Here is a 70,143-nt window from a genome sequence, read left to right on the forward strand (position 1 = left end):
AGCAGGTGTAAGTAAACAAGGAATGCCATAAGAAAGCATTGTATAACTATTTTATGCCATACCATTTAAAACACCAACCCTTTTTATCGTTAAGAATTCGAAATTAAAAAAACTCTGCAAAAGGCTATATGAAGCTTACATGAATTTCTTACACTATAGCATGTAATGTTTTTTTTAATTTATTTAATCACGTTGAATAAATGCATCAAAATATTCGATGATTTTCAAAAATGACTTAAACCTTTAGATATATGACTAATAAGAAAAGCTTTAAGAAATAAAATAAACAATGAATTCAAAGAAAATTCAAAGGACATTAATTTTTACCTTCTGATCTTCGCTTATTTGTCGACCAGGCTCTTCTTTCACAGCCCCTGACATCGTGGAAAAAAATAAACTTACCTACTCCGCCGTTACATGTTAAAAATATTCTATAAAGTGGTATAAATAAGAGAAAAAACAAGACACATTCAACAAAGAACTTCTTCCTCTGAAAATCAAAATGGCGTCCAACGCTAACAACACGTGTTGGGAATAGCATGGCATTGTGGGTAATCTAGAACACAGGAATCCCATTTCCTTAAACCTATTTAGGAGTATCCATTTGAACGAATCTAACCTAAATTGGGAATTAGGATTTTACCCTAATTTAGGAGTACCCCTTAACCTAATGTAGGAATATCTCTTAACCTGAACTAGGAGTATCCCTTACCTGAACTAGGAGTATCGCTTAACCTAAATTATATTATTATGGCCTAAATCATTATCCCCGAACTGAGAAGTGAATCCCTTATTTGAACAAGAAGTAATAGTTACCTCAACTAAAAGTATCCGTTACCTAAACTAAAGAATCCCTTAACGTGAATTAAGAGTGTTTCTTGTGAATGAATGCGGTGTTTTGAGGAAAAGACTACATATCGGGCGTAGAGTGCATTTCACGGCCCCCTCACAGTCCAATTTACATACATTTACTGTATTTCATGCGTATGCCTCTCCGCCCGCGATGTAGTTTTCATCCGTATCCTAAATGTTCCACCATGAAAAACTACTTTTAAAGTCACTTTTTTAATTTCCAAAACTCAAAGCATATAAAAAGATGATAAAGGAACATTCTGTGTGACTGTGAAAGATTCAAAGGTACAGACTAATCCATTCTGGGATCTGTACGATACGACAAGCTGAAAATTATTTTTCTGAGCGCGACTTTTCAGAGCGGATAGAAACTAAATGCGCACTAGACTAGGTACAGATTTGCCATGCCGTGATCGATGTTAAAGGTGTATGGAAAATATTCTGGTGTAATGTGGACCGTGAGATTCGACGATAACGCCGCAAAGAAAGAGAAGTAACAAAATATAGCATTCATAATATATATTGAAACCGTGCTAGAAATAGGCCTGACAATTTAGTTTATCGATACCCTGCGGATCAAAGTCAGAGCTCGGCTAAAATGATTTTATCCCATTGGGCTGGTTTTGCGGGGGAAGAAAACAAAGACAAAATGATTCAGATATATCCCTAAACTAGGAGTATCCCTTAACCTGATTCAAGAGTATCCCTTAACTTGATTTAAGAGAATCCCTTAACCTGATTCAAGAGTAGGTCCCTTACCTCAACTTGGAGAATACCTTATACCTGAGATAGGAGTATCCCTTAATAAGCTGATTTAGGAGTATCCCTTGCTTAAAGTAGGAGAATAACTTACCTGAACTAGGAGTATCACTTATCTAAACTCAGTACGAGTATCCCTTTGCTTACCTTAAAGTACGAGTTTACCTAAGTTTTGGACAAAACTGATCTCTTACCTATACTATTTGGGTATTTCTTAACCCGATTATATATATGGAATATTTCTTGTTTGAAATAAGTGTTTCCATTAAGCTGAATCTAGTCGGAAACCCTTACCTAAATTAGCAGTATCCTTTAACGTGAATTAAGAGTGTTTCTTGTGAATAAATGCTGTATTTTGAGGAAAAGACTACATATCGGGCGTAGAGTGCATTTCAAGGCCCCCCACGGCCCAATTTACATACATTTACTGTATTTTACAAGTATCACTCTCCGCCCGGGATGTAGTCCTCATCCGTATCCTAAGTGTTCCACCATGAAAAACTACTTTTAAAGTCACTTTTTTTAATTTCCAAAACTCAAAGCACATAAAAAGATAATAAAGGAACATTCTGCGTGACTGTGAAAGATTCAAAGGTACAGACTAATCCATTCCTGGACTCACATTCTATCCGATACGACGAGCTGAAAATTATTTTTCTGCGCGGCACTTATCAGAGCGGATAGAAGCTAAGTGCACACAGATTTGGTAGGTACAGATTTGCCGTGCCGTGATCGATGTTAAACGTGGTTGGATCATATCCTAGTGTAATGGGACCGTAAGATTCGAAGATAGCGCCTCAAAGAAAGAGAAGTAACAAAGTATTACAATTATTCATACCATATATATGAAACCGTTGTTCGGATGGGCCTTGGGATTTTATTGATACTTTGCAAACTCAGAGGACGGCTAAAACAGAGATCGCATTAGACCGGCTTTAGCATGTTGGGTCTGGTTTCGCGCAGTTTCGAAGCCCGGACAATTTGATTGAATAAAATCGGCTCTATTGACGCTCGATGCTCATGCTAGGAGTCGATCAACACATAGCGGAACGCTACACATGCCAATCTCGATTCGCGAATGAAAATAAAATGCATCTTAAATTAGTGGTTGGCGGAAGTTGGTCCGGTACATAACCGCTTAATTTCTTATCTATATACTCAGATATACTATATGAAGCACTGGATTGCCTAATGTGCTGGTATGCTGGAGCTTATTTGACACCTAATCTTTGTTATGTAATGCTGTTTGGGAGGAGGGAGTACTTTGGCACATTTTAGGTGTATTTTTCTTCTGCACATCAAATTTTTTCAAAAGTGTACCCCTTTTAAATGGGTGTTTTTTAATGTACTGTAACACTTCTTTACGATTGGGCTGCCACAGGCAACCCAGTAATGTATGGCTATGTATGACTATGTATGGCTATGTATGGCTATGTATGACCATGTATGGCTATGTACGGCTATTTATGCCTATGTATGCCTATATATGCCTATACAATGCCAAGTATGCCAATGAAAAAGTGAAAATGTGTAGAAAACACAGGAAGCCCAAAGACGTTTCCCATAAGCCTCTTCCAGAGTTGGACCAACGAGCGGCGCCTGGCACAATCTGTCATTTCCTCCATTTTCATCGTCAATTTGTATTTTTCGACAAAATATTTCACGCCATGGATGACAGCGAAGGCTTTCGAATCGTTCCTAATGTCGACTACACAAAAGTAATATTCATATTTTGCTCGCTGTGTATGAAATTAACTCGTTTATTTATTGTTTTCTATGTTTATTTTGGTATTTTTAGGTCGGTCCTCTCAACCACAAGAGAACTCTGGCCTTTCTCAATCACTTTATTACACATACTGTACGCTTTCTGAATAGATTTTCCTGTGTCTGCGAAGAGGTTAGTGCCCAAAATATATAATAAATAAAACAAGATATCATTATCTAAACAGCCTATCGATTTTGCTCAAGTTTTACCATATAATTTTAAAACAATTTGAATTTTGTCTTTAGAAATTGTCTGTTTTATCAGGAAGAATTCAAAGAATAGAAATTATGATGAATATTTTAGAAGCGAAGGTATGAGAATCATTCTGTTCAAAACTGTAGAAATAGAAAATTAATTTTCTTCGAATTTCTTCCGAGAAATATAAGTTTGACAAATCGAAACTCTAAATCTTTAAAAACCTCATTCCTACAGTATGATACAGCATAATCATAGTACTTATAAACACATACACAAAACCAAACAGGGTATGGTTTTCAGTGATTCTACTCTGGAACAGGGTATATAAAATCACTCTCGCTCTGGAACAGGGTATATGAAATCACGCTCTCTCCTCTCTGGAACAGGGTATCTATTTTCGCAATACCGGAATAGGGTATGGCTTTCAGCAATCTTGCTCTGGAATAGGGTATGAATTTCAGCGATTTCACTCTGGAACAGGGTCAGGGTTCAGAGGGCTCAGCGGCACATCCCTACCCTAAATGTTCAAGAGTCCCTCCCCCTCCCCCCAGGTTAGTGCATATCATAAAAAGGTGTTTTTTCTGCTTGTAGTTGTCATCTATTCCTGGCCTTGAAGATGTACAAGCTCCTGCAGCCGCATCACAGCCAGCTTCACAACCGGTAGCTGCTGCTCCTAGTACGCCTGCTTCTGCTGCTGCTGCTGCTGCTCCTGCCACAGAGGTAGATGAATGATAAATGAGCAGATAATAAACTCATTTCTCATCTCTGGGGTCTCGGGTTTGACTCCAAAACTAATATAAATATAAATTGATAAATTTAATATATTTTAATTAATTAGTTTTTTAATTCAGAGTGGACCACCTGCCCCTCCACCAGAACCTGAGCCAGGTAAGATTGATAAGGAAATATATAAAACTTCCCAGAAAATATCCATACCCCACCATGAAGGGAATTTTTAAAAGGACCCCCCTATACCCAGGAACTTCCAATTTTCTTCCATACAAACTCTATAATTTTGTTCTTTCTCCAACCCCCCTCCCCTCCAGATTTTCCAATTTCCTCAGTGGGTGGGGGTATGGATGTGTTTTGGAACTACATAACAGAAAATTATGTTTTTTGGATACTTTTATATCAAAGAAATAGAAAGCATGCCGAGTCCAGTTATAAAGCATATGGGGCTTGGCAAAACATGAGTGCTTCTCAACACTCCTTGATTGTTCTGCCAAAGCCGGTTAGAAGTGCACAGTTAGAACTTCATGCAGGACAGCAAGAATTGTTTTCTCTTTTATATAAAAAAAATATTTAGAACAGCCATTATCTTGGATAAAAATAACAAATAGCTAGAAAGTGTGCAGAAGCATTGTGTGCTATTGCAAAGCACCCAACCCCATCCCAATAAAAAAAGGTATGATTATTTCTTATATAATTTCTCTTTTCTTGTCTCTAGAACCAGAGGCACCAAGTAAGTAATCTAAATGAATGTTTTTAATAGATTTATGAATATATTAAATACAGTATGTTTTTCTTTTTTCTTTGCTTCCTTCCTTCCTTCCTTCCTTCCTTCCTTCTTTCCTTCCTATATAATCTGAAGTAGCTGGCTGTGATTTGATACCAGGAACTGACATGGTATTTTATAGAAATTTATAGAAACAGCAGCTAGGCAGTTAACTTCAGAGCAAAGGCCAGAGCTCTAGCAGCTTACCGGCTTATTCTGAAAGCCTCCTTCCTTCCTTTTTCCATCCATTCTTCTATTTCCCATTATATCATTCATCCATTCTTCCATCCCTGCTTTACCATTGTTTATTCCATCCTTTTTTGTTCTTGCTCTCCATGTTGTCTTTCATATTTTCCCTTATTCTTCCTTTCACTATGTTGTTTCCTTTCATCTTCTCTGTTAATTTTCCATTTCTTTCTCTCAGCAATGACAGTCTCCAAGGATCCCAGATATGCCAAATACTTCCAAATGGTGAAAGTGGTAAGATTTTTTTGATATTGTAGACCAAAACAAACTGTTTTAACTTTCTATATATTTGCTGTATATATATTTTTCTTATTAATATTTTATCATGGTTACTCGTACTTTTTTTGTAGGGTGTTCCTGCTGGTGCATTAAGATCCAAGATGGCAGCAGAAGGACTGGATCCTGACTTGTTGGAGTAAGTTTTCCTTTTCTTTTGAAGAAATAGAAAATGTGCGCACGTGCTGTGTGCAGTTATAAAGCACGCAGGGGTTGGCAGGGCTGGCCGCCATTTTGGATTATCGCTGGAGGCGATTATCATGTGATAGTGTGAGTTTCTCGACCAATCAGTGCGCAAGATTTTCAATAATCACTTGCGTATTCTTACTAACACTTATTATTTCTATTTATTACTATTATTAGAAATCCAGATGCACCTGTCCCTGGTGGAGGGCCACCACCCGCCAACAACGACGACTCAGATGATGAAATGTCATCAGCATCATCCTTCAGTGATGACGATTAAATGAATCATTTATAAATATCAATACTTTCATTAATTATCATTGAATTGATTACCCATCAAAATTGTATTATTACAGTAATATGTTTATTAATTGCACCCTTTATTAATCAGACGCCCTTCATTAAACAGACAGGCAGTTGGGCTCCAAAATTTTGCTTCCCATATTTACTGTAAAACAAATCCTTTGATAAGTAAACACTAGTCCTGTAGGTGTCTGTGTAATACAGAGTGTACTGTAGAATACTGTGAAACAAATCCTTCGATAAATGAACACTAGTCCTGTAGGTGTCTGTGTAATACAGAGCGTACTGTAGAATACTGTTAAACAAATCCTTTGATAAGTGAACACTAGTCCTGTAGGTGTCTGCATAATACAGAGTGTAGAATACTATAAAACAAATCCTTTGATAAGTGAACACTAGTCCTGTAGGTGTCTGCGTAATACAGAGCGTAGGATACTGTAGAACAAATCTTTATTCAGTGAACATCCTTTTTTAAGCAGACACCAAGCAAGGTCCTAAAGGTATCTGCTTAATAGAGGTGCCACTGTATTTATGGTAAAACGAACCTTTATTCAGTAAACACCCTTTATTAATCTGGCACAAGACAAGGACGTTAAGGTGTCCACTTAATAGAGATTTTTTAACTGATAAGAGTTGTCATAAGACTTTAACATTTTAACATTAGCAACATTTAGGTACAACTCAGTTATCCAGGGTTCATTTTTGAATTTATTATTATTAATTATTGATTATCTTTAGGGTTCATTTTTGAATTAATTATGTTAATTTTGATAACTTTGGTTGAAGTTTCTTTTTGGTATGGAAACAGCTAATTATTTGCAAAAAAAATTCTAGGTTCAATTTTTTTGTACCACTTGAAAAATCACAACCATGAGCTGCAAAGAGCAGCAATATATTTCTCACACACAAAGGGTTCATAATTTTATGAAATTTAGTAATATAGAAATTAATTGGTCTCAGTAAAAATTGAAAAATAAAATTTGTAAATAATATTGCAATTTAATAAACAAATAAAGAAAAGAGTCATTTCAGCCCAACCCATCTCGTTGCTCCGGCCAAGCCATATCATTGCTCAGGTGAATCAAATCCTTTGTTCCGGCCAACCCATCCCGTTGCTCAGGTGAATCCATTCCGTCCATCTCATTTCCATGCAAAATATTTTTAATTATGCCAATAATGCATTCAAAATGTTACGAATAACGATTTAATATAAATGCAAAATGATCTTCAAATAATGATCGATGAGTTCAAAGAATCACTTGAAAAAAACTCTTTCCTAAATGGCTTTTAAACAAATCGTTAAGCGAAGTTGCTCAAACTCAACCTCTTTTATCGCTATTATCACAAGACTGACATCAATCTTCCTTTAATTATAACCTATTTTTGCCTTAGAGGTACACAAGTCCTGTCCAGTTGGGCGTGGCAACTAATGAATTTTATCCCTAAGAGGTACCAATTATCTATGATCTATAACTGTGACAGAAGTCAGATAATGAACCGAAAATAAATATCCTGAAGTACAACTGCCATTCTGACTGTCATCATATAATCTCAGGTATCTTATTGCCTCAAAAATGCCGTAAGAGTTACTGTTTTACTCTCTGGTGGTCCTTTTAGATTTTTGACACCCTAAGAGGTACCAAATTGCAGATCTGAAACCCTAAGAGGTACGACGAGCCGATCCCTGCACTTTTCCAATCCGGAGTTCCCCTCGGGGGCATCCCCCGTAATCTCTCTCTCTCTTTAATTTTCTTTTTCTGCTAGCGCTCATTTCAACACAATATCTAGGTTTTACATCCAGTTTCCACCGATATGGTTTATTTTGCAGCGCTATCCAAGCATAACATTAGCACACGACATTCCATCTTCACCATCGGAAGAAGTCAGCGATAGTTTTTCTCTCTCTTTTTCGTCTCATTTTTGTTTTGACGGAAAATAAATAAGGGACTCGACTGTCGTCAAAGCTATCAAAATAAAATATGATCTTCAACTTAAAGAATTTCTAAATGACTTACAATTAAGTTGAAGGACAACGCTTGTGTCGCTAAGAAGTTTTAATATTATATATGTTTTATGTTGCAATATCAATAACAAAAAAAACTGTTATTTTAACTCTAGTCTCTAGCTGTAAGATAGAATAATAATCATGATAGTTTGAGGCCATTCTATTAGTAGCAAGTACGTCAGAAAGAGCAAAACTGTGTTGAATATTCTTTGTAAACTGAATATATTTAATAATATTTGTCAGGTTTTTAAAACTGAACTCATAAAGTGCGGTCCATTTTAACACGACATGAGACTGAATTTCATTCTGGCTTGGTGCTTTTCTTGATTTAAGATTTAGGTATAAAATTACTTTCTAGTCGTGCACCTACAAACTTGTGTTGCAAAACTAGAGTTACGACCGAGTTTTGAAAATAGTAGCGGTAAATATTCCGTACGCTACACAATTTTTCAGCAAAAAGTTTCAACATGCAATTAAGGAGGGCTTTTTATCAAGGTAGTTTTGATTAAAAACAAAGCTGTGGCAAGCCAAACAAGACAAAAGTGTACTGAGTTTCAAGTTAATGAAAAATAGAAATCGCCACACGAGATAGGAATTAATCCGTCCGAAGGCTCAAAAACATTTAAATCGATATTCCCGACTGCTAATTGATATTGTTTTTTTTTTGTTTTATTTTCAACCAGTTATTTTTCATTCTCGCACGGTGTATTTTTTTCATTTTCCTATGTTGTTTTTATTTCACTCTCGTGTAGTTTTTCTCGTACAGTCTATGAGGTCTTTCCGGGGATTTTTCATTGTCATACAACGATTTCTCTTCCTTTATAGTTATTCAATATGCTGTCGCATAGTAATTCCTTTTCTCATGTGGCGCTTTCTATTCACTTTTCATGTGGTAACTTGAAACTTCGTCCTAAACATGCAACAAATCAAGCCAAGTATATTCCCCAGTATTCAGATTTCAGGTCTCCCAATAATGATTAAATATTTATAGCTTACTTGACATACGTCATATACTTTTATTGAAAAGTATTTATTTCATAAAGAGTTGCTTTATTTGTTAATCGCAAACCCTGCAGAGAAATCCTTAAGTCACGAATACGAATCAAGAATACACAGTTAAGTTGACTGAGTTTATACTTCCTCTGAAGTACTATCCTCTCGAGTTGAATTTGGTCGTATTTTATTTCGATAGAACTAGTTCACTAATGGAAAACTTTACGAGTTCAAGTGTTAAAGAAGACAAGAAAGATGAAATAGTCTGTTATGGAGTGGCTTGGTCGAAAGGTGAAAGTTTGAATATAAAAGAAAGACTTGAAGGTAAAAAGTTTCAAAACACGGATCAAGAAGACAAGTTGGGAAGTACTTCCCTTCCAAAGATAAGTTCATTTGACGCTAAGGAATTGAAAATAGAGATAGTTTCAAATTCACAAAGCATGGCTACCGAAAAAGACGAATTTGAATCAAAAAGATCGCCAGGAAAACTTCGACCAATTATAAAAGAAGTCGAAAGATTGGAGATGCTGAAAGAAGCACTTGAAGACAAGGTTCAAGAACTAAAAGAAAAACTTGCTGAAGGTAGACACGCCAAGAAGAAAAGGGAGTCTTACTCAATGCAGATTAAAAACACGGAAAAGAAGATTGAAATGTTAGGAAAAAGAATTGCATACGAAAAGGAAACTTCAAGCCTCCCGTTAAACCGTTGGAAGAGCGTGAAAACACTCACTAAGGCTTCAAAAAGTTTATATATGAATTGCATGGGAAGTGAAGAAGTACTAGCACGAAAAATGAGAGCCAAAATGGTTTTGAGAGAAGGGAAAGAAGTCGAAGATTTAAGTCAAAAAACTTTGGAGAAGAAGGAAAAGATTTCAAATAAATGGGAAAGCCGCTGGAAGGAGCTCGTACTCGAGCAAGAATCAGATGAAGAAATGGAGATCTCTGGATTTGTTTTTAAAAAGCCTAAGCGAACAACTGGTTTTTACCCGCCAATTCCAGACCCAATGGCGAAAAAAAGGCCGAAAGATTTAATGCGAATGAAAGAGTCTGGCGACTATAAAAACAGTTCTGGGAGAATACGACTCGTGCCAAACAGAAAACGAGTGTTGATGAAGCGAGCCAAGATGTATGAAAAACAGCTCGAGTTCGCGAAAAAATATGACCTCGAGACAGAGGATATTATTGCTAATCTAAATAGTCATAAGCAAGAACTTTCTGATGGGGAACTAGCTCCATCTGTTACCAAGCAACAGTTGCATCTTATTGGAGCTTTATCTGAGGATCACGTATCTCCATGACAACGGGGTACTACCACGATATCAAGAACTTCTCGAAGTCAGAGCCGTAACTAGGGGGGAGCACAGGGTGCACGTGTACCCCCCCCCCCCCCCCCATAAAAGCTTAAGGTCCGCACATCCATCTCCTTTTTTTCTTTTGGTTCTGCTTTCTTTTGGTTACCTTTTTTTGGTTCTGCTTTCTTAAAAGAAACGATCAATGGTCCGATTTTATTCGATGTGCACCCTCCCCGTAAAAGTTCTGGTTACGGCCCTGGAAGTATAACCATCCTGCTAACAGGATTGTGTATCTCAATGACACCTTTTTTCGTTGTTTTTCTGTTGTTGTTTTTTTATTTCGTAAGAAAATAATGAATTACGATGGGTATAAATAATCGATTTGAATTTGAATTTGAATTAAGGAAAAAGCGCTAAATTAATAGATGTATAAGTAAACTCAGTTTCAACTTAACGAAAAACTATTACTTTTCTGCATGAATCCTAACACCAGTTTTTAATGCACGCGGTTGACGTCATAACATCGTCAAGTTGACGTCAAAACCGATGATAGAAAAATTCTCCAAAATATCATTTTTAAATAGTCGATTTTTAGCTCTATCTCTAGGATTAAAGAAAGAATTTGTCAAATTGCTGTAAAAAAAAGTTTGTAATCAAACGTGGCGTGACCGTGACGGGGCTGTGTCCTAGCAACCTAATTGCATGATCCTCTAATGTCACACACGTGTCATGACGCTATGGATCACAATACAATAATCGATTTTAAGGTTGTTTTAGTAGTCAAAAGTGAAGTGGTGTGTGTGGGTGTGGTGGTGATGGGGGGGGGGGGGGGTATGGGGCAGCATCGTATCACCTAGGTAACATGTCTTCCATATCAGCAACTGTATACGCCACCACGGCCCATAATGCAGCACACAAGTCCAGCTCATCTGCATTCAGCACCGTCATAGTATCACCGTCAGTGTGATGAAAGTAGAAGTATTTATCATTCTGGTTAGACAGACTCCCGCCGGGAACGCCATTTTTCACCCAATTAGTTATGTCTCCGCCTACATTCGTAGGGTTCAACATCGAGGCATTAATCGGCTTGAGAAGCTTCAACACTTCTTTCATCACTTCGACTGCATCAGCAGATCCATTAAAGTCTAATCCCAGTGGCTTGAATGTCCCGATATCGGACTCCATTACGAGATCAAAATTACTGATATTGACCTTGTGGACATTGTAATATTGTAAACCCCCAAAATACCCCTCTTCTTCTCCGGTCCACATCACCATACGAAGGGTGCGCTTGGGACGGAGTTTTAGTTGGCGGATGACGGACAGAGCTTGCCACGAGATGAATGCCCCACCGCCGTCATCCATTGCACCTTGACCAACATCCCAGCTATCGAGGTGACCGCTGACCAATACAACCTAGATATATAAACTAGTTTAGTCTTAGATTTTTATCAATGGCCGCCATGTTGTTTACATGACAAAAGAAAACAAGAGCGAAACTCTTTCAAGTCGACCAACATGGCGGCTACGACGTCACATGCACAAGGACAAAAGACATGGCCGACGATTGTCGCTATGTAAACAAAACGAAAAAAACGAAATCTCATTTCTTCGAGTCAACCAACATGGCGGTCATGTCATCACATGCACAAGGACAAATAGACATGGCCGCAATCAAGATCAAATCATTCGTTCAAGTCAACCAACATGGCGGCCATAACGTCACATAAACCTCTGTTCAGTATTCTTCATTAGTTTTACCTGATCAGGATATTTGCTACCAACAATCTCAGCCACAGTATTTCTGGATGTAACAGGCGGGAGGGTCTTTGCTTCCATTTTCAGGTTGATTGTAATCTTGGTTCCTCTGGCCGCCATCCTTCCCAACATCTCAGCATCTTCTATTGTAATGCAAGCTGTTGGGATTTTCTTTACACCTAAAAGTAATCAGTAATGACAAACGTGAGGTCAATGTGATAATGATGGGAATCAAGGTTGGTGTCAGTAGCGGTAGTTCACTCGCCCCTCGCCTCCAGGTTCCTATACTCGGTATCATATGTCAGCAGAGTTCGTTAGGTCGCTGCCTTGACTCATCCGTCTTTTTCCTCGTTATGCGGTCTTCCTTCTTCCTTACGAGCCTCCTTTCAATTCGATCTGCGAATTGGCTTTGCCCCGACTATGATCAGATCTGAGGTTGTTTCAGGGTTCTATCTGTGAGTTAGCCATGCCCCTGACTTTGATCAGCCCAGAGGTTGTTTCAGGGTTCAATCTGTGAGTTAGCCGTGCCCTGACTTGAACCAGCCCAAAGATTTTTTCAGTTTATGGATAAAATTTAAAGGATTTCTGCTATCTTCTGATTTCCTAGTTTTCACTCAACATCGTTATTTTGATTTATATATGAAACGCACCTTTACTATAGTCCTGCCATCCTGTGTGTGGGCTGTTGATTGAAAATGGAGCCACGGACCTTATGAGAGAGGCCACGCCACCAACCTCTGCAGTGCGAACAGCGGAAAAATCTCGATAGGAAACAGTTTCTCCATATGATACGAACTCTTCATTAAAGACAACTATCTTTCCTTCGGCCTAAAAATAACACAAAAAAAGCTAAAAACTTTGAAAATATAATGAAAATATTCTATCTGAGGGAATGGTGCTTCGTCATATATATTCTAAATACCTGTAAGATCTTAAAGCTAAATAAAGTTTAAAAAAGCGTGTGAACTTGGGGATTACGAAAATGTTTTTCAAAATCTTCAAACTTCAACGTCAAAATCTTTACGCAAATGTACCAGCATCGCACCAACACGTTTCCATTCAAAATGATCATTTAAAGTGCTACTTCGACGAAAATCGCTTAAACTTGGATTCAGCTGAAACTTCCTAAAAATACTCTTTAAAGGTTCAATAATCACTGTATGAAGTGTTTTCTCGATATTCAGGACGAAAGTATGATATTTTTACGATTATTTTTTGGAGTCTGTGACGTCATACACTCAACATCGAGCATCGCTACATATTTCTTTGTATATAAATCCTTAATTTATTTTATTCCTATGAAGCCCAAAGGGTGGCTAATGTGCTTATTTCACATTACTTGTGACTATAATTTATATTTTGGGGTGTTTGGGTATTTCTTTCTCCCTTTACTACTGATATTTTGATCATAAACTACGAAGAAATGTATGGAAAGATGTTCGATGTTGAGTGTATGACGTCACAGACTCCAAAAAATAATCGTAAAAATATCATACTTTCGTCCTGAATATCGAGAAAACACTTCATACAGTGATTATTGGACCTTTAAAGAGTATTCTTAGGAAGTTTCAGCTGAATCCAAGTTTGAGCGATTTTCGTCGTAGTAGCACTTTAAGGGCAAAACAATTCTTCAAAATGTTCAAAATTTCAACGTCAAAATTCTACGCAAATGCACCAAAGCGTTTCCATTCAAAATGATCATTGAGGGTGAAAAAAGGGAATCTGTATTCTGTTCCTCAAAACCTCTTTCTTGCCACGTTTGCTTCGTTCTTTTAAGCTCCAAAAATGCTTAGGGTCGGTCATTTTGTCCTATCATGCTTTGCGCGCCGGTTCACCGCTTAGCTGGTTTGCTCTACCCGTTTTTTTCTTCCCTAACAAGTAAGATATTCTTTATTTCGCCGGTTTTGGCTACCAACAATGGGTTTATTGCAGGTTATTTGCATATGATTAAATCATCTCTTGGGGGATGTTGTGGTCACTTTGAAAAACAAAAAACAACTGATGGGTTGCAAGCATTCCGAAGAGAGTTTTAAAAAGACAGAAAACATGGCGGCCATTGTGTTAACAATGGATGCTAATGAGAAATCTTTTGTTAAATGGCAGTACGGACAGGCCGCGATGACGTAACGTGCAAACGAAGAATACCCTTACCTGCTGTTAAAAATTGATGTCTTCAGGTCACGTTCTTCAACTACTTATTTATTCTTTAAACTTTTTTATTTACCATCTTTCAAAAACGAAGGGTTATTTATTTATTCTCTTGAGCAAAAAAGTTTTATCTTTAATAATTTTTAAATACCTCTTTCGCTCTAGTTTTTAGCTCGTCAAATGATTTCACGACCAAGACATCGGCAGTAATCCCTTCTGGCGGGGTTCCAACGCTCGATCCAAGTCCTAAGATATTCATGGAATATCTTCTCGGGCTAAGCATCGTGGCTGATTCACTTCCTCTAACCCAGTGCGGCACTTTCACATTCTCGCCATGGACATTTTCCAAACCATCTTTCTTTAATTCTTCTAGCATATAATCAATAGCATTCTCTAGGTTTTGTGAGCCCGCTATTCTATTGCCAAAAGTATCAGTAAAAGTAGCCAGCCTGTCGTATACTTGGTGCTTTGCTGGTCCCGAAGTGATGAATTTGATGATCCTCTCCGCGATGTCGCCGTGGTTTTGTGCATCGGTTTTCATCTTTTCAACCAAACGTGCTCGTGAACTCTTGCCATTGTTAATGGTACTAGCTCTTGCGAAAACCAAAATGGCAATACTGCTGACAATGACCACATAGTTCAGAATATTTAGAGATAGCATTTTGTTTTACTTCTCTCTACAAATTGACTGGTAGACCGTCCTGTCAACCGGAAGTCAGGGCCTAAAATAACTCCACAGGTATCCCAAACCTAGCTTTCGAAATAAAACCGCAGGGATCCCAATACTGTAGTTACATATCACAGGCAGCCCAATCTCTTGTTTTGAGTGTTAACAGTAATATTTTGTAGCGTGGAAAATTAGTACTTCTAAGAATAAAAACGACTTTCCTGGATAGCTTGTTGTATCTTTTGATGTTTTGCTGATTTTGAAGCCAGTTTGGTGCGTTTTTACGGAGTTTTTTTCGTTACTAACGAAAATGGTTTTGAAATTTTTCTGAAATGTTGCAAGGTGCTATACAAGAGCAGTATATATATTTTGTATTCAAAAAGAAAGCATCTCTGTTTCTTGAGTTCTACCCTCAGGGCTGACTCCAAGGAGAGAGATGATCTGTAAAAAAATAGTATAACAATATGTTAAAGGACCTCAAGTTTGTCGGTTATAGAGGCTAGAGGCTTTGCACCATTGTGTGATAGTAGCCATGACAGGAGGCAGAAACAATTGAATTTTTCCTTGTCTCATTACATAAGAAAGAATTCGCTTTCCCTGGGAACAAAGGCCCTGTTAACATTGTGCCTCCTGTCACGGCTGCCATCACGTGATGGTGTAAGGCCTCTATCCTAAGATAACGTTTAGTATTTACCCTTATTTTATAGATAAAGTCTTTTGTATATATCTATTGACTGACCTTCTTAAACTTGGCTCTCACTTTCTCAATATTAGCAAAGAGATTTTCATCAGTGGGATCTGTGATTGACAGCTGGTCGATTAAGGAGTTCAGGTTTTGAAGCTGAGTATTAACCCTACGAAGTGAAAAATAATATAACCAATATATATAAGCTTACTGCTATTTTTATAAAACATGTGAACTCTTTAGTTTCGATTTTTCCATTGGAATTTGGTTTTAGTACTGCCACCAATCATAAATAAGAGGTACCCACTGATTAGATTTGATTCATGGCAATGAAAAACCAAACTTCAGCATGAAGCTTGCAGCTACAAAGTTTTCGTGTTTATGGAAATAGCAATGACTTAGGAAATGACCATCAAAGTCTGACTTGTTGGACCCTGGTTGTTTCTCTAATATAACTCTTTGTGCACTGGCAGTATATTAGAAAGTTGACAGGTTGACGAGTCAGCATCAAAGTATTTATTCATGATTTGGTACATTCAAACATTGAGTATTTTTGAAACAGCGCTAACCTTGCACCCTTCTTGTCAGACTTGTCTATGAGAAGAAGCCAAGTTGAAACGAATCCAGAATAATAACCAATCTAGTTAAATTGGAAACAAACAGAATTCAGTGCAACTACTATAACCAGGGCCATGCACTTATACGTTGTTTAGGTGGCCCCGATTACAGTAGTGACACTGTAATAAACTTTAACTTTTATCAGTATACTCTGTAACAACCTCTGGGCTGATTAAAGTCAGGGCATGGCTAACTCACAGATCGAACCCTGAAACAACCTCTGTGCTGATCTAAGTCAGGGCATGGCTAACTCACAGATCAAACCCTGAAACAATCTCTGGCCTTATCATTGTCAGGGCATGGCTAACTCACAGATCAAACCTTGAAACAACTTCAGGGATGATCCAAGTCACAGCATGGCTAACTCAAAGATTGAACCTTGAAACAACCTCTGGGCTTATCAATGTCAGGGCATGGCTAACTCACAGATCAATTAATACCCTGAATAGAGGTTTCAGGAGGGGGGAGGGGGATGAGGGTCGGCATAAAGACTTGGGAGTAGTCACTACCTCCAATCAAAATAACCTTGAAAGTTTAATAGTGGCAGAAAGCTTAATAGTTTTACAAAGTCATGATAACTTTGTACAACCGTAGCAGGATTTCTATACAACTTTTCATAATGTCACATTTTTAGGATACATTTTTTGATTCCTAAGCTTACCTCAGAGCCAATTTCTTTGCCTTTATCAATACCAAGACCTCGTCCAACTGAAAGACCTTTCCCTTGACCTACGATCCATCCTTCATTATAGCCATCTTTATGGCAGCTACGGATGAGAAAATAGAGAAAATATTACTTCTAAGCTCTCTTTCTCTCTTTCCATTTGAAGAATTCTCAATAATTGTTTAAATTTTCGCCTTCAATATAGAACATATTTTTATATCAGTTATTTTAAAACGATTTCATTTTATTTAAAAAGATTTTCGTCTTACTTTTCCTCTAAAAATAAAAGAGATTCAAATGGATCTTCTGCGTCCGCCATCTTGAAATTACCCATAATGCTCATCGCGTAGGGACGGAGGAGACTGGGACCAATATAAAACGGTCCCAATGATCTTCAACCAAAATATGGTACCCCCCATTTCGCACGGCCTAAAACCAATAGCATAACTCAGAAAAGTCAGACTTTTAAAACATGAGCAATACTAACTTTTGTGTATAATGTTTTTTGTCTACAATGTGCGAATTAGGCCACCCAAGCATTTTGATTGCGAGAACTGTTAAAACGTTTGTTGAGCAATTAGCACGCTGAGCAATTAAAGTTTCGTGTAACTTTTTATTTTTTACCTGTTGGGTCGGTGCTAATACGTAACAGCTGCTTAGTATACGAAAACAAAAAGTAAGAATTTCTCATTGCGGGTTCAACTGTAATAACAGCTATTGTGTAGAACGGCAAACATGTTAACATGAAAAGTTTTTAAATTTCACACAGTTCTGTCGAGAAAATACAACTTGGAACCAGCGCGCAAGACACATTATTTAGAGTAAAACTAGTGATGCTAACAAACGTATGGTCCTAGTTTCATCATTATATATTAGAATTATAACTTAAAATAAAATTGTTTTTTGTCGGCAAAGGGAAGAAAACTGACCGATGAACCAGAAAAACCCTCGAATCAACTGTGAAAAATCCTACCTCCTCGGTCAACGTACCATGGACTTTAATCTTAATTTTTTTTCTCACATATAATCAGGCGAGCCACCCATCGATAACAGACGGCGCATTCAGTTTTTTTATTGACACCAGAATTGATTTATTGCCTATATTTCATGACAAATTTTCTATCTCGTTTGTTACTAAAACAACGAGTTTCATAGCCGTTGTGTTGAGTGTTGCTCAGTGCATAGGCCGTTAGTATAATGATCTATTAAATTTACTATCACTTGATTAAAAAAACCCACGTAGACTGAGAAATATTGACGACTGAAGACTCTAATTGATCACGTTCAATATTATTGCCAACTGAAGTTAACTCTTGGTATTACTATTTTTTTTCCTCCTTGCTTTTGAGAGTTTTACGACAATATTATTCTGGATTTCCAGTTAATTCAGTAATCGCACGATGAACAACTTAACTGGCTACCAAATGGTCAGACCTGAACATATACGGGTGACATCTGCATGAAGCAGGGGCGGAATCCAGAGGGGAAGTCCCCGCGGTGCACCGTATACGGGCATGCCGCCGTTTTTTGGTACATTTTAATATATTTATGTTTTCTGTTTCTCTAAACTTTAGTCCGACTCAAGATACAACAACAACAAATAAATTTTAGTGTGCTTTATATTTTCAGGATTCAGTGCCAGCGTGCCAGTCTTTCTATCCAAAATTGAAATTTATAAAGTTATAAAGTGAAATGAAATAAAAATTGTGCAACTAATCCAGTGTACTCTCTTATGATCATTTCCCAGCCGGCGGCAGACCTGCCTTGGCACTGACCATTACGTAAGCACTGGCAACTTCTTCTGCTTCTTGGCAAACTCCTGAACATTCAACTTATCTTCGTATATCGCTCTGTTATAAGACTGCTTTGTCTTGACTGGTTTATGCCTCTTGTGTTTGTAAGGGGGGATTATGTTCGTGTAGGAATAACTATAGGACCTCGATATCATATGCTGGTGTATGGTGTTTCTGAGCTCTCTTGTGAAGTCGTACTTTCGTGCAAGTTTGTCAGCTTTGGCCTCCTTCTCTTCCAAAGTACTTAACTCCGTTTCGCAAGAAAGCGAGGACCCAATACGATAAAGTTCAAGTTCTGGACTACTTGTGGATGTGTCTGAAGCTGTATGCACTTTATCTTTAGTCTCTCTTTCTTTTTCCCTTTTGGAATTATTTGAAAGTTTTACCCATGTTTCCATCTCTTCATTCTCTGGTGGAATGATCTCGTACGCGTTGCTATGGCAACTGCTGGTACTTGGCGCTGATAAAGAGGGCATGCTTTTTTCACGATATATTTCATGACGAAGCTGCTCTTCGTCTAATTTCAAATAATCCAATTTTGAAGTCAAGTCGATTAAACGACCATGCTGTTTGCCTGCTTTGATAGTTGTTGTCTTAATTTTCGTTTTAAAACTCTTTTGAATTTTTCCTCGACGGAGCTTTTCTTTTGTTGAAATTTTGTTCTCTAACTGTTTCACTTTGGAGTGAATTTCGCTAGTAGATCTTGCAAGTCGTTGCCTGTTTTCAAACGCTCTGTACTCGGCATTCCGTTTTCTCTCACTATCTTCTTTAATACTTGTTTCCGTTTTCTTCAACTCTTTCATCAATTTACTTTTTTCTGCTTTTAACTTTTGAAACTCTGACTTCCTCTTCTTCTTCTTTCTTTTTTCAGTTGCTGGTTGTCGCTCTGTGGAATTTTCAGTTTTCGGTTCTCTAAGAAGAGATGATAGATCCACTGTTTTTCTTTTAGGATTTACAGCCGGTGAAGTGTCTTCATGATTTTGTGTAGTTTCGCCATTAACGCCAGTAAATCTCACTTGTTTAACACTAGACATATCCGTTCTGTATATTGTTTAAAAGCAGCTCAATAAACAAACAAAATTGACTGTAAAAATCAGACATAAAGCTGGTTCAAACGACGAGAATTCTAAAACTGTAGTTACAACTAGCTATGCTCGTTTGGACTCGACTCAGCAGAGCGGGAGCTCGCAAATGTCGTAACAGTGGAAGAGTTGCTATAGTAATAAATTCATAAATTTATAACGAAGTTTCTAAGTTCTTCTTTAGCTTATGCTCTTTAATTAACGAGGAGCCAAATAGTTCAAACCAATTTTGCCAAATTGAGCAGGAATTATAATCTTCAAGCTCGACTACCTCATTGAATAATATGCTTTTATTTCGATTCATGGCAAAAAAAGAAAAAAAAAATTGATCAAAATTATAATTAAAATTCAAAAGAACTTTAAGGGATCAATTTTTCATGCAAGTCATTTTTACATAGGGAAGCTATTTAGTTTTCCATGTTCAAGCAGGTGTTAGCTCTATTATCATATTCATTCAACACTACGTACACGCGTACGTCAGTAAACAGTACTATAAGTGTCCTATTATACAGTCCAGTAAGTATTACACCTGTTATACCTACCCCTCCACTGCTAAAAACTCTTCATGTTAAATCAATGAATCCCAAGCAGAAGTACAGTGATTGGTGTGTTTGTCAAATTTAAAATATCAAGTTCAAGTTTATTTTATTACACGTAAATGCAATGGTCACAGATAAGAAATAAATAATATCAAATAGAGATGATATAGAGGATATTACATGGGCGCGCGGAGATACGAATTTTATCTTCGAGTGTTCAATTGATATAGTCTCACGAGTGAGCGCAGCGAACGAGTGAGATATCTAAATTGAACACGAGAAGATAAAATTCTTATCTCCAAGCAGCCACGTAATGTTCTGTTTATTATAGATATATCGATGAAACTTAAATAAAACAAAAGCTCAAAAATTCTTTATTAAAATATGTTACTATGTCAACAGCGATATCTTCACGTGCGAAAGATATAGTATCTTCCACTGGTGAAAGATATCAAGTTTTCGACACTAGAGAAAACCTGGTATTTCATCGATATCTATATAATAATTATAAATAATTCCTTTTATTCATTGAAGCCCCTTAGATTGATGAGCATAGCTGTTTCAGTATATACCAAGAAGATAATACCAAACATTTAAGACTATACCTTAAAGAAACAGTGGATTAATTACACCTGTTTTGCTTGAAATCATAACGGATTCCTAGTTGTTATTTGTTTTTTTTTCTTTTTTTCTTTTTTTTTTGTGAAAACCTTTGTACAACTCTTATCACCAGCTAGTGTATATATCACTTTTAATGGCGAACGAAATATCCCGCGCGAGATAAAACGTTAAAGCGCTAAGACTTCCACTTCTAGCATTAGGAATAAGCAGTTTGGGCACAGGATATAGAAAAAAAACGTACATAAAACCTTTTTTAAATGCCAAAAAAAAAAAAAAAAAAAAAGGAAAAAAAAAGCTAGTTTAAAATTATTATCGTAGTAGCGCTTCAATATTGAATACGTTTTTCGTTTTTCAATTTTAGAAATTTGTAGAAAACAAATTGGTCAATATATATGATTGCCTGATATTTTCTAGAAATATGTTAGTGCAAGCTTAGAGATGAAATCCCCCCTAGGGCTGCAACGGGTTGTGTTTTCAGCACCTTTGCCGGTATTCCTCAAAAGTGCACTTAAACCTGGCTAAATCTGTCCACTGCCTTAGGGCAAGGATACACCATCAATATGGTAATAGTGAAAGCCCTGGCTTTAATATTGACTTAATTAATGCCGTGGAAAAAAACTGTTTTGTCTGGAAAAGTGAAATTATAGTGCTTTTAGTCATCAAAACTTTTATGGCAAATTCGATTTTTCCTCTTATTTTCTTTGTTTATTTTTTCTTTCTCTTTCTGTTTTGTTTCCTCTTTTCCTTTTATTCTTCCTTCCTTCCTTCCTTCCTTCCTTCCTTCCTTCCTTCCTTCCTTCTTCCTTCTTCCTTACTTCCTCCTCCTTCTTAGTTCTTCTTCCTTCTTCCTTCTCCTTCCTTCTTCCTTCTTTCTTTCTTAGTTCCTTCCTTCCTTCCTTCCTTCCTTCCTTCCTTCCTTCCTTTCTTTCTTTCTTTCATTCATTCATTCATTCATTCTTTCTTTCTTTCTTTCTTTCTTCCTTTCTTTCTTTCTTTCTTTCTTTCTCTTTCTTCTTTCTTTCTTTCTTTCTTTCTTTCTTTTCGCATTTCTCATCAGTAAGCCTGGATACTAACATGACGTAATACTGTCACTCAGTCACCCGCTGGTCATTTCATAGCCCGCGTTACATCAAGAAGTAAAATCGAAAAATCGTTCCAAAAAAATCTTATTTAAAAAAATGGCTTCAGGCGGAGATAATTCGGACGATGTTAGCCCGGCTGATATCCCAGAAGAGCAAGAACGAGAGGTAGTTCGAGACACTGAAGGGGTTTTTCGTACATTTGTCTATCGTCGTTTTCAAGAAGAAACTGAACGAGGAGACGACGAAGTACAGTTTGATTCTGCTCGTTCAGATGCGTTAGAAGAACTAAGATCCTTCAACGATGTTCAACGACACGACATCAACAGAATCGGACAACGTCTAGGAGAAGTTGGAGACGAAATAGATGCTAAATATAGAGACCAGTTTCACGACATGATCGATTCGTTATCACTAACGTCAGACACTGCGTATGAAACATTTGCCGGGGTCGCTCGAAGGTTGTTTCGTTCTGGCATAAATTGGGGTCGTATCATTGCCTTATTATGTTTTGGCTATGAAATAGCAATAACTGTTATCCGTAGAGGCTTCAGTGGTAGCTTTTTAAGGAGAGTAATCCGGTTTATAGTTGATTTTATCTTCCGCGAGAGGATCGCTCGCTGGATTGCAGAACATGGTGGCTGGGTAAGTCCACAAGAAGAAACATTCTTCATCCTTGCTATAACTAATGCTTTTATGAATGGTTTTATTATCACTCAGTGATAATCTTCCTCGACGCGTTTAGACTTATTGTTGTTCTCTTCTCAATTAAGCACTTGATATCATTCACCACGAATGCACTTCATTATTCTACTAATATATTCAACACGTCCACCAGACAGTTTTAAACACTTCTTGCTGTCATCCCCATCTATTAAAATATACATCTTTCGTTTTTCACTTCCACAAATAAAATTTTAAATGCTTCAGAGACATGGCTTTTGCTCGAAAATTTAATTCAGAACTCGGAAATATTGTATTTATAAAATAATATTTTGTACTTTATTGTGAAAATAAAGAAATATGGTTCATAATTTTCGATTTCTTGTACAAACAGAGGAATTTTTCTTGCAGCCATTGCTAGGGTATATAAAAATGCACAGTACAACTATAGAATACCCTGCAAGGAAAAGTATCATAGTGGGCTGCCTACACGCGTACGTGTTTATTGTAGGAATAAACAATCGAGTACCTTGGGGTTAGGTTTAGGGTTAGGATTGAGAAAGGCTTTGGCGGGGTATTCTATAGTTATTCCTAAATAAATGTAATGTATCCCAGGAACTGCTTCACTGGTAAAGAGAGGGAGAGAAAAAAAGAGGTTACAAAAAGAATTCTATCTTAATTAATGCCAGCTTACTTTTTTTTCCAGGTATCTGTGTTAGACTTTCGCCTGTCAGAGCCAAGCTGGTACACTGTAGGCACTGTTATCATCATTGGTGTACTCGTCTCAGTTTGGGCTGTCCGTAGACTAAATAAATAAAGTCATAGTTTTGTATGAAAGTCTTTAGATTTTTCGATATTGATGGCTGTGAGTACATAAGAAGCTAAAGTCAATGTTCCTAGATTACTCCTAATAAATTATCTAACAAGACTACCAACATTACTCTCAGGGCTCAAAGTAATGGTCAGTAAATTCAATGGAATTGTCTGGCCAATTAATGAAACACCCCTTAGGCTGGTCCTTTTGACCAATCACAACACCTGTGGTTCATATGTTGATCAATGTCAATCAATAATCTTTATTTGATTTCGAATTTAATTTCATGTCCAGTCCTTGAGCAGCCATTATTTTTAGCCCTGATTACTCGTAAATGTTTTTTTGGTTTTGTATTTTTCATAGTTCCTGAATAACCTCATAATAATAAAAATAGATATATGTGAGTCGAAGATTTGAATACTGAGCTCTGAGATCAAGATAATAATTCCTTATTTTTTTTACATTTCTTCCACTTTCTATTCTCAACTTTTCATATATAGCAATAGCATCACCTTAAATTTATATCACAAATTACTTTTTTTTCGGGTTACATATTGCATTTTTTTTTTCTCACCAGAATTGTTGAAATTCGTATCACGCTGATCAAAAAATAAGCTAGAATTAGTTAGATATCAACAAGATAATTTCACAATACCCTTTGTTTACCAGAAAATATATTTTCATGAACTTATTGTAAAATAAACCTATGAGCAGGTACCGTATTAAGCAGACACCTTTGGGACCTCGTGTGGTGTGCGCTGGATTTACGCTTATCACCATATATTGCACCTTTTTTACACATAAAAAGGCTTATGCAGTAGCTAGTACATAATAGCTATATAGGGAGGGGAATGAAGATCTAAGAATAACATATCACTAATACTTTTATTACTCTCTGGAGGATGTAAATCAAAAAAACATACTCGTACAAGGGCATGTAGATAAACCATATAATTTCTGCAATAACTAAAGCAATAGACCCTGTAGGCTTTGGTGCAATGAATACTCCAGTTTTGAGTTCTCTTTTGCTCAACAGCCTTAGTCTCAGGCATTAAAATATTCAGCTATTCAACCAAAACCAATGGAATTTTAATCAACTCATATTGCTCAGTAGTATGTACATTCCTTACTATACACATTTGTACACAATCGAGGCTAAGACTGAGCAAAGGTGAACCTGAAATGTGAGTATTTGTTGCCATTTCAGACCAAGTGTCATTCCCCAGAGTATCATTTCTGGAGCTAAGATTTTCTTTGATGAAACAATTTTCTATCATTTCTTTGTTCAATGGCTGCACATGAGAAGAATAAATATGGAAACAACTAAAAGGGTCTATATTAATTAATTGTTGCAATGTAGGAGGTCCCTTATAAAGAATATAGGATTATATAGGAATGTTAAAAAAATGTGTTTTGCAAATGGAATGAGATTTACACTACTAGTCCCTCTAGTAATATAACTTGCCTTTTACTCAGAGTCTGCATGATTATGGTTGCACATATTTATAACATTTTCATCAGGTCCAATTTTGACAAATTTTATTTTCAAACAATAAAAAGATCAAGAAATATTGACGCTTTAATTCAGTTACACTAACAATTAGAATTAATTAAGTTTTGTCTTCACAAGGGATAAAAGCAAAAACGGAAGCAAAAGGAAAATTTGTTTGTCCTCTTGCTTGCATTGAGCCTGTTTTCACAAGAAAATTAGGATTCTTGCATTTGTCCCTGTTTATGCTTATGTCGCTAGCCAAAACCAAGCTTATAGGCATCTTGAGATATGATTAATGACAAATTTCATATGAATTGAAAGACATTAAATAAAGTAAATGCAATACATTGTTAGAAAGTCTTGCTTATTCAGTATTTTTCTTATAAAACTAGAAACTACTTTCTGTGGAATCAACTTGATCTATGAGTTAGCTATGCCCTGACTTAGATCAGCCCAGAGGTAGTCCAGGGTTTTATCTGCAAGTTAGCCATGCCCTGACTTAGATCAGCCCAGAGGTATTTCCAGGGTTTTATCTGCAAGTTAGCCATGTACAGAAAAACTAAAGGAGGTTTCAGGGTTTCAATGAAGTTGAGGGCTTGGATCTTTCAATCTTAGTGTCACATTACTCATGATCAGACGTAAAGCAAAATGAGACTACAATAGAGACCACTTACTCAAGTAATTGACACTAACCTTTCCATAAATGAAAACATTTATTTTAGTACCACTACGTGAATATAAATTAACATCAAAAAAGATATATTTCATTTTAAAAATGATTAAGAAATACCACTATTACTAGTAACCATTATTGTTGAAGAGCAACCTGAAAAGTTGGATGTATGTCTCATTCACCGACTAGCATTATTACTGTCTTTGATTGACTGTTTTCAAAATGCTAGTCGGTGTATGAGACATAGGTCAAACTTCAATATTAAATGGTAGTAAATAATGTCACGATAAAAATGCAGTTATAAGAAATTACCAGCTATAAAACTAAAATTGCAAAAGAAAGATTATTCTAAAGATTTGTCAAAGAGGAGATTCCCCAATAAATGCTATAGAGATGATCCAAGGCTGGTAATTTCCTGCCAAGGAATTTCTTGAGTCTTTCCCTTTTGAAGGGGATTCCCTTACTGATAATTTATAGGTTACTTAGAGATTTCAAGAGAAAATTCAGATGAAGGGGATTCCCTTAGAACACATTATGTTGTCACAAATGCATATCACCTCATCATCTTTGCTTGAAGGGGATTCCCTTACAACATTTTATGTCGTTGCAAAGGCATAAGACCTTATTATCTTTAATTTGCTTGAAGGGGAATCCCTTGAAACAATTTATGTTGTTGCAAATGCATATCACATCACCCTTGCTAGAAGGGGATTCCCTCAGAACATTTTATGTTGTTGCAAATGCATATAAGATCACCTGCTTGAAGGGGATTCCCTTACGACATTCTATGTCATTGCAAAGGCATATAACCTCATTACCTTTGCTTGAAGGAAATCCCTTGAAACAATTTAAGGAGGCTCGGGGTAGTTTTGGTCTGGCACACCTAGCCGCATTGAAACGGCTACAACTTCGTCTTGAACAACTCGATCTGCAAGCGCTTTTCACACAATGTCAGGAAAGGATTAAAGGTTTCAAAAATGATAAATTAGTTTAAAGCGGCCTTTTCATTATGACGTAATGATGACATCATAGAAATCGTTTACCGCTTATTTTCTCGAAAACTAGACCTAAACTTTCAAAGCGACTTGCACCAGTCGATAGTATTCATATTGAATATTGAATATTGAATCCACTAAATTAAAGTCCCGATTTTGAGGGTAAAAAGTTGACATGCTGGAAATAATAGTAAAAGTCCATGAAAATATTCATCGCGTAATATTTGGAAAACGCTCTCATACATTTTTTTCATATTGCAATATGTTAGGTGCCTTGATGAATACTATCGACTGGTGCAAGTCGCTTTGAAAGTTTAGGTCTAGTTTTCAAGAAAATAAGCGGTAAACGATTTCTATGATGTCATCATTTCGTCATAATGAAAAGGCCGCTTTAAACTAATTTATCATTTTTGAAACCTTTAATCCTTTCCTGACATTGTGTGAAAAGCACTTGCAGATCGAGTTATTCACACATCACCCTTCCTTGAAGCATTCTTGTTGTCACAAAAGCATATCACCTCTTATCGTCTGTTTGAAAAGGCATATTACCTTTTATTATTTTTGCTTGACTTATGAATAATAATATAAAAATGTTAAATCTAAGAGCTAAAACATCTAGGAGCTAAAACATCTTAAAGAACCTGATTATGATGACTGTTTTTAAAACATTTCTGTTTTGTGACAGCTTAGGGCATATTACCCACGTAACATCATTTTTCCAGGTCTCTCTTGGTGTAAGCAAGCTTTATTGTAGTCTGGGTTAGGATTTAAGTTTGCTGGGTAAAGGCTACTGTTAATTGTATTATGCCTAAGTTGCCTTGCAACACCAAAAAAGAGCCATTATTCCTATGAAACCTCTCTCAACATCTTGGAATCTTGGGCTAGCATGAAAATACAAAATCAATCATACTTTTCCTCGAATGAATGGAATTTGTGTCTTTGCTTTGGCATTTCAAGGTTTGTACACGAGGTTTTTTTTGGTTTCATTTTTTCATTCTGATGAAGACTACCACAGCGTAGACGAAATGTCAAGAAAAATTTCAACACTTGCTTCAAACCAATAAAAACCTCGTGTATAATCTATATGGAACACGAAAACCTCAAGAATACCATTTCAAGGTTTGCTTCACGCCCAAGATAATTTTGAGTATGAAATTTCTAATATATTAGTAAATATTGTCTATTAATAAATATTGCCTGGATATAGTTGGCAGACAAGAGGTGTTAAAACATTTCTGGATGGGGGGTCTCAGTTACATAAATGAAACTATCACTGTGTTTACAAAAACTTTGACCTGTACATACTGTTTAAATGTATAAAAAATATGTTCTGTTTACACGGAACTGGATCCAAATTTGCACGGCCAGGCATATGAAATTTTTGCTTTAGATAACTCATCAGTCCCTTGTGAATATAGCCCCAAAAGGTACGACTTTTTTACGTACTAAACACAGATTAGATTTCTATTGGTTGTTGTTAATTACAGGAAGGGTGTATCTTTATTGTTAAGGCATGTCGTTGACAACCACCTCTTTCAAAATAATGTTTTTCAAAATACATAAATTTAGAATGTAAAAGAAATTGGAAGAAATGGGAGAGCAGAAAATAATAACAAATTTAGAATTTTTTGGGAACACATATCACCTATTGCATGCCAACGAATATCAATGTTAAATATCAAGTATTTAATAGTTTGGGTATGTTTCCCCATTTCAGACCATGTGTCATTACCTAGAGTATCATTTCTTTGTTTAACAGTTGTGTATGAGAAGATACATGAATATGCATACAACTTATACAAAGATCCTTATTCTCAAGAGAGTGACACTTGGCTGAAACGAAACAAAATTATGCCCAAGATAAAGAGCTTTATACTGCTTTTGGAGAGCAGAATTTTGCAAAGTGTTGATGATTATGCTGTTGCAAATTATCCAAGAACTGCTCTTTTTGCAAAACTTATGAAGATTGTGATGCTTTCCATTGCTATAATGGCCTGTATTGTGAATCAATAAACTTCCATAAATAATACCCAAATATTGACATGGCAACACTGGTAACGGCAGACGACACCAAGTTAACGGTATGATTATGTATTAGTGGACACCCTGAAATGTGCTTGGCATTTGGAGCAGGTTTGTTGACTACCTTCTTTCGTACTGAACAATATCCTGAATACTGTACTGTTGCACCTAGTATTGAGTCTACAATGGAACCTATAAAACCACCGGCACAACCGATTAAAATGATAGGCCATTGTTGTGGATACCCATTAGATTTTCCTCTGAAGAACATTGACATTACCAATACTGCATAGTAAGCAATGCCAACAAGAAGGCCGCCAGTGATACTTGCAAGAAGCCCAATGAATGTAACGCCACCATTTGTACCAGTAGGAACCTGACGAAGGGTAGTTATTAAACGAGGTTTGTTACTTGGAAATGCTGTGCCTATTTCTGAAGACCAGGTATCACCACAACTACATGCAATCGCACCAAGTATTGCCATGGCAATCAGTGAAGCATCAAAGTCTCTTGCATAATCAATAGGTCTCTCCCCACACCCATTGTCTAGGAAATATACTGCTGCTAAGAGACAGGCTACACCTCCATTACAAAAGACTTGGATCCAATTACGTTGCCCTCCTATGAAAAATAAAAAAATACAGAATACATGTATACATATATAAATAATAATGCATATAAATATCATTAATCATAAGTTTGATAAATTGGATATTTAAGAAATAGTTAAAAAATACAATGTTGGCTTTGATAAGAAGGCTTAAAAATAACCAATTTATTCGCATTATAGTGCAAAAGGAGATAAAGGAGATTAAACCTAGGAAAAGGAAAACCAGTGAACCTAAAGGAAAAAACGCTTGAAGCACAAGAGAGATAAACAACTTTGCTAATATACAACACCAACCCTAGCAGGACTTGAACCCGAGTTGCATTGGTAATAAGCAGGATGAGAAGCAGCACATTAGCTGCACTTGCATCCATGTTTTTCATAGTTGTAAATATACTCTTCTGTCTTGGCTAGCTAGTAGGGGTGAGTCAAAAACGTGCCAAACTCTCCAAGATTAGTTTAACAATGTGCAATGTGTAGTTTCAGAAAGTTTCAGAAACTTATCCATAACGACCCCCCCCCCCCCCCCCCCAATGGAGGAATTTGGAATTTCCAAGGGGTGGGGGAGGAATTAGAGAAAGAACAAAATTACAGAGTTTGTATGGAAAAAAACTGGAATTTCTGGGGTAGGGGTGAAGGGGAATGTAATGAAATATGATGCAAAAAGAATCTTAGAAAGAAAAAAAAGCCAATCATATATTCCAATCTTGGCATATTATGCCACATTTATCTCAATTAGTTTTGAAAAAAAATAGAAAACATTTATTTAAATATCCAAATTTATTTAATGCTCACAATAAACTCACAAGAAAACATTATGTATGTAAAATATGCGATATGCCAAAGGTTATAAAGACGTGACTATATGCATGGTATCACAGCCAACGTGTACATCTGACTTGGACTTTGCCCTCCTCAAATAGTAGACGCATTATCAAGGCATTGAATTGCTAGAACCTCCAGAAAATGTTAAATTTATATTTACAACGTATAAAAACTTTCAAAAGCTATATCCCGCATTATAGAATTATCATACGAATAGCTTTACTGTTGTATTGAACAATAGTGGGCGTACGATGACGAATTTTGTTTGACGAATGTTGTTTGTTATTTAAAACTTAGTATGGACGATCTAACAAACCAAAATGACAAAACCTATTGTTAAAATGGTTTGCATGAGCTTATCATAGTAATATCACAATGGCTATGGCTATGAAGATTTACGCCTACCTATCGGAACATCAATTTACAGAGTAAAATAACACTTTTCGAAATGTTCTAGTAAAAATAGTGAACTTTGACCTTCTTGTGATGTTTTACTACGAAAACACTAAATAAAAAGAAAAAAAATACTATTCTGCCAAAATAAAGTTTGCAATGAGATAAATTAGTCATGAAAGGATATATTTCACTATAAATATAAATTTGATCTGATAAAATAAACAGTAAGCTTAAGTAAGCTTAAATAAGTCAAGTTTTTTTTAAAAAAAGAATAAAAATATTAGTAGCTGTCTGGAGAACATTTTACTTTTCTTACCTTCCTTGAAATCGTCCTCGATCTCTCGTTTCACTTCAGATCTGAACTTAGTTAGCATTGAAGAACTCAAGAAAAATATCAGCAAAGACGAGAAAAAGCAAAGATTGGTTAAAGTCAATACAAAGCCAACAAGAAGAGCAGCAATGGCTCCAGACAAGTCCAGGGAGTTGGTCTTCAAAGCTCGTCGTACTATCAAAGAACAAGAACCAAAAGCAAATCCTGCTCGAATTGGAAGATGGATATTCATCTTTGCTGCCGCCTTGAGGTGTTTGGGTAGAATAAACACCTCTATTTTTTTTAAAAACAAATAACAAATAAATATAATTTTTGTCAACGACTTCTTTTCATGTTTTTACAAAAATGAACTTTTGTGCCCAGCTTTCCACAGGGAGCCCAGTAGCTAAACCTCCAAAACATTTCAATTTTTCCCCAATGAAAGATTTTGACTACATGATATAAATAAACGCTTCTTATATTTAAGTTTTACAGGGTAAAGAAGTTTATTTAATTTAACGAATTAAAAGGAAAAAATAGAAAGCTGATGACAAGGGGGTATTTGGGCTACCTGTGTTCTCCCGCGGAGGTTTTGACAGCGGTCTTACCCATTTGTCCGCCATTTTGAGCGTTGTTTTGAAAACACAACAAACAAATACAGAAAAACGATTAATTATTATATCTTTTGATCGCAGTTTTAGCAAAAATTAAGTTCCAGGCAGCCATGTAAGTAATGTAGTTTGTTTCCTGAAGAAAAATGGCTTATAACGCAGAAGAAATGCCATCATTTTCAGACAATTATCTGGACGATTCATTCGCCAGTGTTGGAAACTCAACAAGGTCTCTACTCTCTCCTCTTTTGAACGAAAAATTACGAATTCGCTCGTCAACACCGGAAAAAGAGAACCAAAGAGAGATCGATGATGAAGAAGAAGAATCGTATGAAACTGAAAAATCAAGGAATATGGTCTTAACAAGCATAAGTCTTCGCAATAGAAGTGGGAAAAGTTTGTCATCTCGTAGCAGCCATGATCCCAGCAGAAAGACAAGTCAGAACACTACGTGTAGCTCTTTTGCATCTAGTATTAATAGTACTTACATAAGCCAAGAGAAAGAAAAACAAGAACAGCTATCTCCTTGGGAAGATTGGCTGATCAAAAAAAGCCGCCAAGAACGAGAAGAAATGGAAAAAAGGAAAATTGAGAAATGGAAGGAAAAAAGAGAATTGATGGAAAAGGAGAAGGAGGAGAAAGAAAAGAGAAAGAAAGTTGAAGAAAAAGTAGAACGATGGAGTGTTGAAAAACAAGACAAGGAGAGAGAAACAAGACAAAAGAAGAAATCAGAAATGGAACAAAAACGGAGAATAGAAATAGAAAAGCAACAGGAAATAGAAAAGAAATCAGCAGTCGCTTATAAAAAATGGCTGGAAAAAAAACGAGAAAGAGAACTTGAGGCAAAGAAAATAAAAGAAATTGAAGAAATGAAAAAGAAAGAAAAAGAAGTGGAAAAAAGGATGAAATGTGAACATGCATTTGAAGAATGGCTTAAAAAGTCTAAAAGTCAACAAAAGGGAGAATCTTATAGCTGCGGACATGGAGTATTGAAGAGCTACTATGATTGGGTGTCTTATCCTACACCCAGCTACATTAACCCAATGCCGTGGGTACCACCTGTCTCTAAGAAACACAGAGAAGCCAGACAAAGACGGAAAGAGCTGCAGCCAGTATCTCCACCTTTATTATTTAGAGATTATGAAAAGAGAAGGACAAAAAAGAATGTTGTACAAATGAAGTAGGTTTTTCAATTTCTTGGTAATCTGAAAAATAAATCTCATTTTGAAAAGATTTTTCGAAAATTACATTTCACTTACAAAATAATTGCTTAAACTAGTGATGAATTTGTTTCATTCAAGTTCCTTCAAGAGCTCTTGTAAATGATAAAACACTTTAGAGATTACACTTAATTGCAAATATATAGTTTTCAAGCTCTATTAAATTGTAAATTTTTTGATTCCAATAAGTTATTTATATATTGGGACCTTTTTGGGAGGTTCTTTTTTGAGTTGTAAGGATATAATGTTGGTGTAAAGTTTAAGAAACAATACTCAAGGAAATGATAAAGGAAAGGTTTTTTAGAAGCCTAAAGGAAAAAGTAATAAGGGAATGACATCCATCTAGAGTGCTTGCACTATATCAGTGAATCAATTACTAGCCAAGTAAAACTTAACAGTATTTAGTTATCAACTATATAGTTTTATAAAATAACTGTTTTAAATCTTGCATTCTCATTGGTTGGGAGTGTGTGCTTTATGAGAGTACACAGCAAGCACGCGCCCTTTGCATTTTATAAAAGATATAAAAAACTTGCTTGCTGTGCTGTGTGGAGTTATAAAGCACTTGGGGATCAGCAGAACACTCAAGAAGTGTCGAAAAGCACTCCGCTACGTGTTGTGCTTCTCCTAACACTTCTCTGGTGTTTTGCCAATCCCTGCATGCATCATAACTGCACACAGCACAATAGCTGCAATTAGACAATAAATCTTTGGTTTTGTTTCACGGATATATGGTGTGTACTCCAGAAATGGTTACTTCTTTTGTTTATAATATAACTAGGAACAAGCCATCATTGGCATCTTCATCTGTCTGTACCGACTTGTCAACCATTACTTTGGCTGTTTTTTCTTGTAACAATGGATTGATTTTTTCATTCGTTTTTATCAGATTTCTTCTTTCCTTATTCTGCAGTGACAAAAAATGAAACTTTTTGTCAAACATTGCTGTTCAACTATGAAGCTCATAATCATTATCTGTTGTGCCTCTACTTCAAAGATAACCAATACCGTTTTTTTCCCTTTGATTCTAAGGGGTGCATCCCTCCCTGGGTTAACTTTGTGCGCAGTACCCCTCCCTGAACAAAATCCCAGATCTACCCCTGTAAATGGTAGTCAAACACCACTGACCTTGAATAATATCATAAGTTTTTTAAAATTGTCATGGCAGCGTTTTTTGCCACTCTTCCTTTCACTTGAATGGCAGCAGTGTCGTTGACGTAATTTTGGGATCTTAGCAACGTTTTCGGAAATGTCCTTATGAGAAAAATGAAATTAAAAAACAGATTAGCAACGTGGTGATGAGAACAGCTACAAGGATAAGAACAGAAATAAAAACAACTATGACTTTCAACGCAGCAATAAAACGTGGAGGGATACTTGAAATGCAGATATCCAACGATACTCTCCATGGCCTCTCCCTTCAGGGGTGGATCTAGGGAGTGGTGCAGGGGGAGCAGTCCCCCCCCCCCCCCCCCCAGATGAGCTGATATCTACTGCATTATTAAGTTTGCAAGCGAATGGTGCACCCCCTCCTAAAACGAAAATCCTGGACGATACCCCTCTATCGCCCCTGTCCTTCTATTAGATTTGATTGGCCAATGAATTCCACCAAATATGATATAACTGTTCCACTACCTTCCAATCAGATGCATCATCTATTAGTCTCCAGACTCCTGTCTCATCGCTTGGTTTTTCAGGTGCCTTTGGCAGAATGTCCTTCCAGTTGTTGTCCCACTTGTCGTTATAAAGCTGGCTCAAAGTTCTTCTAAAATATATCAACAACAACATTAATAACATAAACTATTCAGTCAGGTGCAAAACTTGCGGCATAATTGTGCTAGGAAAAGTCTAATTATTTTTATTTTCCAGAATCAATATAAAAATGCAAAGATTCACTTTTTTTCAAAAATCTTGAAGTTCAGTGTATCTTATGTTGACCAATGGTTTGCTTTAAAACCATCCATTTGATTGACAGAAGCCGAAATAATTGCATAAGGACAAACATGCACCGTATAACCGTAACGAAAAAGCTTTAGTTGATGAAAGTTTTATCATAACACGTGAATTAAACACTACCTGTAATTGTAACGTTTTTCTTCAAGACTCTCCATCCTTAACGATTTGTTTCGTGGAACGTTCACAGTCCGATGTATCACGCGTCATAACGTTAAAATAACGTTTTTTTAAAACACGCGCACACAATTTTAATGCCAAAAAAAACCCCAAGACATGGCCGACAAGGCCATCCAACGTTTTCAGTCTTTTATAAAATAGATATAAGGGATTAAACAGATACCAAATGATTGCTAGTGTTTTCGGACTTTTACTTTATTCCTTCACGAGGGCTAGTATCACTTTTCAAAAAGATACAAATTCGTGATCGGAGAAAAACTGACACCGCGAGCGCAATCGTCGGCTGTGCGCGAGCTGCCTTACAGGCTCTAAAAGAATAGCTATTTCCGAAATGCGCAAGGTTTCTTATGAATATTGCAGGCGCAGACATGGAAATAAGGCATTTTCGTGCAAAGTATACCCTTGAAAAAAAAAAAGATTTTACCGAATTGAGCCATATTCTTTCAAAAAGTTTTAATCCTGCTCCCAAACTGAAAGGAACTTCAAATTATCATAATTTAAAAGTTTCATATTTGTTTTCCATAGCGTGCCTAGCGCGCGTAAAATCTTGCCCGAAAATGCCTTGTTTTCGAAGTCGAGCACGCGATACTTTTGACAGCGCGCGCGCATTTCGGAAAAGATAAAAGAATGGTATACGAGTCAATAGACTGTTTTCTCGAGGTTGCGTGTATTTCACAATCAATTAAAGATAATAACAAAAAATTATCAATAATAAATGACAGGAAATATAGCAAAATAACCAGTATCCAGTAGTTCCAAACCATTGTTCATGGTTTTTTTATTTCTATTCATTTTTATTTAAGTTTTGATTTTTGGTTAGGAGGGACGTGAGGGCCAGGTCATGATATGCCTTTGGGGGTGGCGGTGAGGTTTACCTTAAGATCGTTTTTTTCCCCTAGTCTTAACGCCTTTCCAGCATTTTGCGGATATGAATATGGACTTTATCTTCTATTTGGCCTTAAGTAATGAATCAATAATTAACTAAAACCCATAAACAGATTCGTTTCTTTTTATTTTTAATTAGCGAGAAAGACAACCTTTTTTGCTCCCCTCCCCTCTCAGTCCAGCACGCAGTGCACCAAACATACCACGACCTGATCACGTGAAACAGCAGCCGTGTTTGCAACTCTCTTATGAATGGAAAAATAGGTTTACAGCTCGTTTTGATAAACTTTTCAATCATTATTATGTTAGATAATTCTAACGATAACATTCTCTTTCACTTTTTACACTAAGACAAACTCTGAAAGGAAATTTCATTCATACTTATCATGCACGGTCAAGCAAACGTTCACAGTGAGCGTCAAGAAACCGTGCAAACGTGCAAATTTTGATTGACAGGAGTCCATTGTTCCCATTGGTTGGTGATTCATCGTTGATTTTGAAATGTTTTCTTATTGGTTAATTATGACATAATTAACTTCGAAGAGCCTTTCGATTGGTTGGTTGATCATCCTGGCATGAAACAGGTTTTTAAGGTGTTGCGAATCTTATTCCCGCACTTGCTGCTTGAACGTCGACTAGGTAAGTCATGATATACAATTTGTGCTTCTAAAAACAGCTGTTTTTACCTCAAAAACGTCCAAAATTACCTGCAAAGACTTAGAACTGTTGTCAAAGAATGCCTAAAGGTTTTTTCCGTATCAAGAAGAATTAATATTTCAAGGAGAACTGAAAATTTTGAGAAGAAAGTTGGTCGACTTTGAAGGACCACACGTGCAAGGGGAAAATTGAAACTTTTTTGCTCGTTTATTGTTTCAAAAACTTCTTTAAGCAAAATTTGTTAATGCACAGAAATACTAAAGCTAATATTTTGTCTACGAAAGTTTTTTTCGGTATTTTTTTCCAAAGTAAAGTGGTTCGTTTGCAGCTTCAATTCAGAACAGTTAAGCATTCAAGTTGGAGAATTAAACCTGGAATAAATAATAGTGTTTATAGATATTAAAGTATTGTTGATGAAAAGTAATTTTTGAGTGAATTTGTGGAGTTTTAGCAAACATTTTTGAAGTTTTACTATTCTTTTACTATATCATAATTTTCCCGCTCTTTTTACCCGTGTTTGTAAAACATCCGAATTTTCAAAACAAACTTCAAAAGAACAATTAATATTCTAATATTTAGATATAACTAGCTAAAAACTAGTTCGATATTCTAATATTTAGAAACTTTTAGGCTTACTTGATAAGATACAATTTTATCATTACAAAATTTCTTATTTTTCCTTTTCATTTTATTTCAGGGTTTCTTGTCTTTAGGATTCGGTGTTAAAAGGTTTGCAGCAAAACCAGGTAAAACGTTTTGGCGCGAAAAAATATTTTGTAATTTTCGCTTTTTTTCTTTTTGAATTTCAAAAGGTTCTTGTATATATATATATCTCGTACTCGTCTTTTTCAAGTTTTCTTCAGCTTTCTTAATATTCCGGTCAATCTTTTTCGGCAAAACATTTTCTTTTTCTTTAAAACAGCAAGTTTTTCTAGGGAGGTAACAACTGAGTCAAACTCCTTTTTAGATTTTGAAAAACCATTCTTATATGCATTTTCGATGACCAATAATTATTTGCGCACTTTATTTATGTAAATCCTTAATAACTTACAGTACTTTTTTATGTAATTCCGATGCATATGTACATGTTCGATGACCGATAATCATTTACACACTTTATTTATGTAGCTTGGGGGTATATCTTACAGTAGTTTTATGTAATTCAGATGCATATGTACATGTTCGATGCCCGATATTTATTTACGCACTTTATTTATGTAGCTTGGGAGTATATCTTATAGTAGTTTTAGGTAATTCCGATGCATATGTACATGTTAGATGACCGATATTTATTTGCGCACTTTATTTATGTAGCTTGGGGGTATATCTTATAGTAGTTTTATGTAATTCCGATGCATTTGTACATGTTCGATGACCGATATTTATTTACGCACTTTATTTATGTAGCTTGGGGGTATATCTTACAGTATTTTTATGTAATTCCGGTGCATTTGTACATGTTCGATGGCCGATATTTATTTACGCACTTTATTTATATAGCTTGGGGGTATATCTTATAGTAGTTTTAGGTAATTCTGATGCATATGTACATGTTCGATGACCGATATTTATTTGCGCATTTTGCTTGTATACCTTGGGGGTAAATCTTATAGTAGTTTTAGGTAATTCCGATGCATATGTACATGTTCGATGACCGATATTTATTTACGCGCTTTATTTATGTAGCTTGGGAGTATATCTTATAGTAGTTTTAGCGAATTCCGAGGCATATGTACATGTTCGATGACCGATATTTATTTGCGCACTTTATTTATGTAGCTTGGGGATATATCTTATAGTAGTTTTAGATAATTCCGAGGCATATGTACATGTTCAATGGCCGATATTTATTTACGCACTTTATTCATATAGCTTGGGGGTATATCTTATAGTAGTTTTATATAATTCTGATGCATATGTACATGTTGGATGACTGATATTTAGTTACGCACTTTATTTATGTAGCTTGGGGGTATATCTTATAGTAGTTTTATGTAATTCCGGTGCATTTGTACATGTTCGATGGCCGATATTTATTTGCGCACTTTATTTATATAGCTTGGGGGGAATACCTTATAGTAGTTTTATGTAATTCCGGTGCATTTGTACATGTTCGATGTCCGATATTTATTTACGCACTTTATTTATATAGCTTGGGGGTATATCTTATAGTAGTTTCATGTAATTCCTAGGCATATGTACATGTTCGATGACCGATAATTATTTACGCACTTTACTTATATACCTTGGGGGTAAATCTCATAGTAGTTTTAGGTAATTCCGATGCATATGTACATGTTCGATGGCCGATATTTATTTGCGCACTTTATTTATATAGCTTGGGGGGAATATCTTATAGTAGTTTTATGTAATTCTGGTGCATTTGTACATGTTCGATGACCGATAATTATTTACGCACTTTATTTATGTAAATCCGTAAAAAGTTACAGTAGTTTTATGTAATTCCGGTGCATTTGTACATGTTCGATGGCCGATATTTATTTACGCACTTTATTTATATAGCTTGGGGGTATATCTTATAGTAGTTTCATGTAATTCCTAGGCATATGTACATGTTTGATGCCCGATATTTATTTACGCACTTTATTTATGTAGCTTGGGAGTATATCTTATAGTAGTTTTAGGTAATTCCGATGAATATGTACATGTTAGATGACCGATATTTATTTGCGCACTTTATTTATGTAGCTTGGGGGTATATCTTACAGTAGTTTCATGTAATTCCGAGGCATATGTACATGTTCGATGACCGATATTTATTTGCGCACTTTATTTATGTAGCTTGGGGATATATCTTATAGTAGTTTTAGGTAATTCCGAGGCATATGTACATGTTCGATGGCCGATATTTATTTACGCACTTTATTTATATAGCTTGGGGGTATATCTTATAGTAGTTTTAGGTAATTCTGATGCATATGTACATGTTCGATGACCGATATTTATTTGCGCATTTTGCTTGTATACCTTGGGGGTAAATCTTATAGTAGTTTTAGGTAATTCCGATGCATATGTACATGTTCGATGACCGATATTTATTTACGCGCTTTATTTATGTAGCTTGGGAGTATATCTTATAGTAGTTTTAGCGAATTCCGAGGCATATGTACCTGTTCGATGAGCGATATTTATTTGCGCACTTTATTTATGTAGCTTGGGGATATATCTTATAGTAGTTTTATGTAATTCCGATGCATATGTACATGTTCAATGGCCGATATTTATTTACGCACTTTATTCATATAGCTTGGGGGTATATCTTATAGTAGTTTTATATAATTCTGATGCATATGTACATGTTGGATGACTGATATTTAGTTACGCACTTTATTTATGTAGCTTGGGGGTATATCTTATAGTAGTTTTATGTAATTCCGGTGCATTTGTACATGTTCGATGGCCGATATTTATTTGCGCACTTTATTTATATAGCTTGGGGGGAATATCTTATAGTAGTTTTATGTAATTCCGGTGCATTTGTACATGTTCGATGACCGATAATTATTTACGCACTTTATTTATGTAAATCCGTAAAAAGTTACAGTAGTTTTATGTAATTCCGGTGCATTTGTACATGTTCGATGACCGATATTTATTTGCGCACTTTATTTATGTAGCTTGGGGGTATATCTTATAGTAGTTTCATGTAATTCCGAGGCATATGTACATGTTCGATGGCCGATATTTATTTGCGCACTTTATTTATGTAGCTTGGGGATATATCTTATAGTAGTTTTAGGTAATTCCGAGGCATATGTACATGTTCAATGGCCGATATTTATTTACGCACTTTATTCATATAGCTTGGGGGTATATCTTATAGTAGTTTTATATAATTCTGATGCATATGTACATGTTGGATGACTGATATTTAGTTACGCACTTTATTTATGTAGCTTGGGGGTATATCTTATAGTAGTTTTATGTAATTCCGGTGCATTTGTACATGTTCGATGGCCGATATTTATTTGCGCACTTTATTTATATAGCTTGGGGGGAATACCTTATAGTAGTTTTATGTAATTCCGGTGCATTTGTACATGTTCGATGGCCGATATTTATTTACGCACTTTATTTATATAGCTTGGGGGTATATCTTATAGTAGTTTCATGTAATTCCTAGGCATATGTACATGTTCGATGACCGATAATTATTTACGCACTTTACTTATATACCTTGGGGGTAAATCTCATAGTAGTTTTAGGTAATTCCGATGCATATGTACATGTTCGATGGCCGATATTTATTTGCGCACTTTATTTATATAGCTTGGGGGGAATATCTTATAGTAGTTTTATGTAATTCTGGTGCATTTGTACATGTTCGATGACCGATAATTATTTACGCACTTTATTTATGTAAATCCGTAAAAAGTTACAGTAGTTTTATGTAATTCCGGTGCATTTGTACATGTTCGATGGCCGATATTTATTTACGCACTTTATTTATATAGCTTGGGGGTATATCTTATAGTAGTTTCATGTAATTCCTAGGCATATGTACATGTTTGATGCCCGATATTTATTTACGCACTTTATTTATGTAGCTTGGGAGTATATCTTATAGTAGTTTTAGGTAATTCCGATGAATATGTACATGTTAGATGACCGATATTTATTTGCGCACTTTATTTATGTAGCTTGGGGGTATATCTTACAGTAGTTTCATGTAATTCCGAGGCATATGTACATGTTCGATGGCCGATATTTATTTGCGCACTTTATTTATGTAGCTTGGGGATATATCTTATAGTAGTTTTAGGTAATTCCGAGGCATATGTACATGTTCGATGGCCGATATTTATTTACGCACTTTATTTATATAGCTTGGGGGTATATCTTATAGTAGTTTTAGGTAATTCTGATGCATATGTACATGTTCGATGACCGATATTTATTTGCGCATTTTGCTTGTATACCTTGGGGGTAAATCTTATAGTAGTTTTAGGTAATTCCGATGCATATGTACATGTTCGATGACCGATATTTATTTACGCGCTTTATTTATGTAGCTTGGGAGTATATCTTATAGTAGTTTTAGCGAATTCCGAGGCATATGTACATGTTCGATGACCGATATTTATTTGCGCACTTTATTTATGTAGCTTGGGGTTATATCTTATAGTAGTTTTAGGTAATTCCGAGGCATATGTACATGTTCAATGGCCGATATTTATTTACGCACTTTATTCATATAGCTTGGGGGTATATCTTATAGTAGTTTTATATAATTCTGATGCATATGTACATGTTGGATGACTGATATTTAGTTACGCACTTTATTTATGTAGCTTGGGGGTATATCTTATAGTAGTTTTATGTAATTCCGGTGCATTTGTACATGTTCGATGGCCGATATTTATTTGCGCACTTTATTTATATAGCTTGGGGGGAATATCTTATAGTAGTTTTATGTAATTCCGGTGCATTTGTACATGTTCGATGACCGATAATTATTTACGCACTTTATTTATGTAAATCCGTAAAAAGTTACAGTAGTTTTATGTAATTCCGGTTCATTTGTACATGTTCGATGACCGATATTTATTTGCGCACTTTATTTATGTAGCTTGGGGGTATATCTTATAGTAGTTTCATGTAATTCCGAGGCATATGTACATGTTCGATGGCCGATATTTATTTGCGCACTTTATTTATGTAGCTTGGGGATATATCTTATAGTAGTTTTAGGTAATTCCGAGGCATATGTACATGTTCAATGGCCGATATTTATTTACGCACTTTATTCATATAGCTTGGGGGTATATCTTATAGTAGTTTTATATAATTCTGATGCATATGTACATGTTGGATGACTGATATTTAGTTACGCACTTTATTTATGTAGCTTGGGGGTATATCTTATAGTAGTTTTATGTAATTCCGGTGCATTTGTACATGTTCGATGGCCGATATTTATTTGCGCACTTTATTTATATAGCTTGGGGGGAATACCTTATAGTAGTTTTATGTAATTCCGGTGCATTTGTACATGTTCGATGGCCGATATTTATTTACGCACTTTATTTATATAGCTTGGGGGTATATCTTATAGTAGTTTCATGTAATTCCTAGGCATATGTACATGTTCGATGACCGATAATTATTTACGCACTTTACTTATATACCTTGGGGGTAAATCTCATAGTAGTTTTAGGTAATTCCGATGCATATGTACATGTTCGATGGCCGATATTTATTTGCGCACTTTATTTATATAGCTTGGGGGGAATATCTTATAGTAGTTTTATGTAATTCCGGTGCATTTGTACATGTTCGATGACCGATATTTATTTGCGCACTTTATTTATGTAGCTTGGGGGTATATCTTATAGTAGTTTCATGTAATTCCGAGGCATATGTACATGTTCGATGGCCGATATTTATTTGCGCACTTTATTTATGTAGCTTGGGGATATATCTTATAGTAGTTTTAGGTAATTCCGAGGCATATGTACATGTTCAATGGCCGATATTTATTTACGCACTTTATTCATATAGCTTGGGGGTATATCTTATAGTAGTTTTATATAATTCTGATGCATATGTACATGTTCGATGACTGATATTTAGTTACGCACTTTATTTATGTAGCTTGGGGGTATATCTTATAGTAGTTTTATGTAATTCCGGTGCATTTGTACATGTTCGATGGCCGATATTTATTTGCGCACTTTATTTATATAGCTTGGGGGGAATACCTTATAGTAGTTTTATGTAATTCCGGTGCATTTGTACATGTTCGATGGCCGATATTTATTTACGCACTTTATTTATATAGCTTGGGGGTATATCTTATAGTAGTTTCATGTAATTCCGAGGCATATGTACTATGTATATCTTATAGTAGTTTCATGTAATTCCGAGGCATATGTACATGTTCGATGGCCGATATTTATTTACGCACTTTATTTATATAGCTTGGGGGTATATCTTATAGTAGTTTCATGTAATTCCGAGGCATATGTACTATGTATATCTTATAGTAGTTTCATGTAATTCCTAGGCATATGTACATGTTCGATGACCGATAATTGTTTATGCACTTTATTTATGTAAATCCGTAAAAAGTTACAGTAGTTTTATGTCATTTCGAGGCATGTACATGTTCGATGGCCGATATTTATTTGCGCACTTTATTTATGTAAATCCGTAAAAACTCACAGTAGTTATATATAATTCTGATGCATGTGTACATGTACGATGGCTGATATTTATTTGCGCACTTTATTTATGTAGCTTGGGGGTATATCTTACAGTAGTTTTAGGTAATTCCGAGGCATATGTACATGTTCGATGACCGATAATTATTTACGCACTTTATTTATGTAAATCCGTAAAAAGTTACAGTAGTTTTATGTAATTCCGAGGCATGTGTACATGTTCGATGGCCGATATTTATTTGCGCACTTTATTTATGTAAATCCGTAAAAACTCACAGTAGTTATATATAATTCTGATGCATGTGTACATGTACGATGGCTGATATTTATTTGCGCACTTTATTTATGTAGCTTGGGGGTATATCTTACAGTAGTTTTAGGTAATTCCGAGGCATATGTACATGTTCGATGACCGATAATTATTTACGCACTTTATTTATGTAAATCCGTAAAAAGTTACAGTAGTTTTATGTAATTCCGAGGCATGTGTACATGTTCGATGGCTGATATTTATTTGCGCACTTTATTTATGTAAATCCGTAAAAACTCACAGTAGTTTCATATAATTCTGATGCATGTGTACATGTTCGATGGCCGATATTTATTTGCGCACTTTATTTATGTAGCTTGGGGGTATATCTTACAGTAGTTTTAGGTAATTCCGATGCATATGTACATTTTTGATGGCCGATATTTATTTACACACTTTATTTATATAGCTTGGGAATATATCTTATAGTAGTTTCATATAATTCTGATGCATGTGTACATGTTCGATGGCCGATATTTATTTACGCACTTTATTTATGTAAATTCGTAATCTTTATCAAATTATTCCGATGCATAGGTGTATAGTCACTTGTATTGATGTAGATCCCTAATATCGTAAAGCAGTTTATAATGTAATTCCAATGCATGTATTGTTCTTCAATACACACCAACTATTTGTGTACTGTAATTACTCATATATAATTTCAAAGCATATCGACATCATTGTTAGATGACCTTATTAATTTCACACTGTATTTATGTAGATTCATAATATCATAAAACAGTTTATCATGGTAATCCTATGCATATTTTCATGTCCGATTAATGATGATTATTCGTGTACGTACTCATTTCAATAAATGGTAATTCATTTCAGAGTATATATTTCATTAAGCATTGGTTTAAATAGGAATGGCCATTCAATGCAAACAAGTGTTTTCCAGAGTGTCCACAATAAGCATCAGTTTCCAAAGCAATGGGGATTCAAACCCTTGTTTATCAGAGTATTGAGAATGAGAGTCAGTTTTCAAAGCAATAGGGATTCAAACCCTTGTTTATCAGAGTATTGAGAGTGAGAATCAGTTTCCATAGCAACAGGGATTCAAACCCTTGTTTATCAGAGTATTGAGAGTCAGAGTCAGTTTCCAAAGTAATAGGGATTCAAACCCTTGTTTATCAGAGTATTGAGAGTGAGAGTCAGTTTACAAAGCAACAGGGATTCAAACCCTTGTTTATCAGAGTATTGAGAGTCAGAGTCAGTTTCCAAAGCAATAGGGATTCAAACCCTTGTTATCAGAGTATTGAGAGTGAGATTCAGTTTCCAAAGCAACAGGGATTCAAACCCTTGTTTATCAGAGCATTGAGAGTGAGCATGAATTTCCAAAGCAATAGGGATTCAAACCCTTGTTTATCAGAGTATTGAGAGTGAGAATCAGTTTCCATAGCAACAGGGATTCAAACCCTTGTTTATCAGAGTATTGAGAGTCAGAGTCAGTTTCCAAAGCAATAGGGATTCAAACCCTTGTTATCAGAGTATTGAGAGTGAGCATCAGTTTCCAAAGAAACAGGGATTCAAACCCTTCTTTATCAGAGTATTGAGAGTGAGCATCAGTTTCCATAGCAACAGGGATTCAAACCCTTGTTTATCAAAGTGTGGAGAGTCAGAGTCAGTTTCCAAAGCAACAGGGATTCAACCCCTTGTTTATCAGAGTATTGAGTGGTAAAGTAGCAGGTGTATTTGAGCGTGACATAAATCAGCTTTCATAGTCACTGGGATTCAAACCCAGTGTAAATAATGGGCTTCAACTACTTCTTGGATATTTTTTCAGTTATTTTCAGATTTAAAAGGCACCCTATACTAGATAAGCAGTGTAACCACAAACTTTTGAGGTAATTATCTATTCTGTCAAAAGTAATATGTACCATAATGCTTGTGAATTTCATGTATTATTTTTGAAGAAATAAGAAAGAGAGAACTTAGTATGTTGAACTTTGTTTTACAGATGAGAAAAAAGGCTGAATGATGGAATGTGAAGCTGATATTGAAAATAGATTCCCACCATATCTGGAGAGGTGAGAATATAAATACTTTGATGGATAGTGATTTCAGTGGTTATTTATAGCACTGACATTTAATGAAATAAGAAAAGAAAAAAGATTCAGAAGTCAACCATGGATGACGAGTCAAAGAAAAGCTTAAAAACATCACGTTGTTCAAGGTGTAAGGAGCCCCTAGAACTACATGCCTGGGGAATACCCTCAAAATAATGCAAAAACATACCCAATCTAATGAGAAAACATACTCAAAGTAGATAATACAAGGGTATATTTTTGACAATATATTTAACATAGATCTATTTTATCAATTTTAGGTTACGATATGATATCACTGAAAATGCCCCATGGAGATATCACACTCTTTTGGCAAGGAAATCAATGTAAGTATATCTTAAAATTTTTTAGAGGTAAAGTCAGCTATTAGGATCGTAAAGGTTTTGTTGCATCTTTGTATATTCATCATCTGTAAATAATGTCAGCACAACAACGTATATTGGAGAAACATGCAGATAAAGTTTGGTAAAATTTTCATATCATTGTGACCTTTTGCTAATTGGATTCACATCACTTATAGTGCAAGATGCAACAAAATCTTTACTAGGGCCGTTTTTGGAATACCTGTATATAGATTAATACCATCTATGTAGGGTTGCCATTGTACTTGATGAGGGAAGAGTGGTTGAGTGAAACTTTCGTAAATTACCATGAATGCAGTAACAGAGGGACAAATATATCCTCCAACCACACCCAAAATCTCTTGTTCCCCCCCCCCCCCCCCCCCCCCCCTCCATCCACCAATCCAACTCATTCTACAAATCTTTGTATTTCAGGGTATACTTGTGAATATGGAATATTGAATTTAACTCACCTTATGGTTCCAGCATCATAAACTGTACGTGTAGAACCGAGCTTCTGTAATCACCTTTATGGTTCCAGTATATAGACAATGAACTGTGCAAACTTGGATACCAGAATGACATCCCTCAGAACTTGTATTCACATTTATTGCTCCAGTATATAGACAATGAACTGTACATGTATATGTACCAGAATGAAATCCCTCAGAAGTTGTAATTCACCTTTATGGTTCCAGTCTGGTCATCGAGTCTGCATGGAATTCAGGAAAACCGTGAGTCTGTTCTAGTTTATTGTTGATGCTGTTTCGGGCCTCCATTTCAATTGGCTTCCATTTCCAATTCGACATTTTTTTCGGTGTTTTTTCTTTTTGACGTTAATTTTGGCCCTTCATTTTTTTCGGCTGCGATTTTCTCTGTGGTATTTTCGTGATGTGCGATTTCAGGATAAGGATTTTGTGTAAATAAGTTTTAACTGGCGATTTTTTCGAACTTGGTTTTAGGTTCTGGAGATCTTTCGGATATCTCCAGCTAGTTTTTATGAACTTCAACTACATAATAGGATAGTTAAGCTTTCTTTCTCCGGGAGATCTTTTGGCTATCTCCACTGTCTGCTTCTCTTCTAAGAAATAGGGTTTTGGTACGGCTTTCGGAGATCTTTCGGATATCTCCGATCTTAGGACTTACATTTCGGACTTGATTCGGCTGATTTTCGGTAGCATGTGTATTTATATATCTATCAGGGTTTAGACAGTGTAGACAGTTTAGCATGGTTGTAATCAGGCAATTGTTAATTCCCTTCTCCCCTACTTTTCGCTATGGTTTTAATATGGGTTAAGGATTGATTTTACTGAATAAAAATGAAATAAAGACATGCAGCGTTTGCGCGCGCATTCGAGTGTGTGTGTCGGTTAGTTGTGGAGTAACCCCCACCTTGCCGCTGTTAGTTGGTACCGCTAGTATTAGCTAGTGGTGATGATCCCCTAAAAACTTAGCGTTTGGTTCTCAAGGCGGTCTACAGGACCTTGCCTATAAATTCTAGTATGGCTTGTGATTTGTCGGCTTCACAACACCCCAATTGGACACCCCTCTGTTGGTTTATACAGAGTGGGAAAATCCGCTACGATGAACGGTAGCCTCCACGTGGCGTAGCGGGGAAGTAATTGTCATGGCAACCAGTAAACTTGTATTTTTGATTGATTGGCTCTTGATTAAAGCAAAACAGTTGACTACATTTGACATAAATTTGATTAAGATCTAAAATCAGGTTTTAAAATGTTTAGAATTAATTTGAAGCAAAGAATTGTTTGCAATAAATTTATACTGGTAGCAAAATTATGGCAGTTATTACGAATAACCGTTCACCTTTGATCGTGCGCGTGTGTGTGAGTGTGCGTAAGTGTTTCGCACATTAGTGGGTTTATGCACATTAGTGGGTTTATGCACATTAGTGGGTTTATGCACATTAGTGGGTTTTAATTAAGCACATTAGTGGGTTTAAGCACATGATCTTTAAGCCTCATACAACTCATAGCGCTGCAAGAACGGATGATGATGATGATGATATTGCGCATGAAAAGTAATATGTGGATATTAACAAACAACTACACACTTAGGACACTAGAGAAAAACCTTTGCGCATGCGTGCCTTTCAGCACGTTTTCTAAGAATTTAGAAGAGTTTGAGTGAGAAAATAAATGTTCGTTCTTTCCGAGTATACCAAAAATTTCGCGAGTATACTTTTGTGAAATAAAGATACTGTATTGATAAAGATAATATGAAGGAATTACCCTTGAGTTTCAAGCATGGACACTTAATTTTACTAATTTGCAATTTATAATCAAGTTTCCGTGATCAGAGTTTTAAATTCGGTGATTTCTAGCCTGAATTTGTTGAGCTTGTGAGACATAGCAACGGTAACTAAGGGGAGTCAGAATCAAGAATTATCCTACCACTAGAGTTTAGAATCCATTTCGCATATCTTTATTTTTGGGACTCGCACATTTCTTTCCCCCACCCACCCAACTCAGTGGTGTAAAAATGCACGCATAACTACTCGATTCCGCAGGAATCTGTGGGTACCGGTGTAGTTTTGAGGACTGGGTGTAATTCCCAGCTGAGGGAAGCCGGGAAAGAAATATTTTAATGGCTTTTAGATTCTAAATTGTTTGAAGTGATTGTCTACTGCAAAAAGAACCAAAAGAACCTTTGAGTGTCAAACAATTATAGAAAGAATCTATTGTATTACTGCCTCGTTCAATTGTTTTATCATCCAAAAGGTCCTGTTTTGGTCCATGTGAACGAGTGCGAACCATTACAACATTTAAGCTCCAAAAATCCCCATACGTTTTCGCTTCAGTATTTGGTGCTGAATCCCGAGTGAAAAATAAACCAAGAGAAAATGTATGGCGATTTTTTAAACTAAATCAAATGTCCAATGTCTTCATTTTTACAACTCTCAACAGAAATTACTAGGTTTCCTATGATACATTGCGTGACGCAACAAGATATATTTCCTCATGGTAGAAGAGTCAAAAAAGACTTGCACTAATGACATTTCACTTTCTAAAGAAGAAAACATCGTGCCCAACACCAGGTGATTTGGAATCTAGGCGCGCAATGCATTGTTTGTCACATCGAAAATTTCTAAGTATTATCATTGGTATTTTGTCAAAACGAAATATTTTTCACCAAAAACAAAATGCTATCTCTAAACTTGTTCTTTTAAATAATAAAGCTTAAATCAATCTTGTAAATTGACCAGCACACGTAGGCACACTCGTGGATAATGCCTGTAGGAGGGTCGGAGACACCTGAAGCTAGTGGCTCCCCGGGCTCAAAGATGCAGAAAGACTTCAGAGCTTCACAACCATCACAGCATTTCCACCAGTGGAACAACCAAGCGCCTGCCATGATCAGTTCGACCACCATAGAGATAACAAGGAAACTGCAGAGAGCTGCAAAGGACTCCTCGGTTGTATCACATGCAACCGCTATTGTCAGGCCTATGCCGGTCACGATAAAGACAAGCTCGAGAACAGCCAGTAGACTAACAAGGAGCAGAAAGAACAGAGGTCTCCGTATTTTAGCGAGCGAATTCAACAGATAACAGCTGCAAGAAGACATGGTCAGGCTAATAACACAACATAGGATAGTAATGGCAGTAAACCCTTGTCTAAGGTCGTAGCCGACCCCGTGACTGCGATCCCCCAGAAGAATAACACAGGTAAGCGTGAAAGCGGTCATGATCATACCAGAGAAAACGTGAGCGACACTCCATCGTTTTGCACGTGTGACGTTGATTTTTCCTCGTTTGATGCCAAAGTTTCCATTCCTATAAGCATCATGGTAAGGATCGTCTTCAACGTCGTCTTTTCTATCGACAATCACTAATGGCTCGCACTCGCATTGTGTACCTATGTCAGTGAGTCCTGTTTGTGAGTAACTATCGATGCTTGTGACTTGTACAGATTGTTTCTGGTTCGACTCGCTATTTGCTTCTTTTTCCGCCATCTTAACTCAGCTGAAGGTCCACTAAGACCACAGGGTGCACAGTAGGAGATTATGGGAACTAAAAATGTCAACCCATGGCATTCACCCACCCATCAATCCAACGATCTGTCCATCCATCCATCCATTATTTTCGGACTGATACTGATACGATACTGATCCCCCCCCCAATCTACATGAGTTACATGACATTTTAAAACAAATTATCTCCTTGCACGATTTTTAAAAAATACACTCAAACTGTAGTTCTGTGTGGAACTTTTTATATTTTTTATTTCCAAAACAAACATTACTCGAACTCACAGCATGTCGACCCACTCGCTCTCCCTCTACTACTGTCACGTGATCTCTCGCGTGACCTCTCACTTGCTGTCATATAATGCAAATATACTCCAAAAAGTGATTAATACTCAAGGAAATTCCTTATATTTCATCTTTTTTATATTTTATTCTATAAGTTTCTACAAGAGAATATGAAGTAAGTTACTTCACATTCTCTTGGTTTATATTATGATTTATTACAACTAATTTGTAAGTTTCTTTCATTTTGCTTGCAATTTAATTGATTATCTTAAAAATTAATATTAACTTCTTTTCGATCTATTTTACATGCTCTGAAAAGTTAGTCCTCAAGCTTTCTCAGTTCACGAACAAGCAAATATTAATATAATAAAGGGTATCCAACTCTTAAGTATAATTCGATTTATTTTACTAATTTCTTCATTCATTTTCTTTGAGTTACAAATATTATGGTTTAATTCATAATCATCTATCTTTATTTTTAGGAAAACCATTCTCCCTGACCGGTAATTTTCGTGGTCATCCTGAATTGAAAACGGATTCAGGAGAGACTGCAATATATTCAGTTCTTCAGCACACCGATCAACGTTTCATTGCGTACAGTCTTTACATGTAAATATTCTCTCTTAAGATTATTCGATTGGTAAACCGGAATAACTAAAAAGACATGAAATCTTGAGGGTTTCTTGACGATTTCAAATAGTTCCTAACGGTCTGAGAAGATAGTTTCTATTGATTGATGGAAGCCAAAAAAACTTGAGTTTTGAAGTTGTGGATGAATGAGAAACTTTATATAAAGGCGACGCTTACAGTTTTCATGATTGTCTGATTCAATGATGCAATCAGCTGGTTTATTTCGCGTGGCTTCACCGCGTGTTTCTCTAGTGTGAAGTCTAAGAAGAGTTGTGTGTTAAAAATACTTCCTGCATTACATTCACTCGTGTTTACTTTCTAAAGAATAGAATATGCTGCGCAGCCCCACAAGTTACAAACTTTTTATACTTTTTTATAGGGCAAACACAAATCATGCAACAGAAAACCAAGTTAATCTATTTGTTCTGCTAAATAATAAAGTTCCAATCACCAATCAACCTTGTAAATTGACCAGCACACGTAGGCATACTCGTGGATAATACCAGTACGAGGATTGGAGACGCCTGAAGCTATAGTGGCTCCCCGGGCTCAAATATGCAGAAAGACTTCAGAGCGTCGCAACCATCACAGCATTTCCACCAGTGGAACAACCAAGCGCCTGCCAGGATAAATTCCACCACCATAGAGATAACAAGGTAGCTGCAGAGAGCTGCAAAGGACTCCTCGGTTGTATGAAATGCAACCGCTACCGTCAGGCTTATTCCTGTCACGATAAAGACAAGCTCGAGAAGAGCCAGTAGACGAACTAGGAGCAGGAAAAACAGAGGTCTCCGTATTTTAGCCAGCGAATTCAACAGATAACAGCTACAAGAAGACATGGTCAGGCTAATAACACAACATAGGATAGTAATGGCAGTAAACCCTTGTCTGAGTTCGTAGCCGACCCCGTGACTGCGATCCCCCAGAAGAATAACACAGGTAAGCGTGAAAGAGGTCGTGATCAGAGCGGAGACGTAGTGAGCAACACTCCATCGTTTTGCACGTGTGAAGTTGATTTTTCCTCGTTTGATGCCAAAGTTTCCATTCCTATAAGCATCATGGTAAGGATCGTCTTCAACGTCGTCTTTTCTATCGCTAATCACTAATGGCTCGCATTCTGTACCTACGTCAAGTTCTATTTGTGAGTAGCTTTCGCGATCGATGCTTGTGACTTGCACAGATTGGTTCTGATTCGACTCGTTGTCTGCTTCTGCTTCCTGCTCCGCCATTTCAACTGAAGGTCAACAACTAAGACCACAGGGTGCCCAATCGATAAAAATAGATAGCAATGGTATTTTAAAGACCCATTGCCACTTACCGTGATGCATCACAATTTGTTTACATTTTGAATCGTGTCTCAACTGAAAAAATAATTCCAACATTTTGAATAAGCTCATAAATAGTCCCTAAAGCCGTAAAATAATGTAAAAGAATCATTTTGTGCCTTGGTGCTATGTCGGAAAAGGATTTTATATGAAGTTATTGTTCAATATATGAATCTTTGAATTTCATGGACCACGAAATTCATCTGTGACCGCGGTGCATCACGGTAAGTGGCAATGGGTCTTTAATAGACATTTGATTACATTGGTTGTGAGAATACACTAGCGTGTGGGAAAGTGAAATTGAATTGCCATCACTCCGTTCATCCGTCATATCCAATCCCATTCCATCCCTTCCCGTCCGTCCGTCTTTTTCAACCCGTTACTGGTAGAAAAAGAAATGATACTCAAGGACATGAAACGTGCATTAAAAGGGATTATTTCACAAGACCGAATTTAAAATTTTCTTTATTTGGCTTTGGAATTGTTAATCATAAAAAAATATTGGTATTTTAACAAGAAACTTGATTACATTTAATATTTCCTCATGTTTTTTTTTTGACGTTTTACATTCTCTGAAAAGTTGATTTAAATCTCGCACTTTCAGTGTTATGACATGCAGATATTAATTATAGTTCTCAAACTGTTCTTAACGGTATAACGTTAAAATTTGTTTTCTAATTCATTTTTTTGAGTTTTAAATATTATGCTTTAATTCATAATCATCTATCTTTATTTTTAGGAAAACCATTCTCTCCGACCGGTAATTTTCGTGGTTACTCTACTATTGAAAACGGAGAGACTGCGGCACTATTTTTAGCTCATCAGCACACCGATCAACGTTTCATTGCGTACAGTAAATATCTTTACATGCAAATATCCTCTCCCAAGATTATTCGATTGGTAAACCGGAATAATTAACAAGTCATAAATCTCAGATCTTGAGGGTTTCTTTTAGATGCAGTGCACGTCTTCTCGTGTTTTGGCTGCCATCCTTCAAATTTCCAATGGTCTGAGAACAAAGTTTCTATTGATTGATGGAAGCCCAAAAAACTTGAGTTTTGAAGTTTTGGGTGAGTAAGAAACAAATATAAAGGCAACGCACGCTTTCTTTTTTGATAATTGTCTAGTAATTTTGACGCACTCGGCTGGTGTATATCGCGTGACTTCACCGTGCTTCTCTAATGTGAAGTCTAAGAAGAGCTGTGCGTTAAAAATACTTCCTGCATTACATTCACTCATATTTACTTTCTAAAGAAGAGAATATCATGCGCAGCCCCACAAGTTACATATTTTTTATACTTTCTATAGGGCAAGCACAAATCATGCAACGGAAAACCAGTTAATCTACCTGTTCTGCTAAATAATAAAGTTCCAATCAACCTTGTAAATTGACCAGCACACATAGGCACACTCGTGGATAATGCCTGTAGGAGGGTCGGAGACACCTGAAGCTAGTGGCTCCCCGGGCTCAAAGATGCAGAAAGACTTCAGAGCTTCACAACCATCACAACATTTCCACCAGTGGAACAACCAAGCGCCTGCCATGATCAGTTCGACCACCATAGAGATAACAAGGAAACTGCAGAGAACTACAAAGGACTTGAAATTGTCTGCGATATCCCTTGGACTATCTGTCGTCCAGTAGTAGTAGTACTTTTCTCTCCAGGGATTTCTTTCTTTAGCCTCAGATTCAACCGCTATCGTCAGGCTTATTCCTGTCACGATAAATACAAGCTCGAGAAAAGCCAGTAGACGAACAAGGAGCAGGAAAAACAGAGGTCTCCGTATTTTAGCGAGTGAACTCGACAGATAACAGCTACAAGAAGACATGGTCAGGCCAAGAAGACAACATAGGATAGTAATGGCGGAGAACCAGTCCCTTAGGTCGCTGCTGATCCAGTATTTATGATTATTCCCCAGAAGAATAACACAGGAAAGCGTGAAAGAAGTCATGATTATAGCGGAGAAGAAGTGAGCGACGCTCCATCGTTTTGCACGTGTGAAGTTGATTTTTCCTCGTTTGATGCCAAAGTTTCCATTCCTATAAGCATCATTGTAAGGATCGTCTTCAACGTCGTCTTTTCTATCGCTAATCACTAATGGCTCGCATTCTGTACCTACATCAGTGAGTCCTGTTTGTGAGTAGCTATCAGTGCTTATGACTTGCACAGATTGGTTCTGGTTCGACTCGTTGTCTGCTTCTGCTTCGTTCTCCGCCATCTCAACTGAAGGTCAACAACAAAGAGCACAGGGTGCCCAATCGATAAAAATAGATGGCAATGGTATTTAATAGACATTTGATAACATTGGTTTTGAGAATAGACTTGTATGGGAAGTGAAAATGGACGTGCCTTCACTCCGTTCATTTATCATGTCCAATCCCACTTTCATCCATCCCCTCTTATCCCATCAAAACATCCTTCCGTCGTTTCATTCCATTCTATTCCGTCTTCAAATTCATCTATTCTTTTTTCCTTTTTTCTTCTTTTTGTATTTCCGATCCATTCATCTATCCATTTTCATCTGTCCTATCCATCCATCCATTCATCCGTCCGTGATCGAGAAGTCCATAACGTCTGCGTCCGTCCATCAGTCGGTTCGTCAGCTCATTCCATTTTATTTTTGCATCCATCTTTTGTATTTTCTTTTTTTCTTTCTTGTTTTTTGTTTGCCCCTTACTTTTTGCAGTTCGCCATACAGCCTCCATTATCTTTTTTTCCTTAGTCTCCTTTGCAGCCGTTCTTAGTGTCGGTCTAAAATCCCTCCCCACTTTAGGCCGTCACTAAGAACGGCTGTAAAGGAGACTACCACCGGTCAGCTCCTTGTAGGAGAATTGATTTAACTTAATACACCGTATGGTTTGTGATGTTTAGAAACTGACGTTTCGGCAGTTAGTCCTTCGTCGGAGTAAAGGACAGTCTCCTTGGCAACAAATGGTATCTTATTCTTCACGCAATCAAATATTTGCAGCCAACAAGTTAATACAGTCAGTGTCGTGAACGTTGTACGCCGAAAAACACATTTACGCCACAAGCAATGTCACGTGATTGCTAATACACACTTGCTCTAAATGCTCGATACCAGCAGTCATTGTATACGTACAGGAGAGCATGAAGTATGTTAGTCTTTTTACATTTTTTGTTAAAAGTTTAATTTATCTATGAAGACTATATGAAAGCTATTCAATCAACTCATCGGACTTTGAAGACATTTTACTCTACGCAAGTCGGGAACTAAACATAGTCATTGAAGTTACTATCTAAATTCTGAAAAATAGATTTCAAAATAATTTTCATGGGTAGTGACCGATGTCTGGGAGATGTTTACTTCTTACTCTCTTCATAGTCTAAATACAAATTCTGCTCTATGGGGAAAATGCCCCCAGGCGTTATTGCATATGACACGGAGACTTAAATACCACGAAGTTCTGCCCAAAACAGTAAACGGTTGCTCTTCGATATTGAAACGAGTTTTAGTGGGACATGGGCGGATAGAATGAGATAAGCCGTCTTGATTTCCAGAAAGATCATGCAAGCAGATTTAAAAACACGCGCAATGTCTTGCAAACTTCGAGTACGGTTTCATTTTAGAAGCAGGCATATGAGACTGATGAAAATAACTAAAGAAATACAGGATGATAGTTAGATCTTGTTATTTCAAGATTTATCATTGACTGTATCAGACATTATTATCGCCATTGGAAGATAGAAGGAATGGAGGGCTAGATAAAAATGGGAAGAGGGCCATATCTTGTTATGTCAAGCCTTACGTAAAGTTCATACGTAAAGTTCATACTAATTTACATTATTTATTTATAGTTACTCATTATAAAGTAATATAAACAAATTATAGCGTGAAATTTCTTTCGATCTTTTAGTTAAGATTTACATAGTGGGACAGCCTTTTTGACAATGACTTTGAAGAGGGGAGAGGAGAGAGCCTAAACAAAAATAATATTCTCAAGAGAATGACACGTGGTCTGAAATGGGAGAACCTTACGCCAAAATAATTTGAGGTCGATGTGAATGTCATTTGCCTACTCTAGATATTCCAGAATGCTTTGCGATCGATCCCTTCATGCGCATTTAATGTGGAACTGAGCCTATAATGACCGAGGAGAAGTGTAAAAGCTTGAACTCTTGCTATAACAACGAAGTGGCAGGAGCGCTAGAGACGTGCTTTCTTCCTCAAGGTACGTACACTACCTTGTCATGTGTTACGACGTCGGTGTAGATGCGCGCTAACTCCAGACTCTCTGTGGATTTTTATAGCATATTACGACTTAAGTTACGACTTGATCTGTGCGCAGATCTTTTACTGTGTGTGATCCTGCAGTATGTACGGGTCTTTCTCCTGGAGCCTGCGTGGGTCTTGTTCGGTGTATGCAACCCGCCTTGATCTGTGCGCAGATCTTTTACTGTGTGCCCATATGTGTGGCAATATGTTGCGGGTCTGCTGCAGTTGGTCATAGCATTTAATCATTATTATTAATCATCTATGGTCTAAGGGCCGATGAGCCTCTCTTGTTATTTTTGATCAAAATGTTTTCTTGTTTAAAACTGTTTATCTTATTATAGTACACTCAACAAAATTACTCGATTCTGATTGGACAAGAGGAGTACAATTAAATCCCAAATTGTACTCTGTAAAGTCCCAATTAAATTCTTCAATTTTGTTGAGTGTATTATAAACAAAAAATCGCACAATCTTCTCGTACAATTCGGAATTCATAGACACTCGTAATGTTTTGAAAGTTCTCAAATTGTACTCGCCTTAAAGTCTCGTCCAACTTTGAAAACTTTCAAAACGTCACTCGTACCTATAAATTCCGAATTGTACTCGAGATCGTGCGATTTCCTATATTTATTTCCGAACCGTACGTGGGGTCTAGGTAGGTTAGGGACGAGGTATATTTTATTGGGGAGGTGGATGGGGCTTCAGAGTTAAGGTCATCAGTAAAAATCTAAAGTCTAATGGAGGGCGAAACCATTTTTTCTTTTGATGAAAGATAGTTCCTCGTCGACTTACAGTAATAGACGGGTCATAGTTTCTTATTGAGTGAAAGGCGAGGGTTAAAACCATTTTTAAAAAGTTTTCTGGGAATAAAAAACGCATCTTTCCTTACCAAGGTGGAAGCGGAAATTTACAAGTATAATAACGGATCCTTTAGATCTTTTAACATCATATGTAAAGAGTAGTCTGTGCTCTTCATCATTACAGTTTTTAGAGATGAAGTTTTAATTAAGAGTTTGGTCTTCAGCATGTTTCCTGAAACTAGAGTCAAGCAACAGCTGTATGGCTGCCGGGTCGCCCTCAAGGTCTTTAGAAAACCACTTATATTGTTATATGACGCAAATTGCCTCCTCTAATGAATTCCCACATCGACGGATATCCTGGTGTTAAAAATTACAATGACCTTGTATCTATTTAAAGAAAGAAGGAAAAGGGCATACTATAGGCGGCAATACGCGTCAATCAAAGTCATTACCCTGACGACCTGGGGCTTAATAATTATGCAGATTTTTCAAACTGAAATCTACGAACCGCGATCGGTTAGGTTGTGACTTAATTAACGAGAAATGTTCAAAACACCACGAAACTTATCGCTTATCTGTATAAGATGAATGAGTTTAGAAGCTTTTAACAGAAGGAGGGGAAAATGATTTTCAGCGCGCTGGACCAAGATTTTGTCTATTCGAACGGTAAGGCAACTCAACTCTAAACAGGACGATCGAAAATGTAGTTACTTTAAGGCTTTTAACACGATTGTATGATAATAACTTCAGCTCTTATTGTGATCCAAAAAGATTCAAGTTCATTATTTAGTAATTTTCCACTAGATTGGAATGTTTTAGCACTAAGCTGTAGTGTAGATTTGTTCATTTTTTATGTTTAGTTTAAACGGAAATTGATTTGTACAGGAAAATACGGATAATTCTTGCTCACTAAACATGAGTTTTATACATGACCACGTTTCGATAACTCTTGTTTTGTTAATCCAAAACAAACATTCGGGATCTATACAAGTTAAGATTAGAATTTCAAGATTCCTAGTTTATAACTTCGTATGATACTTGAAAACAATTTAGCGATAAAAATTTGGGAAGCTTTTGAAGTGTTTTGAAGGTGTAACCGATCGTGTAGATGAATCCATCGGACTTTTTGGCGCTTCTTTGGGAAATCTACAAACTGACATAGAAATGGGTTCTCTGCTGTTCTTTTTGATTAAGAATATTTATTAATGACATCCAAGTTTCTCATTTAAAGCCCATGTTTGTTTATTGTAGGCGTATTTCGTTTTGCCATAACTAAAACTCATTGGACCCTGTATTTTTACGCGTCTGTGAGCATACTATTATGAGAGATTTAAATTTGAAAACTTGAATTTATAATTAAATATTTCTTTTTAGAATTTGGAGGGAAAGTAGCACCTGTAGTTGCGAGTTTCGTCTCTCTGTGCACAGTTGTTGTCCTGTGTTCTTGGTGTTATAAATTTTGGAAAGGCAACGAGGAGAAAGCCGAGGAACTAAGTACAAGCTCCGAAAGCCTTACAAGCTCAACGCCTCTTCAAAGCAGCACTAAATACCGAGCTACGACCAGAAAATACCAACCATTAAGACAACATGATGCTCTACCGTACGATTCAAGCCCAGATCTCGATTCTCCTGTGTTGAATCGAAAATCGATTAAATTCAAAACGCCACCGAGTCATAGCTTTGAGATCAAGGCACCACAGCCAAATATATCTGAGATCGAACTTCCTCCCGCACCCCCTCCCCCCTTAGAAAGCTCCAATAAAGAACAACTAGGATGTATATTCTTTTCACTACACTATAACTCTGAAGATATGGTATTGACTTTGAGAATTCAAAAAGCTGTTGGTTTACCAGCCAAGGATTTTACTGGAACTAGTGATCCGTTCGTCAAAATTTTGCTCCTTCCTGATAAAAAACACAAACTAGAGACTAGAATCAAGAGAAAGAATCTTAACCCAGTATGGAATGAAGTGTTCACCTTTGAGGGGTATCCACATAATAAGCTTATGGGGAGAACACTTTATATGCAAGTGTTGGATTATGATCGATTTTCAAGAAATGACCCCATCGGCGAGGTTGAAGTACCGCTAGGAGAAGTGGGGTTAGGAACAGTTACTTTGAATTTGGCTAGAAATCTGCTACCATGCAAGAAATCCAGGGTGAGTTTATAAATCATTAATTAATCACGTATTATTAATCTTTATCATTATTAATTTATCATGTTTTATTAATTTTCTTTATCATCATAAATTATCAATAGGGGATGATAATAAATCTAAAATTCTGCTGTGCATTTATTTTGTAAAGTTTATAAGTTATTAATTAATCATGAATCTATAATCTTAATTATTGTTATTAATTATTGATTTATTTGGAATACATAATGAACAGACAAAATTGTGCTGTGCATAATGTTTGGGAATTATTTTTTGTATAAGTTTATAAATACATTTTTCATGAATGATTAATCTTCTTTTACTGATATTCATTAATTATCAATCTATTTGGGATACATAATTTTTTGAAAAAAAGTAAGTTGAAAAGAAATATGAGTTGTTGGATAACTCAAAGAGAGAAGTACAAACAGGACTAATATATTATATAATATATTACATATATTATTATATAAGTACCATGCAAGGTACTATCATGATTATACCCCATACCCTTTTATGGGAAGCACATGTGGTGTGTGCTGCTAATGAAATGCCTCTCACCAATGTGACCCGGGTTTGTCAGCCCTGACGGGGCTCGGTGTCATGTGAGATGAGTTGTTTATGATTTTCTCCACTGTGCTTCAAGGGTTTTTCCTCCCTCCTCAAAAATCAACTTCTAAATTCTTATTCCATCTATCGGCTGCCTTATCAATTGGTCCACCCAGGAGTGGTAAACACATTACATATTATAACAAATTATGAAATATATAATAGCTTAAGGCAAGGACAAGTATGAACCAAAGTCCAATTTCATTGACATTCACTGTTGAACAGTTCTGCTTTTTTCAACTTAAGAAAAACTCTTTAAGAAAATTTCTAGTACAGTCCTTAAACTATCTGGGGGGAAAAATGGTTCTAATCATTAAAGTGCTACTCTCTGACGAAAATCGCTCAAACTTGGATTCAGCTGTAACTTCCTAAGAATACTCTTTGAAGGTCCAGTAATCACTGTATGAAGTGTTTTCTTGATATTCAGGACGAAAGTATGATATTTTTACCATTATTTTTTGGAGTCTGTGACATCATATTAAATGTCTCGAAGACCAGACAGATTTAAAATTCTGCCTGTGAGAGATTTTTTTGAGAATCATTATTTTTCAGGTGATTATTTTTTAAATTATTAATAGATGTTCAACATATATAACTTACACTAATTATTATTAATGATTTTGTTATGAGCAGAACAGAATTTTTAATTGAAATTTTTTCATTCAGCACCACGCTTAAAACCATTAGAATACACCCACACACACAATCAAATATCCTAAAAATTTCACCTCCCACACACCCTTTTCCTACATGAAAAAAAAGAAAGAACAAAATGCAGACCTTCAGAGAGGATACCTAAGAATATACACGTGTATATTTTAAATGAGTATGTGAAATGCTCCTAGGCGTTATGTGGATAAATAAACTATTATTATCATTATTATTATTATACACCCTTCTCAGAAGTACTTCCAATTTTATTGAAATATTCTCATAGACTGTGTTATATAAATTTTATATTTAGAGTGCACGCACTAAAACCGTGAACATTAAATAGCACTAATTAGTACTATTTCATACAGAATCCTTTCTTTTCTATTGTTTAATTATCACTATTTAGTGCTAAAAATCAGTATTTGCTTCACGGATTTAGTGTGAGCACTCTAGTATGTTTAATACATTTTATAGTTTGAACTACATAATTTTTTTTGCTGCTTAATAGAGGTATGAATTAGTCCAATATTCCTCTTTAAGGCTTCTGACAACTAAAAGGAATAAATGAGTGGAAAAACCCTCTCTGCAAGGGCAGATCCAGGGGGGGGGGGGGGCAAAGGGGGGCTGAGGCCTCCCCCTTCAGCAGAAAAAAACATGCTTTTTTATATTGTTTTCCGTTGTGTTGACGGAAGAATTAGTGCAAAAACCCTCTTTTGGACTTTGACAAGTGGTTTTAAATTTGGCTGCTTGATAGAGGTATTAATATGTTAATGCAAAAACAAAAACTCTTTGGTAATTGGATATTATTGTACTAAAACAAATGCGTTGTAGTAGATAATTTTTTAGCACCGTAAATACGAAAGATAATAGACTGACCTTTCGGACGTTAGTCCTTCGTCGGAGTCCGACAAAGGACTAACATCCGAAACGTCAGTCTATTATCTTTCGTATTTACGGTGATAAAATTATCTACTACAACATATTTGTTTCAACTAAAAAACACCAACGCAGTCCAAACTAGTTCCAAAACCAGTCGTTATCTATTATTGTACTATATTAATAAATATTATTTTATTATTATTACAAGGTGCCACTGGGTGATTTACTAGTATCTCTGATGTACCAACCAACTGCAAACCGCATAGTAGTAGTCGTCATGAAAGCTAATAAACTCAAAGCTATGGACCTAACCGGCTCCTCAGGTACTTATTTATCTTTATTAGTAATTATTAAATTATTGTTTGTGATGACTAAAGGAAAGCCTTACTTTCCCATACTCATACCTCTTGCTGCCATCAATGGAAGTGAGGGACTGGATATTTAATTATATTTAAGAGTGGAGGAGGTAGGGCAAAGATTTTAGTTGATAGATAATTGGAAGTAGGGGAACCAAGGGCGGATCCAGGGGGGCAAAGGGGGGAAGAAGCCCCCCTTCCGCAGAAAACAAAACAAAACAAAACTGAAGAATTAGATGCTTTTTTAATTGTTTTCGTCGTGTTGATAGGAAGAAACTCAACTAGCCCCCACCCCCCCTAAACTCAATTAGCCCCCCTAAGATTTTGGCTGGATCCGCCCTTGGGATCATCAGAAAGATGAGAACTATGGGGGAGGGGGACTAATGCTTGTTCTGGGAAATATGTTGGGAAGTGGAGTAGGGAGCAAAAACTTGCATCACAGGGCATAGCACAGCATACATTGGCTTACACTCTATCTTTAGTAAATGATAAATCAGGATCAATGAGAGCTCAGTAACAATGATGAAGATTGTATCCAAAGTATAGTAATAATGAGCAGGTTAATATTTCTTTATATTAATAAATAAATTATTATTGAACTGCTAGATCCTTATGTGAAGATTCACACTATACATAACGATAAGAAAATAGACAAGAAAAAAACGTCAATCAAAAAACGTACAAGGGATCCAGTTTGGAATGAATCTTTCATATTTAGTGTACCGCTTGACAAGATACGCGATATATCATTTGTATTTTCTGTCATGGACTACGATCGCATAACGCAAAATGAACTGATTGGCCAAGTTATACTTGGGTATCGAACCACTGGAAGTTCGCTTCAACAATGGACAGAAATGATGAATAATCCACGGAAACCAATCGCAAAGTGGCATCGATTACAACTCTATTGAAAAGCATGTTAACTATTAATGAACAATACAATTATGTACGTGATAGATATTTTCAGCTCTGTACAACAGATGTTACCAAACTGAGTTTTCATGCCAGAAAAACATGTCACTCATGCCTCCAAACATCTATGACTCCGCCTACAAACATCAAGATTTTAGTCTGCATTCTCTTCTTCATGTGTTGGCTTTTTTCATAACCCCCCCCCCCCCCCCCCAAATTATCAACATGTTGCCGATGTGTGGAGAAAGGAATGCAGACTAAAACTTTGATGTTTATGGTCATAACCGTTTAGAGGAGTGATCCTGGCATGTTTTTCTACAGTATAGTGAAAACCCAGTTTGGTGACATCTGTTGTACGAGTAACAAGGAGATGATGATAAAATATTTACAAATATGTGTCCCTGAATTCGGGTTACCATAACCCGATTGAACCAGAAACTCCAGCTTTAAGAATTTAATTTGCAGCCTTTTAAATGGTATATGGTGCGTATGGTAAAGGCAATTGGACTTTATGACTCAGATTCTCTGTGGGTGGGAGGACATTTTTTTATTTTATCTGGGTTTTTGGCATCTGCTGATCAAAAAATACTCACTCAAACCACTGAAAATTTGTAGCAGAAAGTCTAAAATTCAGATGTCTTGAATTATATATTGGTTGATTTGGGTTGTGTGTTATGAAAGTGAGTAAAAAGACTGTTGTTAGTGATTGAAATGAGTCAAAAGTTGAATTTTGAAAAATGCCAGCAAAATGCAATAGACCTCTTTACTTTGGGTGTAATGTTTTTCCAATTCAGATTACCTGTCATTCGTTCACTAGAGTATTATTTCTTTGTTTAATGGTTGCACATGATTGAAAAGGCACATGAATATAGACCCCTAGCAGCACTTTAAAATACAGCTCAATAATAATATTAATAATAATAATAATATGTTCTTATATAGCTCAATCTGGGGAACAAAACAATAGGTTCCAATTGTCAGGAGATTGGAATCTTTTGTTTTGTCCCCCAGATCGAGCTGCTTTGACATCACATGCAAGGGGTCAATAGATGCAACTGAAACACAGAATCTTATTCTCAAGAGAATGACACATGGTCGTCTGAAATGGGTAAACAATACACCTAAGGTTTAAAAGGAGCTATTGATTATCCAATGGGTTATTATTCCCAAAGTATCAATGATCAGGTGCAAATGTAGCCACCTCAGTATTTATAATTTTATTGAAGGGATAATGGTTTTTGTGTGTAAATAATACGAGTTAAAAACTCTTTCAGTCATAATGTTAATAAATAGTTTTGTGATAATGAAAGATATATTAAAATCATACGTGGATAATGGAAATTATAATAGTCCATTTTCGAGTTCCAAATTACCCGCGCTGTATTTCTTGATTATGGACTCATTTACTCAGGCTTGATTTTCTGCAGAATATTCACGTGTTCCAGTCAAGGTCCGTCGAGTTTCAAAGTGTTTGTATTGTTGAAGTTGTGCATTCTTTACTTTACCATTGGTATTTGTGAATATTTAGACACTGATACGAGGCTAACACTGTGCAAAGGAGTCTGTAATCAAGGAACACAGCGGTAATTTAGGGACTCAAAAATGGTCTATTCTATCAGTTAGATAATCACTCACAACATTCTAGGAAAATTGCGGCATATATTATTGCAGAGAATACTCATAAAATGATTTTCCATGTTGTAACTGCAGAATGTAGTGGTAGTGGGTGTGGAGGAAACCTCACTGTAGAGCCCCATATATATGGGGAGGGAGTGTTGGTTGTAAAATATAAATATTTTATATAAATTTCTTGGAAATAAAATCACTTGAGTCATGCCCAATTATTTTTAACACATCTCTATTTAATGAATAAAAAAATATAGTTTTGAATGGTAAAATACTGTAGATGGTTTGTAAATTAAATAAATATTAATATTAACAAATAAAACACATGGAATAAGAATGAATTGATTTATTTTAAAAGAAAAACAAAACAAAAAATTAAAATACACACAGCTATTTCACAGGTTAATAAGCAAAACCACTCTAATGCCCCATTCACATCAAGGCTTAAACATGTTTTAAAGTGGTTTAACTAAACAGGTTTGTAAAACTATCTACGAACACTGCACAATATTATTGGTGAAATAATGCATGTAAACTATCCTTTGTCTTGCTCTGATAATATTTTACAAAGTTTCATTATATTGTAGGTTTCTAGTTTCTCAATTTTTTTCCTAATGAAAACATAGTTTAACTAAACACGTTTAGGTGTGAATAGGGTATAAGATTACTACCCTCTGTTAGTCTACTAACTATTTCACAAACCATTTGCGTCTTTGCGTAATGAGTGTTCTGGGTTGAGTGATAGCAACTATTAGTCACTAAATAGAGGCTTTGCACCATCATGTGATGGCAGCCATCACAGGAGGCAGGAACAATAGCGCAGCGCAACCGTGACGTCATAAAAACCAAGACAAAGGCGAAATTTGGACAAACAAACTTACAAGTTTACTTTCAGCAGATAATTTTCACAGCCAATCGCAGTTGATTTTAGTTTACATGGGTTATTATTGTAACTTTAAGTAAAATAATAAAATCGGTTCGTATGATCCTCGTAGCGGTTAAACAGAATGCAATGTTTGTCCGAATCTTTAAGCTATTTTTAGAATCAGTGCGCTGCGCTATTGAGTCTGGTTGAATCTGATTTACATAAGAAAGAATTCATGTTTCCCTGGGGAAAAGACTATTGTTGTGCCTCCTGTCATGGCATCCATCACGTGATGGTGCAAAGCCTCTATAGTACTATTTATCAGTATCAACTTTGTTGTTATTTCATGGTTTTACTGCATGCACTCTAATTAAATCACTCTATACTTGTTAAATTACATTTTTTAGTTCCTCCCAATTTATGATATTTATTAATTATTATTATAAATAATAATTAATTATAATACTATTTATTGCTAACTTTGTTGGTATGAGAATGTTATCTTTATAATCTGCTGTTCTTAATTGCACGTGCCGTCAGATTATAACAGCAGACAATCCAAGGGCAGATATTGAGGTGATATTGGGGTGAATTGGGTATCTAGTTGCGGCCCCTTTGAGTTGAAAAATAAAAAGAATACTATGTAATAAAGTCCCAGGTAACAGTCACCAACCTTGAATTGTTCTAAATTCGCCACTGAAATCCCATATTCTAAATATTATCCCATAATATCCTTCACCCTACTACGCAAAAATTAAAAAAACTTAAAGCAAAAATAAAAAAAATTAAAACACATGCTATTAATAAATAGAACAAAGAAGTGCAAATTCTTGCTAATGTTAAATAATGCGTATTATTTTGTAAAATTGTGCTTATAGCTCATATCTTAATTGCTGTGAGATTTAATTCATTACGCAATGCCAATGCGGCTTAAAATTTAAAAATTCTAGCTTGAGGCTATTGCATGTTCTGTACTAGTTGTTATTCATGTTGGACATAATTTTACTTTTTGGATGGAATTTTAACTAGTGCCAAACATAAAAATGTCTAACGACAGGTTTTTTCTGACTACTAGTAAACTTACTCTAACTTAACATTATAATGCTATTTTAGAACAAGAGAAAAGAGATGTAGATAGATATAATCAGTTAGAGACAAACAGGAGAAGTATTTGAGCTTTCATTCTCTTTATAAAGGAATCGTTTGTGATTTCAGATTTACAGTTGATATTGATAGATAACTGGTGCAGTTATAGAGCATTTTCATGTGACGTCACAGCGGCCATTATGGGGTACCAAAGCAATACATTTTCTATCCTCCGGGTATTGAACTCTATTTTTATGCAAATACTGTGCAGAAAGTTTCTATTGTTTATGGCTGCCTTCTCACGTGAGTGAAAATGCTCTATTTAAGCCTTCATTCTCTTTCTAAAGGAACAATTGTGATAACTTACTGTAACTTAACGTTGGAATTTTATTTCAGATCCATAGCTACATGTAGAATAAGAGAAGAGAGGTATAGATAGATAGATATAAAGTTAAAAAGACAACAGGAGCATTATTTAAGCCTTCAGTCTCTTTCTAAAAGGATTGATTGTGATTATGGATTTTTATCATAAAACTTTTTGAATAGCTTGGGAATTTATTTTCAAATTAATTGAAAAGAAATTCTTTTATTTATTTATTTTTGCGATCAGGTATTAAATAATTTGTTTCTTTTCAAAAAAATTGTGATGATGCTGAAAAGAAAGCTATCAAAACTGATCGTCTGTGGTGTATTTTCAACGGCTGTGGATTGTGAATTAATGATTGAAAACCACATTGAATGAAAGGACTCTCATGGTCAAGTGATAAGGCATTGTCAACATCTTGACTTAAAATATAGTTGATAGATTTGAAATCAACCTTGATATTAGTCAAGTTCAACCTTCAAAAAATGATACAAACATATATTGTATACGACATATAATCATTTTAATGTCCTATTGTGTATTCTACATATAGCACATATGCCTTTAGCAATTGTTTAAATACGTGTAAATATTAAAAATAAAATAAACAATGATTACGAAAATAAAAGCAAAATAAAGAAATGAATAAAGGAATGAATGAATAGAAAAAAGAAAAGGAAGGAAAGAATAGAGAAAAGGAAAGGAAAGGAAAAGAAAGGAAAGGAAAGGGAAATTATAGTTGTAAACAAAATTAATAGCAGAAGATATTAAAATATGAAACAAAAAAAATTGATTTTAAAAGAAACATTTAAATACAATGAAAAATCGAGGAAAAATATAAATGGTGCAAAATAAAATAAACCTATCATTGACACAAAATAACAACCATCAATTTCTAACCAAAATGATAAATTTTCTGTGGTTAGTATGATTAATTATTATCATACAAACTCTGTTAGACTGTTATCTTTGGTTATTTTATGGTTAAATGAGGTCTTAATAGGATTTTGAAAATTGATGGTTTTCATAAAACAGCTGTTGAAAATACGGACAACCACAGAACAGAGGAAGGAAGGAAAAAAATAGGACATTCATTATCAAATGATTCATGAGAGTTTAACAGCAATTAAAATTCATCCCCACTTGGAAACAATTTTCAGTAAAGATGTTTTTGAAAGTGTCTTTTACTTTTTGAATATCATGGATTTTTTTCCCTTTAGGCAAAGGTTTTTCAATTTTATTTCATTTGCTCAATTATGTTAATATGAATGAATGGTATGAATGATACATGAAAGTTTATGATAACACTTAAAAGAACAATCGAATAGAATACTCTAGAATAATTTGTCTCAATTTTTCCCCTTAAAACAAGGGTATTCCTTTAAGTTTCTTTTTGTTTTTGTTTTTGAGAAGCCAGAAAAAAACCCTTGGACCTAACAAACTCTACACACATGTGGATACTGGGTTTAGGAATCAAACCAGAGACCCCAAATGTGAGAGAAGTCAGTGTATTGCTTCTACACTATACTAATTTCCCTCACAGCCACTATTAGTGTTGTGAGCATACAGCAACAATAGCAGCTGTGTAGAAGACTAATGCTATCCTGATTCATGACATTTCCATTAATTTTGCAAAAGAAAAACACACCTAGCATGTTAACTTAATTCAACAACGACAACTAATAATTTATATACACATTTGTTAAATGTTTCAAATGTTTCAACAATTTGGATTAACATTGACTTTGGGGGGGGGGGGGGGGGGGCTGAATGAAATTCTATCGATTTTGTTAAAAATATATACAAATACCAACTTTTCATGTTTTCTACAGAAAAGCTAGAATTTTTTAATCGGTACGAATCATTTTTACTCATGCAATCTAGGGGTTATTTACACTCCCAAGATTTAAATCATGGCTAAAATATGCAGCCCGTAAAGTCCTCCACTGCATTGTAAAGCGCATTGAGACATTGTGAAATGCGCTATAGAAGAACTGGTTATTATTATCACTACTATTATTTACTTTAACTGTGGTTTTCAATATTAATTGTTGTTAGTAGTAATATTTTCCTATTCTCTTTATAACGCCAAAAAAGTGGAGAAATGTTAAATGTAAAAGTTTACGAAGCATAAATGTTTTCGAGCGTAGCTCTTTCATCAGATGTGCAATTTGTGCAATATTAGTTGAAAATACAAAAGGTACAGACTGAATATTTTCAGTTGACGGAAACGAAAAACCAAATTTCAGCGTGCAGTTTGTATTTACTGTGTCCACATAATATTGCATGAGAACTGCAGTAACCTAATGAAGATAATTTTCCTATTTTAGAGTATTAATTTCCCTTGAGTATGGTATTTTTGTTTAACCATATCAATTATTTCAAAGACTTTAAGTCCTTTGCTTAAAGTTCTGTCTGTCATTACCTAGTCTCATTATTATCAAGCAACTTGGTAATTGTTGTCAAGATGTTATATGAACCTGGAGAACTCTAGTCCTTCTGAACCCTTCTGATGATATCTAGTCTCATTATTACTGACCATATCATTGTGTGAACAGACATACTGTAGACTTGGTAATATTGTTGTCAAGATGTTATATGAACCTGGAGAACTCTAGTCCTTCTGATGATAGCTAGTCTCATTATTACTATCATTGTGTGAACTGATATATTATTTATAAACTTGATTGGTATCAAGCCCTGACATTGGACTGAAGAGATGAAGTCCAAGCTCTGTCTGTACATCTATTCTAGTCTTGTCTAGATCATATCTGAGGGTAAGTTTGTCCACTTCTGAGGTCTTTAGGTGACTTACCAAATGATCCATAAGCATCCATGCCACCAGAAGATGACCCATATGGCGAGATAAGTGGTCTTTCTGCTGGTGGAGGGTCATCATAAAGGTGTTTGTAGTTGAAGCTAGTACCACGAGGACGGAATGCTGAAGTGAAATTCTGGAAATAATTGAGGCAAACAATATTAATGAACAATACTTTGAAAAATATTTCATGCATAAAATTAATATATTTTTTTATTAATTTCTTTTTTCATTGATTGATTCATCCATCCATTCATCCATTCAATAATTCATTTTTTAATTCAATGATTCACTTGTTTACAAGTTCATTTGTTCATT

At 35.8% G+C, this 70,143-nt stretch overlaps 11 protein-coding genes and 1 long non-coding RNA gene across 12 annotated transcripts in view; 5 read left to right on the top strand and 7 right to left on the bottom strand.

Moving 5' to 3' along the window:
• Window positions 1–502, bottom strand: part of LOC116289919 (cleavage stimulation factor subunit 3) — a 16,799-nt gene extending 16,297 nt beyond the window's left edge. Inside the window, exon 1 of the mRNA XM_031696865.2 lies at window positions 328–502. Coding sequence (XP_031552725.2) covers window positions 328–381 — 54 coding nt within the window. The 5' untranslated portion in view covers window positions 382–502. The remainder of the gene's footprint in view (window positions 1–327) is intronic.
• A 2,725-nt stretch (window positions 503–3,227) lies between these two features.
• On the top strand, window positions 3,228–7,111 carry LOC116289932 (WASH complex subunit 3). The gene is made up of 9 exons (XM_031696879.2): window positions 3,228–3,329; window positions 3,410–3,508; window positions 3,622–3,687; window positions 4,166–4,294; window positions 4,426–4,462; window positions 5,022–5,036; window positions 5,494–5,549; window positions 5,666–5,730; window positions 5,955–7,111. The coding sequence occupies exons 1-9, from the start codon at window positions 3,279–3,281 to the stop codon at window positions 6,055–6,057; spliced, it is 621 nt and encodes a 206-aa protein (XP_031552739.1). The 5' UTR covers window positions 3,228–3,278; the 3' UTR covers window positions 6,058–7,111.
• Window positions 7,112–8,839: 1,728 nt separating this feature from the next.
• Window positions 8,840–10,441, top strand: LOC116289925 (uncharacterized). Its single transcript, XM_031696870.1, has one exon. It carries the CDS (start codon window positions 9,291–9,293, stop codon window positions 10,374–10,376), a length of 1,086 nt encoding a protein of 361 aa, XP_031552730.1. The 5' UTR covers window positions 8,840–9,290; the 3' UTR covers window positions 10,377–10,441.
• A 566-nt stretch (window positions 10,442–11,007) lies between these two features.
• Window positions 11,008–14,937, bottom strand: LOC116289924 (carboxypeptidase Q-like). Its single transcript, XM_089031326.1, has 4 exons — window positions 14,428–14,937; window positions 12,779–12,956; window positions 12,132–12,307; window positions 11,008–11,786 (listed from the first exon to the last, which is right to left on the bottom strand). Exons 1-4 carry the CDS (start codon window positions 14,935–14,937, stop codon window positions 11,220–11,222), a joined length of 1,431 nt encoding a protein of 476 aa, XP_088887452.1. The 3' UTR covers window positions 11,008–11,219.
• On the bottom strand, window positions 14,924–17,236 carry LOC116289910 (protein LTO1 homolog). Its single transcript, XM_031696852.2, has 5 exons — window positions 17,180–17,236; window positions 16,908–17,013; window positions 16,198–16,268; window positions 15,683–15,797; window positions 14,924–15,384 (listed from the first exon to the last, which is right to left on the bottom strand). The coding sequence occupies exons 1-5, from the start codon at window positions 17,227–17,229 to the stop codon at window positions 15,319–15,321; spliced, it is 408 nt and encodes a 135-aa protein (XP_031552712.1). The 5' UTR covers window positions 17,230–17,236; the 3' UTR covers window positions 14,924–15,318.
• A 267-nt stretch (window positions 17,237–17,503) lies between these two features.
• On the bottom strand, window positions 17,504–19,893 carry LOC116290384 (uncharacterized). Its single transcript, XM_031697404.2, has one exon. The coding sequence runs from the start codon at window positions 19,735–19,737 to the stop codon at window positions 18,688–18,690; it is 1,050 nt and encodes a 349-aa protein (XP_031553264.1). The 5' UTR covers window positions 19,738–19,893; the 3' UTR covers window positions 17,504–18,687.
• Window positions 19,894–22,063: 2,170 nt separating this feature from the next.
• LOC116290383 (bcl-2 homologous antagonist/killer) lies at window positions 22,064–25,350 on the top strand. Its single transcript, XM_031697403.2, has 2 exons — window positions 22,064–22,669; window positions 23,394–25,350. Exons 1-2 carry the CDS (start codon window positions 22,124–22,126, stop codon window positions 23,502–23,504), a joined length of 657 nt encoding a protein of 218 aa, XP_031553263.2. The 5' UTR covers window positions 22,064–22,123; the 3' UTR covers window positions 23,505–25,350.
• A 337-nt stretch (window positions 25,351–25,687) lies between these two features.
• On the bottom strand, window positions 25,688–31,182 carry LOC116290386 (transmembrane protein 19). The gene is made up of 2 exons (XM_031697407.2): window positions 30,828–31,182; window positions 25,688–29,304 (listed from the first exon to the last, which is right to left on the bottom strand). The coding sequence occupies exons 1-2, from the start codon at window positions 31,072–31,074 to the stop codon at window positions 28,646–28,648; spliced, it is 906 nt and encodes a 301-aa protein (XP_031553267.1). The 5' UTR covers window positions 31,075–31,182; the 3' UTR covers window positions 25,688–28,645.
• Window positions 31,183–31,443: 261 nt separating this feature from the next.
• On the top strand, window positions 31,444–33,382 carry LOC116290385 (uncharacterized). The gene has a single exon (XM_031697405.2). The coding sequence runs from the start codon at window positions 31,579–31,581 to the stop codon at window positions 32,614–32,616; it is 1,038 nt and encodes a 345-aa protein (XP_031553265.2). The 5' UTR covers window positions 31,444–31,578; the 3' UTR covers window positions 32,617–33,382.
• A 9-nt stretch (window positions 33,383–33,391) lies between these two features.
• On the bottom strand, window positions 33,392–47,305 carry LOC116290382 (uncharacterized). Its single transcript, XR_016120015.1, has 4 exons — window positions 46,708–47,305; window positions 34,288–34,417; window positions 33,781–33,906; window positions 33,392–33,559 (listed from the first exon to the last, which is right to left on the bottom strand). It is a non-coding gene; the product is annotated as an uncharacterized LOC116290382 (long non-coding RNA).
• A 10,681-nt stretch (window positions 47,306–57,986) lies between these two features.
• LOC116308516 (synaptotagmin-7) lies at window positions 57,987–63,271 on the top strand. Its single transcript, XM_031718955.2, has 4 exons — window positions 57,987–58,163; window positions 58,872–59,656; window positions 62,004–62,118; window positions 62,758–63,271. Exons 1-4 carry the CDS (start codon window positions 58,121–58,123, stop codon window positions 63,063–63,065), a joined length of 1,251 nt encoding a protein of 416 aa, XP_031574815.1. The 5' UTR covers window positions 57,987–58,120; the 3' UTR covers window positions 63,066–63,271.
• A 5,498-nt stretch (window positions 63,272–68,769) lies between these two features.
• LOC116308514 (uncharacterized) overlaps window positions 68,770–70,143 on the bottom strand; it is an 8,614-nt gene continuing 7,240 nt past the window's right edge. The window contains exon 14 of the mRNA XM_031718953.2: window positions 68,770–69,961. Within this exon, the coding sequence (XP_031574813.1) occupies window positions 69,773–69,961 (189 nt within the window). The 3' untranslated portion in view covers window positions 68,770–69,772. The remainder of the gene's footprint in view (window positions 69,962–70,143) is intronic.

The sequence above is a fragment of the Actinia tenebrosa genome, unplaced genomic scaffold (genome assembly GCF_029948245.1).
Source record: "Actinia tenebrosa isolate PJP-AT-01 unplaced genomic scaffold, QUT_ActTen_1.0 PGA_scaffold16__25_contigs__length_10494907, whole genome shotgun sequence".
Classification (NCBI taxonomy): domain Eukaryota; kingdom Metazoa; phylum Cnidaria; class Anthozoa; order Actiniaria; family Actiniidae; genus Actinia; species Actinia tenebrosa.

Bases quoted from the DNA above. Each gene is read 5' to 3' on its own strand.
- LOC116290386 (XM_031697407.2), bottom strand. From the start codon at position 31,074: ATGAATATCCATCTTCCAATTCGAGCAGGATTTGCTTTTGGTTCTTGT. The intron at 29,305-30,827 runs GTAAGAAAAGTA...TATTTTTCATAG, and splicing joins CGAGGACGATTTCAAGGAAG to GAGGGCAACGTAATTGGATC.
- LOC116289910 (XM_031696852.2), bottom strand. From the start codon at position 17,229: ATGGCGGACGCAGAAGATCCATTTGAATCTCTTTTATTTTTAGAGGAA. The intron at 15,798-16,197 runs GTTAGCGCTGTT...TTCACTTCGTAG, and splicing joins TCTGACAAGAAGGGTGCAAG to GGTTAATACTCAGCTTCAAA. The intron at 15,385-15,682 runs GTCAGTCAATAG...ATTTTTTTACAG, and splicing joins TGAGAGCCAAGTTTAAGAAG to ATCATCTCTCTCCTTGGAGT.
- LOC116289925 (XM_031696870.1), top strand. From the start codon at position 9,291: ATGGAAAACTTTACGAGTTCAAGTGTTAAAGAAGACAAGAAAGATGAA.
- LOC116308516 (XM_031718955.2), top strand. From the start codon at position 58,121: ATGATTTTCAGCGCGCTGGACCAAGATTTTGTCTATTCGAACG. The intron at 59,657-62,003 runs GTGAGTTTATAA...TATTATTACAAG, and splicing joins TACCATGCAAGAAATCCAGG to GTGCCACTGGGTGATTTACT. The intron at 62,119-62,757 runs GTACTTATTTAT...TTGAACTGCTAG, and splicing joins GGACCTAACCGGCTCCTCAG to ATCCTTATGTGAAGATTCAC.
- LOC116289932 (XM_031696879.2), top strand. From the start codon at position 3,279: ATGGATGACAGCGAAGGCTTTCGAATCGTTCCTAATGTCGACTACACA. The intron at 3,330-3,409 runs GTAATATTCATA...TGGTATTTTTAG, and splicing joins CTAATGTCGACTACACAAAA to GTCGGTCCTCTCAACCACAA. The intron at 4,295-4,425 runs GTAGATGAATGA...TTTTTAATTCAG, and splicing joins CTGCTGCTCCTGCCACAGAG to AGTGGACCACCTGCCCCTCC.
- LOC116289924 (XM_089031326.1), bottom strand. From the start codon at position 14,937: ATGCTATCTCTAAATATTCTGAACTATGTGGTCATTGTCAGCAGTATT. The intron at 12,308-12,778 runs GTGCGTTTCATA...GATTACTTTTAG, and splicing joins ATGGCAGGACTATAGTAAAG to GTGTAAAGAAAATCCCAACA. The intron at 11,787-12,131 runs GTAAAACTAATG...TTATATATCTAG, and splicing joins GTAGCAAATATCCTGATCAG to GTTGTATTGGTCAGCGGTCA.
- LOC116290383 (XM_031697403.2), top strand. From the start codon at position 22,124: ATGGCTTCAGGCGGAGATAATTCGGACGATGTTAGCCCGGCTGATATC. The intron at 22,670-23,393 runs GTAAGTCCACAA...TTTTTTTTCCAG, and splicing joins TTGCAGAACATGGTGGCTGG to GTATCTGTGTTAGACTTTCG.
- LOC116290385 (XM_031697405.2), top strand. From the start codon at position 31,579: ATGGCTTATAACGCAGAAGAAATGCCATCATTTTCAGACAATTATCTG.
- LOC116290384 (XM_031697404.2), bottom strand. From the start codon at position 19,737: ATGTCTAGTGTTAAACAAGTGAGATTTACTGGCGTTAATGGCGAAACT.